This window comes from Barbus barbus (genome assembly GCF_936440315.1).
Source record: "Barbus barbus genome assembly, chromosome: 41".
Classification (NCBI taxonomy): domain Eukaryota; kingdom Metazoa; phylum Chordata; class Actinopteri; order Cypriniformes; family Cyprinidae; genus Barbus; species Barbus barbus.
The window spans coordinates 16,317,397-16,372,800 of NC_136719.1; the positions used below are offsets into that span (position 1 = coordinate 16,317,397).

Consider the following 55,404-nt stretch of genomic DNA (forward strand, 5'->3'; position numbering starts at 1 on the left):
GCCATGTTTGGATCTTCCAACCGTATAATAATCCAAACACAAACCTCAAAAACAACACAAAAATGGGTCACTGAGCACAAACCAAGCTTCTGCTATGGCCATTCCAGTCCTCTGACCTGAACCCTGTAGAAAATGAGTGAGGTGAACTGAAGAGAAGAAGCACTGTCATGGAGCTGTGAATCTAAAGGGTCTGAAGTGATTCTGGATGAAGGAATGGTCTCTGATCTCTTGTCAGGTGTTCTCTAACCTCATCAGGCATTATACAAGAAAATGTAGAGCTGTTAAACTGGCAAATGGAGGTTTCAAAAAGCATTGAATAAAAGGGTGCCGTTTAATTGTGGCCAATGTGTATTAGAGAAAAACATTTATTTCATAATGATATTTCCCCTCCATTTTAAATTCTTATTATCCAATGAAAGGTTAGATTTTTGTGATTTTTAAAAAAATAAAAGATCAAAAGGATTAACAATGCAGATTAATTTTCACAGCCTTTGGTCATATTCACCAAAGGTGCCGATATTTTTGGCCATGACTGTATGTGAAAAGCTGATGAGCTGATGATCTGAATGAGAGAGAGAGCGATGCAGAGCTGGGTAAGTAACAGTATTAAGAACCGCTGCTTTAAAACATATGATTTTAAACTTGTGAATCCATTAGAATCGATAGAAGACAGAATCGCGATTCAAATATGAATAGATTTTTACGTGCACCCCTAGTTTTTTCTTCCTCTTCTCTAAAGCAGCGCAGCATGGCCTCGCCCCCATCGTTGCATGTTCCTGGGGGCGGGGTTTATCTGGGTTTGTGATGTAACGGACCCGGGAAGTAGCTTGTTATAGTCCCTACGAGTCGTTTTTGTAGGCATTAAACTGCCAGAATTTTAAAGGACATTGAACTTTCAGCGTCGTAATTTTGCAGATATTGTTTATGCTCAAACAGCAACATTACACACTTACTAACGTTAAAAAAAGTGAAATCACAATCAACCACCCCTTTAATCAAAAGAACAATTTTAAAGTTTAAGAGTGTAAAGGAGCATTTCACCCAACCAGTACATTTAAATTAAGACAATATCTGGTCATTATTGCAATAATGGATGGTAATTAATAAACATACAGATGCACTATGGTATGTCGAGGATGATCCATTCATGACTGACATCTTGTGGTGAACATAGTTATTTGACTGGAGAGTTGTATAAAAGTTTACTTTATATAGGAAATTAATCTTAATTGTCTAAGAATATTCAGTCAGTTTTTGTATCAAATAAAATAGTGCATGAGCATGGGTTCAGCAGTTCATACTTTTATACAGGTATATGTAATAAAAAAAAAAAATAATAAAATAGTGGTTGCTTGTGTGCATTATCCTTAAATATTTACTAGGCTTATTTACCAGGATTAGTTTTTTCATTCCCTCCTAAATTAAAAAAAAAGAATACCAAGGACATTTAATAATAAGATTATTTTAATTTGCATGTTGCAGTACAGCATACAGCATTACCATAAATACGATAAATTCAAACAAAATGAATGAATAAGACAGAGAGATGAACAAATATTTCAAATAAACAATTCAGTCATTTCATGTTTGTTTTATCTGTCTGTCCTTATTTTTGCTCATGATTACTTTGTGAGAGTCATGTGCACTGGAGGCTTCTTGCTGACGACATGCTCCATAAGAGCGTGTTCAGATGTGTCCAGACTAATCTTATACTTGGCCAAAATCTTCATAATAGGCCTCAGCTTCAACCACCACTGGTTCTTCGGAATACGGTGTCTGAGGGAAAGAGATAAGGGAGGGAGTTTGTGGACCATCATGAATTAGTAGTCGCAAACTTAGGAATGACATGCATTAAATGGCACATGATAATGAAATATTCTTACTCAAAATCTGTTTCTTCTTTCAGATCAGCCAGAGGCTGTAACACCAGTCCTCTTTTCCTCATGCCCAACACACATGCAGAGTCTGGGGTGTTGGCGAAGATTCGCCCTGTACAGACAGTCAAAAGGGAAGAAGTCCTGGTTAATGACAAATAATTGATTAAGTAAAGGATTAATGTTAAATCAGCAGTTCATTGTTGGAAATAAATAAAAAAAAAAAAAAAAAAAAGTTTTTTTTTTTTGAGACTGACTGAGTGAACATTGCTACATAGCTACTCACCAAATAAATATATGTTTACATGAAATACTGATTTGAGTTGAAATTATTTTAGAATTGTACAGTCAATTAAAAGCCAATAAATGTTTTTGAATGAAGACTCTCAAGATTATTTGTTGAATAAAAACCTCAAAAGAACAACATCTATTTGAAATAGAAATACTTTGTAACATTATACGTCTTTACTGTCACTTTTGTTCAACATAATGTTTCCATGCATGATTTATTTTTTTTTGCTTATTGACCCTAAAATATATCATCTTAGAGCTTCCGCTAGAAATAGTTGTCCATTCAAATGTACAAAAAGATTAGCCATAAGAGCAAGCTGAACACCGCAACAATATTAAAAGTATTGAAATTTGCAGTGATTTGGAGCAGACTGATATACAGTGTTACTATGGCATGGACGACTAAAATATAAAGAAATAATAGACCGCATTGTTTCTCACCATGTCTATAACACTCCTTCAGCTTCTCAGTCAGCCAGAGAACAGCCTTAGCACCCATCTTGGTAGCAAAGTTTCTGTCAAAAGGAGTTGGGGTGCCACCCTAGAAAAAGAACATTTGTCAGACAAAATACAACTCTTGATAAATGTGCATTCTTGATTTTTATTAAAAGAAACAGGGTTTATTACATCTAACCTGCTGCATATGGCCAAGGACATTCTTACGGCAGTCAAAAACACCCTTTCCCTCCTCTGAATACAGGTTGAAGATGAAATCAGTGGTGTAGTTGGAACTGCAGTTTTCATTTCTGCAAAGATACGTTAGTTGAAAGGTGTTTGATTCATGTTCCACTATGATTCACTGATGCATGCTGTTGAAAGAAGCTATTCCTTTAAGCAGTTTCACCTCAAAACTAAAAACAAACTAAACTGATGTTCACATTCACAAACCTAAGAATTAGGCCTCTCTTAACGGTGGTCTTCATCTTCTCAACAAGATGTTCCACATTTCTCTGCAAACATAAATTATAGGAGAAATTTAAATAGTTTAATCCACTTTGAGTGATATCAGTTATTCTTATGACATTTGAGTTGTTTGTTACCTCTAAGTCACGGATGCCAAACTTCTCTTCATATATATAAGCAGCATCAGCTCCTGCAGAGAGACCAGCCATGGTGGCCAGGTAGCCGCAGTATCCTCCCATAGTCTCAATGATGAACACACGCCGCTTAGTTCCTGCTGCCGACTGCTTGATCCTGTCACAGGTCTACAGAAGCCTCATGTGAGGACATGTCCACATAGAGAACAACCAAATACTATGGATGCACCAGTATTACAATTCTGGTCGATACTTATCAGCCAATAATTTGTGTTAAGATGAATAACCAATAAATATCCATTTTGTTGAAACAAATTCAAAATAAAACAGGCAAGACATTGCAAGTGAAAAGGGGAAAAAAAATTCAGAAAAAAATAGATATCATCATATTTTTCCCAGTTGAAGATTTCTGAAACGAGGCATTATCTAATTAAATAAGCAATAATTTGCATGTCCAGAACAGAAATCTGAGAACTGAAGCCAGGTTCAAAAGTGTTTTTTTATTTATTATTATTATTATTATTTTTAATTTAGGTTCTCTCTTTTTAATAATTAAATCTGAATCAAATGAATCATAATCAAATACAACAGCCAATAAAAAACTCTCCATGTTTTTAGTAATAAAATGTTAAATATATGTCAGGTAAATGATATATTAACATATTCCTCAGTAAAAACCTTCAGAACATAGATAGGAATAAAACTGTAAATTATTTTGAATAAGTCAGTTCAGACATCTTAACATTATAATATAAATAATGAAAAATAGACATACATTTTAAGATTTGGTAAAGATTACATTTAACAGTGTCATTAAAGTATATTTAAATATAGTTAAATTAATGATTTTAAAGAATTTGTAAAAAAGTAAAATAAATAAATAAATGGATCAATAAAAACATATCTAAATATATTTCGGAAAATTCATGAAATTATAAAAAAAATATTGGCTGATAATCAGTATGGTGTTTATATACTGTGCACCCAGACAGTGTGTATCTCTAACCGAGGTGATGGTGTTAAGGGCGGTGTCAGCTCCAATGCTGAAGTCTGAGCCGGGCACATTGTTAGATACAGTAGCAGGAATGATCACCATGGGAATACACAGCTCTTCATACTTCTCTCTGCCTTGAACCATCTCCAATGCACCTGAAAATGCCTGAAAAGGGGAATTTTAATGTGACCTGAACAGAATATGGACAGAATGAGAACAGAACAGGACATGGACATTATATTGTATATTATAGACATTGTATTGTATATTATATCATTCCATTTCATCACTTGCCTCAAAACCCCCAGCGATGACCAGAGCATGAATATTATACTTAGCAATATTCAAGCTGATCTCCTCCATGTACTTTCCAGGTAACACTCTGCATAAACAAAAGAGAGGAACTTTTGAAATACTGCAGAACTATAAATGATGATATAGAATATCTACAGGAGTGACCAGTACCTTTTGGTTCCCAACTCAGAGCCACCTTTCCCTGTCCAGTCTCCAACAGTGTTCCAAGTGATGGGCTCAATCTAACAACAATATGTTAGACAGAATATGTCAACACTACAATGGCTTTAATGTCCTTATAATAGTTTTCATTAAATTTTACAACATAGCTACCATTTAAAAATTTAAGGTCAGTAAGATTTTTTAAAGAAAGTAGCATTTTTATTTAGCAAGAAAACATTAAATTGTTCAAAATTGACTGTAAAAGACATCCATTTCAAATAAATGCTGTTCTTTGAGTTTTCAAGAATGATATTAATAGTACAAAAGAGCACAAAATCAGTTTATGAGAATACTAGGATTTCTATATGATCATGCTACACTGAAGTAATGGCACTGGAATAATGGCTGATGAAAATCCAACTTTGCTTTACATTTTAAAATATATTATAATAGAAATCAGATATGTTAAATTGTAATAATATTTCAAAACATTACTGTTTGTACTGTATTTTTATCAAATAAATTCAGCCTTAGTGCCCAGAAAAAAAGTATTTCGACAACATTTTACCGACCACAAACTTTGCTGCTTACCTTTTCCTCAGCCAGACCTTCAAAGCCATCATGAACAGCCAGCATGTTGTGACCCTGGATGATGCCGATCCTGACAGCTGCACGTACAGCTGCGTTCATGCCAGCACAGGGGGCACCCACATTCAAAATAGCCACATTAATGTTACTCTGATGAAGAAAAAGGAGTACAAAATAAAAAAGAAGAAGAAAAATATAAAAAAGAAGAAAAAGTAATGAATTATAAGTAATACTAAATGTTATTAATTATTAAAAAACATATTTAAATATAAATTATCTTCTTTCTTTTTTTCACATTTTATTTTTGAATCTCCTCACCTTTGTCTCTGGGGGGCGCACATGAGCCAGGAGCTTATATGTGTTCCAGTTATTCTCAAAACTCCTGCACAGGCAGACATAATGATACAATACAAGTTTATTTTAATAACAAAAAAAGTGTTATTTCCATACATACCTTCCCCTGAGATTTACAGCATCGTCAAATCGACCCTCATTCATTGCAACAGTGACATCCTTGGTCTATGTTTAAAAAAAATAAAATAATTAATATTATATTTTAAATTTAATATATTTTATAATTAAATACAATAAAAAAGAAAAAGAACAAGTGTTGCAAATCATAGTCTGGGGTGTTGATTTTACATGTAAACACCGTGCCCCGGTAAAAAAAAAAGAAGTGTGTTAAATGAGATTACCGACCTAAGAATAATTTTTTTCTGATAATATTTCAGCAGTCATGTCGCGTGTTTTCTCATCAGCTGTTTAGAATGTGAACGACTGACGTCAGATTCTCAAATGAATTGTTATTGAGCAGTCAAACCTGTTTTTTACAGTCTATGGGTCAAACGCGATTCAGTTTGATTCATTTGAACAGTTCACTCACACACTGAATCGTTTGCAGCAGATTCGCACACCTAAATAGTACCAGGATGTTTTTATAAAACAGAAAACAGAGCTCTGGATGAGTTGAGTATTTACCTACAATCCAATGTAGGAAACAAAACTTGCAAATGCCTATCGTTTGTCAGCGATGAAGCAGCTCCTTTTATGCAGTATACTGTGTATGCAGCTTCAAGGGCGTAGTTTTGGTTTGAACATTGGGGGAAGTGTTGAAGTGGACCCCGGGTCATGCTCCCTCTTAAGGTTTATTTATTTGTTGGTTTGCTTAAATGTTTATTTTTGTAAAATGGTCTTTTGTACGGTGGCCGAGAGAGCTCAACGCGCTGCAACTTCAGAAAACACATGCAAATAGAAAAAGCACCAGCAAATCAAGAAAACATCATCAGTTTGACAGCAGGCGATGCAAATGCTCACAACACAAACAAATAAAGAAACACACGGCAAATGCTCACAATACAAGCAAATAAATTTTATTTGCAGTGGGTTTTGTTGTGAGCCTTTGTAGCGCGTGTGTTGTCAAATTGACGAAAGCTGTTTTCTTAATTTGCAGGCGTTTTTTCTATTTGCAGCGCGTTGAGCTCTCTCGGCCACCGTACTTTTGTGCTATCCACCACACATGCAAATTTGGTTGATTGCGTAACTGCAATAAAGTAAAAGGCTAGTTATCAATTACTTGTTTACATAGGATATAATGTATTTTATATTATTTAGACACTTAGGCTATAGTTTGACAGAATGTTCTAATTCAATACGAGACTTCAATATGGGAAGTCAATTTAACATTTTCTTATATTGATATTATTTCTTACTCCTTAACAGTTCATCAGGCTCTTAATGATTTAATCTGTGCCATCATTGGAATATCTGAAGGCCAGGTTTCTCCATCACTCATTATTACAACCCATTGGCTCTCGATTCTGACTTGTGCTTGCTCTTATGAAAAAGCACCATAGTTCTTAACTGTAGCATTTGTTATAATAAGGCTATAGCCTATTAATCATTACCAGGCCAATAATGACTTTTTTTATTACTCTACATTGCATTTGTTATGAGAAACAATAGCCTTTAGAAACAATAGCTAAAAAATGCCACAGTTGTAATATAAATCTTTAGGGAAAAATCTATTCCCTTAACAGATTATCTATTATAAATTCTACAAATTAGACTAAATGCACCACACTATATAAGCCTACAAATAAAACGTGATAAATTATAGTAAAGGTGGTCATGAGAAGTTTAAAAATATTTAATGTTATGTTAGTGCTGGTGCAATATTATCTGTTCTCCTCTTTTCATCAGTCTTTTTAGTTTATGCCTTTTTTGTAGATAATGTTCGACTTTCTCCATAGCATTTTAAAGTGGCAGTTTCTCAATAGATCCAAATATATCGCACAGAGTATAGATCGCAGAATTCAAATAGATCGCATATTTTACCATCAGCTTCACGATAGGAATGGCTCGCGCAAATCTTCTCACACTTCTGAGCGCGCTGGTGAACGCGCACAGAGTATAGTGTTATTCGCGCGCCGCTCGTGCACAATTAAAAGAACTGCGCTTCAGTCACGTTGTGCTGATAAGCGCTCCAATCGGTTCGTACGTGAGGTTAGTGCTTATAAAAGCGCCGAAGGCGCGGTTAAAATAATTAATAAATAGCCTGATTCTAGGTTTCCATTAACCGTGGTATAAATATTGGAGGGGTTGAACTTGCTAGTTTTGGTTATTGGGGGGGTTACCTCCCCCCATCCCCCCCACAAACCACGCCCCTGTGCAGCTTGTGAACGACTCTGTACTGCAGATAAAGACGATTTATATGTGTTTAAATCCAAAACAGTATAAATAAAAGAAAAAAAAAGTGTGAGGACACCTTTGATGGGGGAACTGTTATCATAGTACATTCTAAATCTTAAATTAGGTCACATCTAAAATGTATGTTCTTTATACACACCACTTGCACACACTCCATCAGGGGGAGCCGGATGGCCTGGTTCCCAGAGAGACTAACCACACAGGCAGGAGTTTCTGGAGTGGCTTCCAGCAGAGCCATTACAGCCTCCACACCCATCCTACTGCCCTGATATACAATAAACACTCTCATGAAATAAAAATGGCGCTGATGATCGAAATGTGACAAAATGAGAAGAGGGCCTACTCACTAGCACTCTGTCAAAAGCTGAGGGGGTGCCACCTCTCTGCACATGTCCGAGGATGGTGGCACGAGTATCATAGCCCAGCCTCTTTGTCACCAGCTGAATGAGAACAGATAAGCATAATTAAAGTGCACTTATAGGAGGTGTTTAAAAAACTATAACAGAGCGTCTCTTTCAAGAGCATGGGTGGTATAGTATGGTCAGGGGTGAAGTTACATCTTTTAGCTGGTCACAGGTGATTGGTTTTCCTTCTTTGTTGATTGCTCCCTCAGCCACAATTATCACATTCAGACGAGAACCTGCCTTTCTGGTCTGTTTGAGGAGAAACAAAATTATCAATCATTAGGAATATGAAGTTTTGCTTTTTAATCAAAATATTGATTTTTTTTCTTGATTAAAGCACAAACCTTACCAATTTTTGTTATATTTATGGTTCAAACAACCAGCTATTTTCCTATATGTGTACGTGTACACACACACACATGTATATATATGTATATATATACATACATACATACATGTGTGTGTGTGTGTATATATATGTATGTATGTATATTTATTTCTTTTTTATTATTATTATTATTATTATTATACTAAACTAATTTATTGTAAATAATTCTCTTTTTTCTTTACTGTAATTTTTTTATTAGTTTATTTCTTAATTTATCTATTTTTGGACTTTTCCAAACCAATAAGAAAAATACATGAAAAAAATAAATTAATTAATTTACAGTTTTGCTTTTCCAGTAAATTTACACTGTTGTTCAAAGTTTTAGGGTCAGTAAGATTTAATTTTTTTAGAAGAAGAAATTAATAGTTTTATTTAGTAAGGATGCATTAAATTGATCAAAAGTGACAGTAAAGACATTTACATTATTACAGAAAAAATATATCTCAAATAAATGCTGTTTTTTGCTTTCTATTAATCCAAGGATCCGTATTACTTATTATATTTGTAATAATAAGCCTTGGTGGTGAGCATAAGAGAATTCTTTCAAAAACATAAAAAAAAAAATAATTAAATTAAATTAAAATTCTAACCAAACCCCAACTGTTTGAATGGTAGTGTATTTCAACTATGTTGAACTATATATTTTGTCAATATTTTGTACATCAGTGAGTCTTCTACACAAATGATCCTCCCATCCGTCATCTGGGGGCATCTCAGGAATAAACACCCAGTCAGCACCGCACGCAAGAGCAGTAACCAGAGCCAGGTAACTGAAACACACACACACACACGCACACACACACTTTGCTCAATAAATGCATGATCATTTCAGTTAATTAAATGTGAGATTCTGGCATGTAAACCATATGATCTAGGTATTAGGGGGTCTGGTCTCAATTTCACTTCTGTTGCACACATATGCTCACTTCAGTGTTTAAGCATACATAATCACATTCTTACCCACAGTGTCTTCCCATGACCTCTAGGATAAAAGCACGTTGATGGCTGTGGGTGAGATCAGAGGTCACTTATGAAGCAAAATAACAGAACACTGAGGATCTTAGCTAATTTGAAAAATTGCACATATTTGTGACCTTTGTGCTGTTGTGGTGATACTGTCCACCACCTCAATGATACGATGTAGGGCAGAGTCTGTGCCAATGGTCATGTCCGTTCCGCAGAAGTCATTGTCGATAGAACCAACCATACCGACAATATTCAGATGAGATGACATCTTGGCCTCCTCCTTTGTGATCTTACCTGTGTACAAATGGAGAATATGGCTGTCAGTTCAGAACCATTTGGCATACAGAAAGGTTTATTTATATATTTTTAAAGAAATTAATATTTTTATTCAGTAAAGGTACATGAAATAGATCCAAAATGACTGTAAAGACATGTATAATGTTATGAAAGATAATGTTCTTTCTCTTTCTATTCATCAAAGAATCAAAAAACAATGTATCATGAGAAACAAGATGATAAATGTTTCTTGAGCAGCAAACCAGTACATTAGAATGATTTCTGAAGGATCATGTGACACTGAAGACAGTAATGATGCTGCAAATTCAGCTTTGCCATCACAGAAATAAATTCCATATAAAATATATTAAAAGTAAAAATTAGGGGGAAAAAACAGATGCTGAAATGATCTGTACATTCAGTACAGATTGTTTACCTTTGCTGATTAGATCTTTCAGCAAGTCACTCCACTCAGTGCGAAATATGTTGGCACCGGTCAAACTGCCATCGCCACCAATTACACAAAGGTTGGTGACACCTAGTTTGACGAGATTGAAGGCAGCCTTCAAACGCCCCTCCCTGGTCTGGAAATCCTTACAGCGGGCACTGCCAATGACTGTGCCACCCTTCAGACAGACAATCACAACACTACTTAAAAAGTTGTATTGAAATTAAAACTCTAGTATGCTAGGAATAATGAACTGAATTGAATAAATTCCAGCATCTGAAGACACACCAACTGTAGCATCATGGACACACTCTCCCATGTAGCAGGACGGATGTGATCCCCTCCATCAACCAATCCTTGATATCCCTGCATATGACATCAGCAACAATGTTAACAGGTGTGATTGGCATGACCACTTTTGTTATTATTCTTATAATAATGTACCTCATGGACGAAGAAGACTTTGGCTCCAGTGTAAAGGCCGACTCTGACAGTGGCCCTCACAGCTGCATTCATTCCTGCAATGGAGAAAACGTATCATATACAGAAGGATACACAGGGCTTCTAGGAAAGTACAGAGAGATATCTCTCCTGACATTTCATTACTTGACCGCATTGTGGAATGATGTGAACAAGAGTGTCTGAGATAACTTAATTCTGTGAGCTCAGCACTAAAGCTGTAGGTGTTCGTACGGTGTGTACAAACACAGTTCAGTGTCTCTGGTTGCAACAGTGAGCTGCTGTGGAAAAGCCTGCTACACTCCATAACCTCGTGCCATTTCAGAAGAAGGTCACTGGAGATAAATTTAGCCTTCAATTATGGAAATAGGAAGACGGGGACAAGAGCTACAGGCTAAAGCTAAAGGCTACAAGAGCATTGACCTTAATGGACCAAATCAAAATACTAGATTTCTTTTTATCAGTACATTTAGTTCTGTTTTCTGCTTAAGCTTCTTAAATTAGTTTTACAATTACAGCTCATTTAATTTTATCAGGATAGATAAATAGATAGACAGCTTGATAGAATTTAATTCTCAAAAGTGAAAGTTTTGCTCATGTTTATTCATGATAGTTTTAAACCATAGAAAACATCAGAGTCATCTGACTTTGAACATAAAAACAGTGTCTATAACAATATGAGTACTGTAGCTGAGAGGGAAAAGCTCTTGTGTATACATGGATATTCCAAAAAAAAATTCACTAGAATCTAATTATCCATGCAGGCATTTCTTTGAACTCCCTCTTGAAGACCACCATTGGAACTAGCACTAAGTCTAAGTGGCAGATCACTACTTTCTGCTTACCTTGGGCATCACCACCTGACGTCAGTACAGCAATGGCCCGTCCGACCCCTATCTTTGTCGGATCGACCCCAGCTGTGTTTATGTTAGCCATGATTCAGGTATTCCAGAAATTGGTGGCAGAGGGAATTGGACAAGAAAGTGAATGAAAGACGTTTGCACTGTCTCTCAAAGCGAGGGGCTCCAGAGGGAAGGGTTTAATAGGACGGAGTTCCAGCAATTCATGCCCACCCCCTGGATTTCATTTCACAAACAGACACTGTAGTCACACACCCCCTGACTCAGCTAAATATAAAGTATCAACTTGAATTGCACAGCAAAGGTTACATGCTTAATAAAAAGAAAAAAAAGGGATCAAGTTTACCATGACTCAAGGTTACATAAACATATTCTTAATGTCATGTTTTATTTTAATTTTGAATATTTATTTAAATGTAGCTTATTGATTGAAAACCAATACATTTCTAAGTTACAGTATAAATAAATATTATAAAATATAATTTGTTATATAACACATAATTTTATAATTTATTTTTAAAAATCTGAAATTCAGATCTTTTACTCTAAATAAAAATATTCTTAGTGAATTTCAAATAATTTAAGTCAAATATTTTAGTGTTTTCAAATTTTAGCACCAAATAATATTAAACGATTTCATAACGGATATCTACAATATTGTAATAGTACAATTCAGGAAAAAAAGAACAACTGAAATTTATAATAACAAAGCTTAATGTAAAACTTTATATAGAGATTTATTTTCACTTTATTCACTTTATACAAGAGGCAAGTGGAAAGCACACAGTAAAAATGATGAAAGTGTTCAATATTTAGAGATAGTTTTGCATTCAGTCATGTTGTCAACAGTGAATCCCACCAAATATAGTGTCCGTCCAATACTTTGCTGCTTGTGGAATATGTAGCCAGATACTGTATGACATTACATATCAAAAGTGCAACTAGAAATACTGTTTCAGACAGTCTTACATACACAGACTGACATGTGCAATGTGTTGTGGGACATCTGCCTTTATGCTCTGATAGAGGAACCTGAAGGGACAGGACTCAGACGTATAGGAGAAGACAGGCCAATGGGTAAAAAACACTGTAGAGGAGAGAGATAAGATGTATCAACAGCTAACTTGACAACAGGTTAAGTGTGCAGTGCACAATTCAAAACACAATGATCACTCACAGTAGAGTCTTGAAACAGAAGTGTGGCAGCCATCGGGTTGCCACTGCGCGGCTGCAGTGGGCAGGACAGCAGGCGAGAGGTGTACGTAGCACATTCCTCGTCCAGAAACATCTCCTCCAGAGGGGTATGACGCCGCCGCAGAGCAGACATAGCAGTAGACTGCTTGACAGCAGGAGCTATAGACAGATGTGGAAATGCATTTATTGCATTAAACACTACTACAAATACTTAAGTCATGTTCAGTTTGTGTAAAGAACATCTGCTTATGGATAATTCATTACAACATTTGACCGATATGGTCATGTAAAAATAGAAAACAAACCAAGAAAAAGGTTAAATTTAGGTTCACTTTGGATGGAATGGTTACCTTTAGATTGGCTTTGTTTAGGCAGGTCTAAGCTGGGATTGATCTGTGATCCATTGCTTTGGTCTGATTGTAGTGGTAGTGCATTATGGGATGTAAGCTGGCCTAAACAGTGCTGCAGGGGGGCACTTATCCCAGGATTCTTCAGAGTATCTGATCCAAGTTTTTGGCTTGATGAGAAAACAATGACTGACCCTCTGTGTGCTGCTTGTATGAAAGGTTGGACTGTTTTCTTGCCTTTGTTCTCAGTGTGACAGTGATTTGAATCAAAATTTTCTTTAATTGTTGACTGTGCTTCAGTCTGCATGGAGAGAAGTTATGTGAGATTAATTATAGGCCATCAAGAATTTGACCAGTGATGCATAAATTAATGTTTTAGAGTTAAATCAATCGTACAGTTTGGTGGCTGTTCAGTAACTGTTGTGAAGTGATGTCATCTTGGCCTATCTGGTAATCATCCATCTGCTCTTGGTCCTTAAATAATCTTTGAATGACATCCTCCCCCTATAACACATTCAACACCTAGTGTTAACCTGACATTCTATCATGTAGATAAGTAAGAAAAATACAAGGGTTCTGCATTATGGGGAAGTTTTACCTCCTGGCAAACCAAGAGTCCAGTGCTTGGGTCGTGAGATTCACGCAAACCTGGGGAACCCCTTAAACTGGAAATCTTTTGGGTAGTACAAAGTTTCCTCTGTAAATATAAACAGTAAGCATAAACCTGGGATACAAGTCATTTTAAAACGATCTCACACACACAAACAAAGAAAAAACAAGATATCGAAGACTTTTATAGCCTTGACATGTGAAAATTGAGTTTGAGTAAAAAATTAATTTCCGGCAATGGATACTGTACAAAACAATGAGACAAGACAAGAGAATACTCACCATTGACTGTGGTTTGGTTTTTGCGACCCGCTGCGGTGTCCACTTCATCACTGGTGTTCTAATTGCACCTGCGCCACAGCAGAGAATCAATGGTTTACAGGGTTGAAAACATGATGTTGAAAGGGATGAAATATTGGAGAGTCAAACTTACACTGAGATGATGTTGCTGCTGCCACGTCTTCAGGCTTATTCTTCTTCACTGGGACTCTCTGGGCCTGAAGTAAAGAAAGTTACATGATGCAAAACACCGTTATAGCACCCAATTGGAAGTTGAATCCATCCGAGCAAACTCACAGAATAAATGGAGGTTCCTCTGCCAGTGGGACAGGTGGAAACTCTGGGTGTTGCTCCACCAGCCCTCACACCTTCATTCTGTAGAATACTGCGCAGGGCCGCAGGGTCAGGGGAGAAGGACACAGCACTTCCTAAAGGAAGAAGAAAATTATTATTATTTTTTTAATCAAATTACATCAATTTTATGGAGAAAAAACACTGAATAACACCACCTAGTCTGTATGTAGTGCTGTAACATCTCTTGTGCCCAACATACCTGCATTTACAGTATTTGATCAAAAGGCTATTCTATTCTATTTTAAATGTAACTTATTCTTGTGATTGTAAAGCTGAATTTTCAGAAATCATTCTAATGTTGATTTGTGGCACAAGAAACATTAATGATCAGTGTTGAAAACAGGTGCGCTGCTTAATATTTTTGTGGAAACCATGGTACATTTCTTCAGGATTCTTAAATAGAAAATTCAAAAGAACAGCATTCATTTAAATTTTTTTAAATGTCATTACGGTCACTTTTGATGCATTTAATGTATCCATGCTGAATAAAAGTATTCATTTTTGAGCAGAAGTGTATATACATCATTTAATGCTAAATGAATGGGCTAGATTACCTGCAGGAGCTTTGACAGCAGCTGATTCGTCTGTTTTAGGCTTCCTAACTGGCACTCTTTGAGCCTGAAGTGAACAAGGTATTTCAAACCTTATTTTTTAAGCATTCCAAATTCAAATTAAGACAACAAATGTGAACTGAGCATTACTGAGTAAACAGAAGTTGCTCTGCCCGTAAGGCCGGTCGGTGCATGAGGTGTTGCTCCATTGATCTGTAGAATACCACGGAGCGCTGATGGATCAGGAGAAAAGGCACTTCCTGCAGGCACAAACCATACAAAGATTAATGAACAAAATTTGTTAAAAGTCTTAACAAATACTCTTTTATTTTTTTTATTCAGACAGTTTAGGGACTTTCTAATCATCAAAGAATCCAGAAAAAAAATAAAATAAAAATAAAAGTTAAGCAGCACAACCATTTACTAGTGATAATAAATGTTTCGTAAGCACCAAACCAGCATATTAGAATTTTTGAAGGACCACGAAGACTGGAGAAATGACTGCTAGAAAAAAAAAAAAAGAAAAAAAAAAAATTTAAATACCAGAAGGGGTTTTGGCCTCTGCTGGAACTTCTTTTCGAGTCTTTTTGGCAGGTACTCTTTGAGCCTAAAGTGGACAAGTTGACTATTAAAAATGACTTCTATTTCACAACTTATTCTGCCTAAATGGACCATTCAGAAGTAAAATGTCATAATCAATATGTAAATGGCCATTGAACAAAGGAATGCACTCACAGAATAAATAGAGGTTACTCTGCCAGTAGGACAGGTTGATGCTCTGGGTGTTACTCCAACATGCTCCCCCAGTCTCGTTCCATCACTCTGTAGAATACTATGTAGCGCTGAAGGGTCAGGGGAAAACAGCCCAGCCTTGTCTAGAGATGAAAGGAGAACTATAAAGCTTAAACTCTGTAATCGATGAGAAAAGTTGGGAGTCTTTGAAAATGAACTAACCTGTGATGACATCAACGCCATAACTCTTCTGCACAACTCTTTGAGGCTAAAATATCAAAATATATGAGCACCAGAGCACATACTAGACTAAAAAGACAACTGTCATGATCATCATAAAGGGTCAGTAAAAACTTTGCTTTTATTACGGAGACTTTCTACAATTCCTAACCAGATTATTAGAGGTTCCTGGTCCAGGGGGGCAGGTAGATAAACGTGGCATCATGCATTGTGCTCCAACAGCACTTGATCCCTCACATGTGAGGACACGGTGCACAGCTGATGAAAGATTTGATGATCCTGCACTCATAGTTACATACATCAATTATAAACAACCAGTGGCTAAATTAAACAAAGAACTATTAATACAGTTGAGATTGAACTCGAACATTGACTTGATTGACACAATAAGAAAAGATCTGACATTATGTCACTCACCTTCAGTGCTTACATGCCTTTGTGTTGTTGATGGGAAACAGTGCTTGTCCTTTGGTGCTTGATTATCAGAATTAACATCTACTTTAATGAGTGAAGTTTTACATAAACGACTCAAACCTGAGTCTTCAGGAAGCTTAGATTGTATTAGAGTGATGCTACCTAAACGTGAACTTAAATCAGTTTGACTACAGCATCCGAATTCATGTGAAAGTGGGTGAACATAAGTGGAGTCTTTATTTGATGCCATGTATTCTACGTGACTACCAGGCTGCAGTCGCTGTGATTTGTTGGCCTGAGCCCTGTGGACACCTGGTGTCGTAGCTTTATGGCTTGGAGTTTCAGTTTTGGCACTTGGATTCAAGTTCATCACTTTTGCCCCTGGTGTTAGTCGAGTAGAAGGCGTCAGGGGTGCTTTTCCCTGGAGATCACCTGTGTTTCTCTGACTGTGTGTGCGTGACTGGGACAAATTGAAAGGAACAGGTTTGGTGCAGGTCCATTTTTTTTTAGCTTTACTCTGAAGACAAATGAAAAAGAAATCATTATGCCACAGTTATAAGTAATTAAAACTATTAAAATTCATTTTCAATATAAAAAAAACCTGAAATAAAATAAACATTAGAATTAGAACTTAAACTTACCTCAGGTAGTTGACAAGGAAAAGTAAGTTTTAAGTACTAAAATTACTAAAACTAAAAATAACTAAAAAGCTATACAGAAATGTTAAATAATAAAATAAATGACAAAAGCACATTACCAAAAAAACCTGAAACTTAAGATCTAAAATTAAAATTAGAAAATTCTAATAATATTCATCAAAAAAATAAATAAGACTATATAAAAAAAAAAAAAAAAACAACACTTAAGTAGTATCCTTACTGTTAGAGGCCTCTGTTCCCAGCTGTTGTGACTGGGATTTTGGGAGAGCACACTTAGGGCTGCTTGCAGAGATTTGGCAAGGACGGGAAGCCTGCTGACGCCTTTGAGTTTACTGACTCCTTTTCCAGTTTCAGCAGAAACATTGGGGTCCAAATTTTCAGATCCTCGTTTAGAGTAAGTGCTTTTTGTCTTCAATTCCTGATGCTTCAAGACCCTAATGGCATTATAGATCAGAAATCAGCACCACATTTTGAAAAACACTAAAATGTGTATAACGGTTATGAAAACAATATTACAAATCATGTTTTGTTCTATTTTGCATTATTTATTTTTGAGTGAAATGTGGAATGTATATTTCTTGATACAGTCATGGCCAAAAATATCGGCACCCTTGGTAAATATAAACAAAGGCGGCTGTGAAAATGAATCTGCATTGTGAATCCTTTTGATCTTTTAAAAAAATTCACAAAAATCTAACCTTTCATTGGATAATAAAAATTTAAAATGGGGGGAAATATCATTATGAAAAATGTTTTTCCTCAAATACACGTTGGACAATAATTGGCACCCCTAGAAATTCTTATGAGTAAAATATCTCTGAAGTATATTCCCATTCATATTCACAATTTTGAGCACTCCAGGATGATTATGAACATGAAATTATCCAGACATGGCTTCCTGTTTTACAGAAATATAAATAGGAAGGAAAACAAAGCCCAAATTCCCTTAATCATTCATCACAATGAGAAAAACCAAAGAATATATTTCTGATGTGCAGCAAAAGATTATTGAGCTTCACAAAATAGTGAAGTGGCTTTAAGAAAAGAGCTAGAGCAGTGAAAATTCCCATTTCCACCATCAGGGCAATAATTAAGAATTTCCAATCTACATAAAATGTTACGAAACTGCCTGGAAGAGGATGTGTCTCTATATCGTCCTAATGCACGGTGAGAAGGAGAGTTGGCTAAAGACTCTCCAAGGACCACAGCTAGAGAATTGCAGAAAATAGTTCAGTCTCAGGGTCAAACAGCACCTAGATCACCGCATGTTGTTTGGGAGGGTTTCCAAAAACAAACTCCAGCATATTCAGTTATCAGACACGACTGGCTTCTATGGTCAGATGAAACAAAAAAAAAAAAAAGAGCTTTTTAGCAGCAAACACTCAAGATGGGTTTGGTGAACACAGGGATAAAAAGTATCCCATGTGTACAATGAAATATACTGCTGTATTTATGATGTTGTGGGCCTATATTTATGCTGGAGGTCCTGGACATCTTGTTTAGACACATGGCATCATGGATTCTATCAAACACCAACAGATAAAAAAATCAATAAGTGACTTGACTTTGTTATAAATCTTATAATGGGCCATGTTTGGATCTTCCAACTGTACAATAATCCAAAAACAAACCTAAAAAACAACACAAAAATGGGTCACTGAGCACAAAACCAAACTTCTGCTATGGCCATTCCAGTCCTCTGACCTGAACCCTGTAGAAAATGATTGAGGTGAACTGAAGAGAAGAAGCATCAACATGGAGCTGTGAATCTAAAGGATCTGGAGTGATTCTGGATGAAGGAATGGTCTCTGATCTCTTCTCAGGTGTTCTCTAACCTCATCAGGCATTATGAGAGAACATTTAGAGCTGTTAAACTGGCAAATGGAGGTTTCAAAAAGTATTGAATAAAAGGGTGCCATAAATTGTGGCCAATGTGTATTAGAGAAAAACATTTCATGATGATTTCCCCCCTTTTAAATTCTTATTATCCAATGAAAGGTTAGATTTTTGTGAATTTTTTTAATTAAAGATCAAAAGGATTCACAATGGAGATTAATTTTCACAGCCTTCTTTGTTCATATTTACCAAGGGTGCCGATATGTTTGGCCATGACTGTATGTGTAGTGAGGGGTACCTAAAATTGCTCAAAACAAAATTAACATTCTGAATAGTTCTTGTCACATGCATAACTTAAATCAATTAAGGAGGAGAGACTAAGAGTAAGACAATGTTACTTGTGGAGGAGAAGGCTGATATAAATATTCATGATCAGTTCACTCACCCTGCATGATCCTGCTGACTTCTGTTCTGGGGTCTCAGAGGGTTAGAGGATGCCATCTCGAGAGGGGTTCAGTGCCTATAAACAAGACGGCACTTGAGAGTGGTCTCAAAAAGTTCCTTAACGATGAAATGTAGGCTCAGTCATTAAAAAGTATAACCGTGTAGAGCGTCAGTAAACTGCAAATACGCAAACTCCGAGCTTTAGAGTTATAGAATTATAGAGTTACGAATTACGTGAATAAGACGGCAGATATATATTTGTACTAACCCACACATACGTACCAAGGCCTGGGCTCAAGCAGTATCCAAAAACTGCAGCTTTTTATGTTTGTAAGCTATAAGACTTTCCACTCCAAGTCACTCTCCCCTGGCCCAAGCTCTAGAAATCAACACTAACCTGCTAACTTCCGGAGTAGTTTGTAAAAAGCGCGCATTTTGACTGGCTGACGGAGACGTGGCATCAGCCAATCGCTGACCGCCATTGACACTACTATGGCAACAGAGATGCGGCTTTAAATCACGTGACTAATTCCGTTTGTGCCTTTCATTCCATTTTCAACGTCTGGCGCACAACAGAATTATGAACTCTTGAAAGAGACAAAAGAAGCTTGTTCGCGGGTAAATGTGGAGTTGACCACGTGAGAGACCACATGACACTTGCAGAGGAAAATAGGCTTATAATGACAAAAATGCAAACAACTTTTAAAAATATCTTTTAATAGAGGTCATTTGGAAAAATCTGCTCAAGCCGCTTCAAAAACCAAAGGTGGTGACAATAGCAAAAGACAACGTCCAATTATAAATATTAAATGGGTTCAAATTTGACTTGGTTTTTAAGTGGTCCTGAATGTGAACTCCTAACACTACTGTTGCTTTTTAAACGATTCTATCAAAATGATATTAGATACAAAATAAACCCTGAGAGGAACTGTGATCAACATTAATCGTTCAAAATAAACTTTAACAGACAAGAAAATGGTTAAAAGATAAATAAATCCTAAAATGCACACAATTAACTTCCGGTGATAAAGAGGAGAATAACTTAAGTAAATGTAAGTTTTAATAAGAACATATTTAAAAGCCAGTTCTTACATATTTTGAGGTTTTTGAACACTTTCTTTGTTGCACATCTTGCTTCACATCGTTCCCGTTTTTCACTGTCAATTTCCAGAAATCCTGAATAGCTGTAGACAAGTGTTGCCATTAAACTAAAGTATCTAGTATCAAAAGATGTGCAGAGATGCACAGTTTCGGTAAGAGAGGTTGCTATGTTTGGGACTTCACTGAAGGCACAGATGTTTAGTAAAATATGAGTGCAAGTAGCAACATTAAGAGACGATGTGAAGATGATGACAAATCAAATAAATGTACAAAAAACTCAAAATATTACAGAAATATCTTTTTAAATTTCAGTCATCTGAAAACAATGTCTAAAAATAATAGTTTTACCAGAATATTCCAACAACTGTCTTCTGTTATTTCAAGTTCAAAAACAAATCTCTACAAACCTCAAAACAAGTTTCTAATTACACGTGGATGACATGATGACAGTTCAGCAGGGTGACAATCTGACATTTTTAGAAAAAAAAAAGTAAAATAATATTTACACTGGCCCACTGATTTATCAATAGTTTTGGTGCTGATTATAGACATAATGGTCAAAGGAGAAAGCAAAAAAATATATTGTTGCTATTGCATACAATTACAAGGAAATGTTACATTTAACACTTCTAGAATTGAGTATTATAAAGTATATTGATGTTAAAATTAATATTATTGATAAGTGGGGGGAGGGGGTAAAATAGACAATAACATTAAAATAGCAATAGAATACATTAACTTCATCACATTGCTAATATCATAAGCTTCAATGAAAAATAACAGCATAATTATCCTATACAAATAAAACTGACTAAACTCTTATGCTGTTACTTACCCAAAACATGTATTTTTGTACAAGGTGTTTCAAGAAAGAACGAAATTGCATTGGAATCTTTCTAAAGAAAAACGTTAATAATAATACAAAATAACAAAACACCAAATATGTACACTGAACCTACAGAACCACCCATATGATCTCAAACTGCTCTAAGTCAATTTCTGTGTTCTTTACAATTACTAAAATGTGCCCACCACTGAACTCAACCTCTACAACATGGAGCTGAACTATAGATGGGAAAGACAACCCTGGCCAAATGGTGGCAGGATATTATGCTGCCCATGCTAAGTGGAAAACAAATAAAACAAGATGAACTTAAAGTATATACACATCTAAAATACATTTGTTGATGAAAATGTGTTAGTACACTACTGTAAAAACATTTTAACAAGCAAAGAGACATTTCTACAGGACTTCATCTACAGCAATTACAGTCAACTGTGTATCAAATTGCCTTCTATGGTATAAAATAATTTGATAGGAACAGATCCTAAATGAAGCATGTCAGGAGGAGATTGGACCAGGACAAATAGCCATGAGAAAGTGTGACATTTATAAATTGCTGAAGTAATGACCAAAGAATCCATGGGACAATTCAGTCCAAACAAGAACCTCAATCCTATTTTTTGGGAAGTCAGTTTTTCCAAATAAACCAGTTAGAGATCTTCTGAACAATGTAATCTTTTTGTTTGCAATGGCTTTAGGCAATTTGATCTAACATCAAGTGTTCCTTCAGCATTCAGGTTTTTTTTTTTTTTTTTTTTTTTTAGAAATATACGTTAAAACTAAAACTCAGTAACTATGAAAGAAACAGGATTTAAGGGGAGAGCACTGAAAATGATGGAAAAACAATTAGCAATACACTCATCACTCCATTAATGAATCCGTCTGTTTAGCTCTATTTGTTCTTCAAATAGAATTTCTATTCTAAAACAATTACAATTGAACTCATCACAGCAAGTTACCGTTCTTCTCACTTTTCGTCCCGATGATGCAAATAAAAACCAGGCTAGCAGAACATTAACCATAAAACAGTCACATAAATTAACACCAAAATCACTCAGGTCGTCTCTCATCCTTATTCGTTTTCTCGTCCTCTATGGTTCCCTGCAGTCTCCTCTCGTCTCCATATTATCAAACTAGAGGAGAAGCTTGCCGTTTCGATGTATTTTCAGAATCTTTCCCAGTCTTTGTTTAGCCGTAGCAAGTCCTTTCTTTGGACGTTTTCCTGTGAGAAAGAAGAGTGAAAAAAATATAAGTGTGATTCCAAACACTTAACCTTTAATAGGTAACGTACAGTATTTTCAGTTACCTTGACATGCTACTGCTGACGCTGAAGTAGCCAGCCCTCCGGGTGAGGGGGCAGAGGGAGAGTAGCTGCTGCTGTTTTGGGGAGAGAGTGAGGGGCGTCTTGAAGTCAGGAACACGCCAGGGGCCATGGCACCACTTCCTCTTGGACCCCCTGGGCTGAATGGACCTGGTCCTGCTGTGTACTCGTGGTCCAGCAGGCTAGCAGAGTACACCTCCACTCTCCTCTCCTCAACTATGCAGTCCACAGGAGGCTCAGAGGGCAGAGGAGGAGACACGGGCGCAGAGTCCGGCTGGCGCTGGAGTTGGGCAGCTGCAGAATGTACTTTCTCTTGAGGGACCTTCTTCTTGGTGTATTTTCTCTTGGTTATGCTTTTCTGCTGTTCCTGATATTAAAGTAACAAGATGTTTAGCTCAGTGTTAATCTTGTCAAGAATACTGACAAAAAGAGTTTTTTTATTGTCAATGAAAAAGACAAGACCAAAATAAAAAAAAATTGCATAATGACAAAAATCTAATAATTTTAAGTATATTAAATTATAGGATTGATGAAAAAATACTACAGAAATAGTAGTTAATATGTCAGTAGGATTCCACAGAAATATTCCACAGCACAGATATTTTAAATTGTAGTAATATTACAGAATATTACTTTTTTACTGTATTTTTAATTAAATAAATGCTGCATTTTTGAGCACAAGAGACTTCCTTCAGAAACAATCTTACAGACTACAATATTTGAACCATAGTGTATGTTTAATAGCAATGTTTTTGTAGAAATTGTTTTTAGAAAGAAATATGATTATAATTGGATGTCTTAAAAATCCAGTTCTAGTTAAAACACGCCAACAGTACTTTTTCTCCAACAACAAACTAAAACGTATAAAACATGGACACCACATAATTAAAGCATTTTTTTTTTTTTTTCTTTTTTCAAGAGTTCATTTTTATACATGTTTTTATTCCTCAATAAATATATATAATGCCATATATCTAAAAAGTTAATATTTGGTTTCATTTTACATTTCCTTGTCAACTAAAATGTTATTTTTCAAAGACTAAAATGAGATGCCATTTTAGTCAAATTTACAAAAATTAATATGACATGCACAAATATTGACTACATTCAAAGGATATTTTGAAAAAACAAACACTGGTGCACACACAAAGTAATGGTATGAAATAGTCCACATCTATAGAAGGTCTGGACAGAAGCTCACCTGTTGTGCCAGTTTGGCAGCTGCAGCTGCAAGCCCTGTTTCTACAGATGCCACCCTTGCGCCCTCTCTCACCGGTCGCTCCTGCTTGGGCAGTGTAGGGGTCACACGGGCTGAGGACGTGTAAAGAAATGATGTTTAGAACTGTTTCAAAATAAAATGCTACAAAAACATAAATCAAAAACACAGTTACCTTTAGGACTCCAGGGTGTATCATCCCAGTTTCGCTTTCTTTTCATTTTAGACTTGCTTATGTGATCCTCCTCGTCAGATTCTAGTGATGGATACACTGTAGAAGAAGGTGGAAATTCTCCTTTAAACAGAATCACTTTGGGTCGCAGTATTTCCTCTGCTATGTAATGTTTTCAACCCTGGAGTAAACATAGATGAATTTGTGAACTCACCATAATCAGAGTCTTTAAAACAGGTACCCAGGGTCTCCTGTTCATCCAAGCTTTCTTCATCACTGAGGTGCCGTGCTGGACGTTTAATGGGCCGTTTTCCTGGCCTCTGAAATGTGGTCTTCTTCTCACTCTTCTTGACTCCACTTATCCACCCAGCTCTCCTTCCTTTCTCCTTCATAAGCTCCAGCATCTCACCTCCCCCAGAGATGGATAGAGGAGAGGATGAGGAGGAGGAGGATGAGGAAGATGGCGGGTTGGCCATCGAGAGCATGCCCTGGATAGCATCACGAGTGCTAGGGGAGGCTGGTGCTTCCTCACTCGATGATAAGGGAAAAATCAATAGAATTGAGTATAACAGCAAGTACATAACTGCATATTTTACTGAGATAAAGACTAATAATGATCAGCATGTAGTATTAAAAAAAAAAATGTGTTAAGTACCTCAGTGCAGAATCGAGACCCGCCACCTGTTTGCTTGCCTTGAGCAAGTCTAAAATCCCACCTGCTCCGCCTTTCACATCCTGCACGGTAAGCATCTCTTCATCTGTGGTGTAATCCTCCTATTTAACAACAAGATATAAAACTGGTGACAACCAGACACCTAGAGACGAATCTGAGGCTGCCTAAGATAGACTTGCATACCTCAATATCAAAGTCCACTTCTCCTGGCTCACGGATTCTGTGGGGGTCACTGCATGGTTTGGCCCGAGGTAGTTTCCTTGGTAGACCTTAAAGAGACCATTGAGCCAACTATTAGTACATACTAAGATGTTATTAAATTTAAATATTGTCCTTGTGTGATTTTCACCAAAGAAATAAAGTCTTATAGGTTTGGGATGATATAAATATGAGTAAATGATGCATAAACAATGAAATCATGCAAGCATGATCAATAAATGTGAGAAATCTTTTACCAGCTAATTTCTTCTTGCTAGGTAGAGACGGTCTGCGGCGAGGTGGAGGGGTTTCATCAATCTGAAGCTCATCTTCTGAATCAAAGTCAGACAAAGTAGCCATGTGGGGCTGGAAATGCTGAAGTGAACTCCCGGCTCCATTTGCACTGCCAGCACGACCCTTCTTCCTAAAAGAAGAAGAGGAAGAGGAAGAGGTATTGAAAATAAAGGTGCCATTGCGTAATCCCTGACAAAAGGGAAATGAGTGAAGATAAGTGTTTTACCCTTGTATCTTTCCATTAGTCAGCACAAGCTTAAGCTTGCTCTTGTTGATCTTCTCTTCAAAATCATCTAGACAGTCATCAGGCAGCTCAAGCTGAAAAGCCAAATAATGTTCTTTACAATGATGATCTTAGGAAAAAATACAACGTAAAGTACTAGTTTCTCAGCTTTAGTTCCATAATAAAAAAAAAATCTTAATCAGTATTTTTATTAAACGGTGAAAATTTGTTATTTAATTTAAAAGGTGCACCAAGCGATTTTTGAAAAACTCTTTTGACAACAGCATCGGACCAAGTCCCAAAACACACTTGTAGGCAATCAGCAGTAAGGGGCCTCTGTCTTGTAATGACAGAGAGAAGAGAGCGCTCAATTTGAATGCACAGGACGGATATTACCAGATCGACTATAGATAGAGAGAGATGGCAGATAAAAAAAAAAAAAAAAAAAAAGAGGAAAATATCAGAGAAGCAAGACATTTAAAAAAAAAAAAAAAAAGGTTACGATCAGGCAAGAGGTAAGACCCGCGTAAATATCAGAGCAGCTTTCCAGCGGTGGAGAGAACTCGAGGAGTGGGAAGGGCTCGAATCGGACACCGAGGTTGCATTGTTTTTTTCTTCTTGATAGGGGAGTAATGTTAATTTTTTATGTTAATTCACACAATTTATCCGTGTTGGCTTTTGTTTGAATACGCTTGTGTGTAATCTTCGCTTGTCTCTGCGATCGTCGTTGCCATGTTTGCATACGTACATGTGTGGCGGAGATATCAAAATAAGGGCGAAGTCCTTTTGGGGTATGGGCGTGTTTGTTTTGGTGCTTTCAAATATCAACATCGTTTGGGAAAAATCGTTTAGTACACCTTTAACATTTTTAAAACAAATTTACTTGAAGTGAAAAGTAATAATATAACAGGCAGAGAATCTATAATAATAATCATTCATAACTGTAATAATAATCTGTACAATACTGTTCAAAATCTTGGGATCGGTAAGACTCTTTTGCTTACAAGGCTGTATTTACATGATCAAAATAACCAAAACAATACTATTATTATTACGATTTTAAATAACTGTTTTTTATTTTAATTTCATTTTATTTTTTAGTTTATTACTGTGATGACAAAGATGAATTTTCTGCAGCCATAACTCCAGTCTTCATTGTCACATGATTATTTCCCAATTTTAATCATTTAATCGTCCCAATTTTCCCAATTATTATCAATGCTGAAAAAAGCTGTGCATCTTTTGTAACATCGATTACAAAGCCTGGTTTATACTCGCCGCGTCAGCACGAGCACGAAGGTGCGCGCAGCGGACTGAGCGCAACGGAGGGTTTGGTTTTCAAACTAAAGTAAAAGACCACTTTTTTTCACCAGAGAAGGTGAACATGTTGGTATTCTTGTAGAAAAAAATCATGCAAGTCCTGTCAGCGACAGCCAGTTTAGTTTTACTTTTAGTTTTGAAAAGCTTGTTATCTTTGCTGTTTACCTCACGTTACGCTATGGAGGCTTCCTTCATTTTTTTTATATTATTATTTATTTGATTCCTCAGTGTTTGCTAAACATCATGTAATTTATTAGTCGGCATATAATACAGCATTTGATAAATCCTATGCCATGCCTCGTCTTATTCGTTTTGTTAATAAACATTATGTAAGACAGTTTGTCATTGCAGCCTACTGTTTTCTTTTAGTTGTGCTTTTTAATTAAGAATAACAAATTAATCCATCTTTTGTTTTAGTCTTAAAAAGTGAAAGGTGTATAGATATAAGCAAAACAGACAATTATCTTTTCTCGTCAAACGTGACACCAAGATGGCAAATTTGAAAGTGAAAGTGAATTCCAGTTCACAAAATTTAAATCACAAATAATACAGATGAAAAAGAACGGGTTGAACGTGGAACCATTTGTTACCATATAATTATAAACTATGATAAAAGTTCATCAGCATGCATTGAATAATCAAATGTTGTATAAAAAATTTTTATTGCGACCAAATTATGTGCTTGTGCGACCAACTGAGAAAGTTAGCAAAAGTGCGACCAGTGGGAAGAATGAGTCTAGAGCCCTGTAATACTTTCCTTCAAACAAAACAATTCTTACCGACCCAAACCTTTTGAATGGTAATTTTATAAACATAATATAGATTGATTAAAGTATTCTAAATTCTACCTTGCTCTTTTTTACTTTGCACCCTGGCTGGAACTTCTTGAGCGTGTGCTTAGTATGAATCTCCAACAGGTCCAGCTCTCCGGCTTCTGTTTTTATCTCTTTGCCTTTTTGGATCTTTTTCTTAGCTCCTGGAAGGCTGACACCCACTCTTTCAAATCCATCCTTCGACTTGGGGCCTCTCTTTTTACCAGGGTGCTGGCCAAAAGTGAGGGCTGTGTTTAATGGAGCTTTGGGGTGTGGAGAGGGAAGACCCTGAGAGCCACCAAACGGTGTCCCACTCCTGCCGATGTTCTGCTGGAAGATATCCTGCAAAAAAGACACAAAAATCAGACAAAGACAAAAACCACTAGATTTTTTTTCTTGAAAATTTAATTCAAAGCTACTCTCACCTCAACCAGGCGTATCTCCTTTGCCAAATCCTTCACTAACTGCTGGGTCTTTATAGTCTCTGGTATCTCATGTTCATGTTCAGCCAGGGACTGAAAACAAATATCACAAAAACAACCAATATAAACTTTTTATCATCACACATAACTGCTATTAAGTGATTTATGACGGTAGAAAACAAAGGGAAGACAAACAAATATGAAACATTTAGCACATAATTTGAGACAGATGAGATGACATTTCACAGACATATCTAAAATTCTTCTTTTTAGCCTTTTGACAAAATTCTGTATAAATCTAGAAAGGGTGTTATTTATTTAAAAGGGTGTTTTTCCATTAATAGTAAAAACATTTTATTCAAACCAATTACACTGTACCAAATGCACTAAAAATTACAAGTAAAATACAATAAAATCTGGTTTTCCAGTTGCTTTTTCACCAAATAAACACGGAAACAAGGCAATATATATTATTTTTATATTTATATGATCCAAATATTAGCAATACTTACCAATAAATACTCACTTGAGGTATTTAGTGAAAATTTTAGTGATGATCCAAATTAATTATTGAACTAGAGTGTAGTGCCTAGTAGGCCAGGACACACACACAAAATAATTTCAAGACAGCGCATTCCTTAGCAGGACTTAAGACTTCCACTCCCAGCATCTGCATTTGACTGGCTGGCCGATTTCCTGCTCTAAATCTCCTTATCTCAGGAGACATCTAAAACCCAGGATAAATTTGAGGGAACAACCTTCCATGTTGTTCCTGACCGGTTTACCATAAATAAAAGTCGCATAATCAACAGTACAAAGCATGTGGCATCTGGAAAGGCTCCAGCAGACCCTCCCTGATATCTCCTGATCGTTTAACGCAGTAATTCAATGATGGTATCAACAAAGATGATGGTTTTACAACAGACGTCCGAGCTAAGAAAATCACCAGATCTCCATCCGGAGTGACATTCCCATGACCTCCCGTTTCTCCCCAGCAGAGAAATGCGCCTTTTCTTCTTATTGGCAGAACAAACAAGATCGGACCTTTAAAAGTGTTCCCAAAAGGACAAATAATAATCGCTGCTGCTATTAAAGCAATATACTCAAAAGCAATATATACAATATATATTCAGGTTGTATTTTATGAAATTAAATGAAGCTTGCTGTGTTATTGGAATCTATGTTATTGTTGTAATCTCTTGATGTCTAATTTTTTCCGATCACTATTGTTTAGTTTCACATGCTTGGTGTGACTATTTAGAATTTAGGATCGTTTAATCTATGCCTTAACCGCGTAATAGATAAAATTAACGTATGTACTTTGTGTATGCCCAATTACCTATTGTTTGATTTTGAATGAAAGCTAGTTGCGTCAGCAATAATTTGGTGTGGATGAAAGTTGACTTTTCTCATCATAATGTATGATTAAAACACTTATAGGAATCTGCTAGGATATGTTCTTCATTTTATGAAATAACTCAGCAAAGGATTTACGCACGGAAAACTTAACCGTGCGGGGCGGGGCTAAGCCCTACAGAAACACTTGTAATTGGATCAAACAGAAAAAGGAGCAGACTGAAATCAGCCCAATAAAAAAAAGACACGCAACTTCGGGTTGCTTCATGCTTGCTCGCGCGCTGTTTGAAACTTCGGCTCCTCATCTGATGCGCTGTTAAGCGCTCTCAGCCATACACCATCTGGCGAGGATCCACACATGCCTTCAAAGTTCTGACCAAAGAAACTTTAACACCTGAGGCCGAAAGAACTATAAACAGACTTCCTAAGAGCGTCATCACGTCACAGAGAAACCAACCAATTGCAAGAGGCCATCCCCAGTGACATCACGCAACGATGACTTCAGCAGCCAATTCGCACCCGGGGTTCCCTCAACCAGGAAAGGAACGAAACAACTCAGAGCAAGTAATCAAATAATTCTCCATAATTCTGCTGGAAACTGGTTGCATTCATCTTTAAGAGTAAAGATAGTAAAGTTCCTTGCTTGTGACTCCCTCAGGTTGAAGTTAGAGCATTCTTGAAAACGAGCATTAGAACCTTAAACTCTCTTCAAATCAAAACAATTCATTGCCTGCAGCGTGTGTGTGTGTGTGTGTGTGTTTGTGTGTGTACGTATTCTGTTTTGTGTTATTTTAGCTTAGTAGTGTTGTAGAGTAGCAAATAAACTTTGATTTATTAAGAAATCTTGTGTCTGGTGCTATGTGATTTTCAAGTCTTAAACTGTAAGGATTACAGAATCTCAGACACTTTGAACTTCTGAGATGGACAACACACACAGTGCATTAACATACAGACATCTGTCTCCACATCCCACTGAGAGAAAATGCGGGAAAATGCCTCCCTCGCATATGCATAAACTCCTTTTCATCCCTTCCTTCCCATCACCCATCCTTCACTCACTCAGCTCACTCAGAAGGGTCAATAGCAGAAATTTAATGTTCTGCATTAATGCAAGTGTTATTTACAGTCATGTTTGGTATCATTTGAATTGTCTCAGAGCGACTGGTACAATGGTCTGGTACAAAGAAGTAAACTAAAAGGTAATACAGATCCTGAGAGTTCAGAGATATTTTGCATACTATAGAGGGTGGGTCAGTTCTCAGTGGTTTTCATGCAAATTACCTTCTGTCCCAAAAAGGTGCTAACTCGGCTTGATCAAAGCAAATCCAAATTGTTAGTTCCTGTCTCGAGTTTGGGGGATGTTTATTCTGGTCTGAAGTACTTAAAGAAATTTGGCAAAAGGATCAGGGCGATTCTGTAGTCAGAGGCCCGTAGTGTAATACCTTACACTATGTATTTCTATAAAGTCAGGTATGCATTCTTTACTCATAGATTTATCTTTGAGAATTCGATGTTTTGTATTGATATGATTTGATCTCTTTGAATTGCTGTGGAATTGAAATAATACATACAGTATTTACCTGACTGATAATAAATTGTTACATTTGACATTATTCTGTTCTACTCTGTAATTATTGACTCTAGTAGATTACGTTGCATCCTTGTTAAAGACATGAGCAACCGAATGAACGAGTAAATATAAAGTCAAGAGTTAACTAGAATAATTAAATATCAGAATAATAAATTAGAAATGGACAAGCAATCAATTTGTATTTCAAGTTAAATACGAGGTCATAAAGAAATGGAGTCAGATTAAATGATAAAATGGAGTCAGATTAGAGTTTAATTAAAATTGAAGAACTGTGCACACTGGAAAGACCGAGCACGCAGGAAACCTTCATCCACCACCGGAAACCTTCCTTGGGCCGGATGGGTGGAGCCTTACAAACTATTAAACTAAGATCGCGTTACCTATGCTAAAATTTATCTACAGTATACTAAAATTACCTATCAATTCGGTATTACTGTGGCCATGGGAATAATCTGAATACTGGTTTTAATGCTTGCTGGAGAAGTCGTTAATGAGGTATCGTTAATATGGTATAAGTTGGACGTTTTGATTAATATCCATTAATCATACGAATATGAAATCGATACGACTTGATTTCCAGAAACTAAAATTAAATTAATAGTTCTAAAATTACTACAAGAGTTTTTAATCAACTAAGTGAAACATTTAGAACTGATTCAAGGAAATTCAAATGAACGTTTAGTGAATGTATCATTTGTGTATAACTTATTAATCACGCAGTTCTCCAGGTAACATAATTAAACTTACTTCTTTCCGTGTCCAATTGCGGAAAGCATTATTGAGAGCTTTAGCTCCGTGGACCAAGTATGTGGCAGGATGCCGTCGATTCTCTCTTAGACCTAAAGCGGATTGAAAAAGAAAGAAAAAATTGAAGTACATAAAAGAATGTTGTATTAAAACAAAAATAAGAAGTTAAACAGCCATTTACTTTGAGGAGAAACCTCACCTCTGAAGGTGTCCAGCAGATGCTTGCCAACATACCAGCACACGGTCTCAAAGTTTGGAAACCTGAACAAGTCTGCTGTGCTCAGTCGCTTTTCTATTTCAAACGCTCTGACAGAAAAAAAAGAAAGGGATGACCAATGAAAAAGCCCAGTACAATAATACTTAGAGTAAGGAGACAAACAGAAGCGTCATCTCACCGAAGCTGCATGTCAATGTTGAGGCTGTGTAGAAAATTTCCTCCAAATGCCAAACAGTCCACAGGGGTCAAAACAGCATGAATCCATCCTGAAGCAAACAATTATCACACAAAGAATCAAATCTAATTGTAATTTCTCAGTCACATGGGATATCCAAACAATGATATTTTTTAAATGAATCCCAGAATGGTATTCCTGGCAGAAACAGAGAGAGTACCTGTTGGGATGAAGAGGGTGTTTCCTTGCTTTAGTGAACATTTGTAGCACATGTCTACCTGGTCCCCAAAAAACAGCTCATTCTGATTGGAGGATGAACTCCAGCGTTCAAAAAGCGACAAGTTAGCAGCAGTGGGACGAATGAGGTAAAAGATCTTCTCACCCTGACATGTATAAAACAAAATACATAAGGAGGACAAAGCATGATGCTTTCTGAAGTAATGAAATACATAAACATTCCCTGCTCTGTCCGCTATTTTATACTGCATATCACTTATAGAAAATAACTAACCCGGAGTGCATGGTACCACACAGAGGTTCCACCAAAGTCGATGTGAAAGTCTGTGTAACTGTCCTTCACTCCCATCAGGCAGTATTTCTGCACATTAGGCCTCTCAAAAATAGACTCCTCAGGCCAGAGATTCTCCACCCATGATAGCTTCCTCACGATCTTTGGTGTCTCCACTAGATTTGACAACCTACAAAAGGGGACAAAGATTATAGGACAGTTTGCAAGGTTAAATCCCGTCAGAAAAGTTGCATCTTTGAACCCCTTTGAAGTTGTGATGTAACGGAAATAGTGACAGTTATCAAGCAGAAAAAAAATGTAGGGCAAGGACTTAGATCAATCGATTGGTTGTTGATTGGACACTGACGAAAGCAGATCTGAACTCTAGCTGGTGGTTGATTGTAAGAAAGAGGCAGGGTTTATGGATGATTCGATCACAATAAGATCAATAAAGGATGAATTTCCATTTCATGATGCCTTCGAACACCGCTGCTACAGCCGTACACATTCAGATGGACATTTGGGGATTTAAATTTGCACATCCCTAAAAGGTACCTGGTGTCTGAGAACTCTAAGCTGATCACATTAAGCACTCGGTCTCTGTTTGGGCTGTTGTAGTACTCAGCGAACTCTCCCAGTTTCATCTTCAGGTCTGCTTGGCGGTTGACGTCAATCACATCAATTTCCTTGTCAGTACCTATGAAGCAATAGTAAAACATTACATTCCCATCTAAAAATGAATTTTCACAAACATACCACTGAAAAAGTAGCATAGAATGGCAATGCAGATGTGATTAGAACTATTTACCCATGTAATGCTCTACATCCGAAACAGAGAAAGACGATGGGGGCAAATTCATGCCCAGACCATCTTTCCGGAGGACCAGGACTGGGACGCTGAAGGAGCGCTCCTCTAGAAACTCAACCGTGAGCTGGGCCCCGGTCGGCTTCAGCAGGACTTCATCAGCACTAAACACAAACATAAAAAATAAAATGTCAAATACGTTTTCCAGCATACTCATCACCTTTCAAACAACTTTTAAAAATCCAATAACACCACAGATTGCTCACCCCAGCATAATGGTATGAATCACGGCTTAAAGTCTGATCAGAGCTAAATTAATCTGGGTTAAGAAAGTAAGGTCACCTAGTGGCCTAATTTTGACCTGGCAATAAATAATCGTCCTGTGACCATACCTGGGAAACGTGCGGCTGCGTAGCTCCCTGACAAACTGAGCACTGCCCGTCTTCACAGGTCGTCCTGAGTCTCTGGCCACTACTGCATCAGAGTGCTTAAAAGCCCCCCGACGTTTACGCACTGAGAGAGAAGCAAATATCAAAGTTACTAATCAAATTTGCACAAGCTTACACATTTGGTAGTACATTCTAAGCTAATTTAATGGTTTAAAATTGTATTTTCATTGTGTTTGTGTTCCATTTTCCTTACTAGCTGCGCTTGATCAATTATTAGTCTGTTTCAAGTTATTATGGTTAACTAAAACTGTAACTAAAATTAATACCAAACATAAACATTTATGTTCCGTTCTTACGTATATATATATATTTTTTAACTACTAAAAATGACAAAAACACAACTAAATTACTAAAACAAACAAAAAAAAAAACAAAAAAACTGAAAATACATGTATTATTAATAAAATTCAAAATACTAATAAAAACTAGAGTAGTAGATCAATGATAGAAAAAAATCTGGATAAACATGAAGTCAGAATTATCCCAGCACTCTTGGTGATTCTCTACGAAAATAAAACAAATCTTAATGAAAAAAAATTATGCATTTCATCTACATGTCAACAAAATGCCAGTTAATACAGATTAAACAGTATTTGCGGCACTTACTGACAGAGGGTCCATGTGTCACCTGACAGTTAGGACAGTGATACAGATCAATATCTGCCGCTTTGTCTTCTTCCACACCAACACAACTACACAAGAAAAAAATTTAATTAAATCCCATTTGCAAACAAATAACATCATATATACCATAAAGGTGATTTCAATTAGCTTTCAATTATAATTTACAAAATGCAACTTCACCTGCCATGAAACCAGTCCTGACAAACATCACACTCAATCATGAACCGGGTGACATCGTAAGGGAGACGGCACAGACAGTAAACAGGAACAGATGCCATTCTAAAGTCTCTGGCCAAATATGTCAATGTAACAAAAAAAGGCTTGGTATTGCTTCTGTTTGGGGACCACAGTTCACTTAGGTGCCTTCGTGGAGAGTCAGCTTCACTTCAGACTGGTTCACCAATCAGCTTGCAATGCTGTCAAGACTGCTGTATTCACAGTATAGTGTTGTATAAGAAGTATACTGGCAGTAACAACAGCTCTCAGGTAAATCGTAGATGAGAAATGCTTCGCTACTACGACCACTGCAGTCAAACCAGGGACTAGGTGGATACCATAGTTCGGCACCTGTCGACAGAGAGGAGGACAATTAGCTGAGAAAAATGAAGAATGACCATTCTTATGCACAAACTACAATGAAAATAAATAACACTACATGCACTCTAAACTCTGGATCAGTAAGCAGTTTTCCGCTTCATTTGATTAGCTAAGGTCCTACATCCATGCACCTGCGACCTTTATTATAGTGAAGACACTCAACCTAAACAAGTTGCCTATTCATTTTAACACAAGACTGTACACAATAAAGGCAAAAGCACGAAAACAGTTATAATTATATATTTTAAGATCAAAATGTGCCAATTATTAAACAATTCCTAAACCATCTGTGCCTATCCTGTCTTTTCCTGATAATTCATTTACTTTGGGTTAGATCTAGAGAGGTGTTTGAGATGAGCGTCATAACACTTTTATATACATTTATGCGTTATAGATACAAAAACTGCACATTTATAACCCCTTAATGGTCATTTATAATCATACAAATAACAAAGTAATATCATAAACAATAACTACACATCTATGTATTAATAGTGAGTGCATAGTTTAGAGCTGCATACATAAAGATGACTTACACTGGGACGATGCTAATAAGTACAAAAGCTATTAGCTACATGCAATGCACAATTAATTTCCCTGTGTCCACAGGATTTTTTGATTTAAAAAGAAACATTTTTTATTTAGCAACGCGGTCTGTGATAGCAGAAAACTGTTTGATAAGCGCTAGTAGCTAGCTTAGCTGCTAATAATATAGCATGCTTGTCAACGTCTAACTACGTGGATCTGCCTAATCGTTGTGTTTACAATACAAGAACGATACATTACTGAGCAAACTCACTAATCTAAAGTCAAATGTACTTAAAATAAAAAAAATAAAAAATGGAGGTTGGATATACGATCCATATCAAAACAAAAGAACTTGTTGCAGCGCGCGCTGTTTTGAAAAACGGTATCGGGTCTTACCGGGTGTAAAATGCCGCGAGTGTCCCGTGGGCCGAGCGCACCATGCCGGACACAATGTTAGGAAAATCCGAGGACTCAGCGGACTGCTTTACAAACAACAAGATGTTTTCTAAAAATCGTGCACTTCTTCCGTTCTTACGTATTTAACAGAGGAGAGTGAATAAACAAATCTGGCAAGATCTCGAAAGAATACAGTCCACAGCTGAAAAGCAAAGGTTTTATGAAATTCATAACGCAGCGATTTTCCGTGCTATAAATCCATCCCGATCCGCCCGTGCAGCGACCACTGTCTGCGGGAGAGGGAACAATAAAGTTGCTTCATATGTCGGTCTTTCTTGGGACGGCAGAGACTTCAGTTGAGCATGTATACTCCACATTATTTCATAGCCATTATACTCACTTTAAGAGCTACTTACTTACTACTTTATTTATTTATTTAGCAGTGGTTCTTGTATTTTAACCAAATGTAACACCATGGTTAGCTCAGTGTAACTATAGTTTCTAAAAAGAATAATAAAAAAATACAAGAAAAAAAGGGTTTGTTATATATTAAAAAAATGATAATAATATCCTAAAAAAACATTTATTTGTTTGTTTATCAATGCAAAGCTCCTCAATGCCGTTGTTAGATTCATGTAACTTAACTAAAGCAAGCTATTTGTTGGTTTAATAAAAAAAAACAAATAGCCTACACAAATGAAGATGCTATGTCAGGGTTTGTTGATCTGAAGACTGAATCTGAATGTATGAATCTACTGCGTTACTGCCAAAGTTTTTACTGCAGTTTCCATAGTTTTGTTAATATTACTGTGTTTATATAGTGTACTATATTGCGTGGGTAAAACCAACGTAGCTATGTTTTCTGAAGGGCTGTTATTTCCAGTCTTCAGTAAAGCACAAAGCAATTGTCAACACTAACACTAAATGAAAGTGATGTGACATATGGCCAAGTATGGTGACCCATACTCAGAGACTGGGCTCTGCATTTAACCCATCCAAAGTGCACACACACAGCAGTGAACACACACCAGAAGCAGTGGGCAGCCATTTATGCTGCGGCGCCCAGGGAGCAGTTGGGGGTTCGGTGCCTTGCTCAAGGGCACCTCAGTCGTGGTATTGAACGTGGAGAGAGCGCTGGATATTCACTCCCCCAACCTACAATCCCTGCCCGAGACTCAAACTCGCAACCTTTGGATTACGAGCCAGACTCTCTAACCATTAGGCCACGACTTCCCACTACAGTCTATTGTCCAGCAGATGGAGACATCAGCTAAATGATGAAGGATGGTGCTAAAACGTCAGTCCTCGTCGGTTCGAGTTTTTGTACAGTACGGTATAATGGTTACTTTGAGGGAATACAGACTAAGATTTAATCTGACAGTAATGATAACCTACTGAACACCCCCATGTCCATAAACCACTTACATTTCCCTGGTATATTATCACACCACATTTTGACCCATTTCATTTTACTTGTTGGTTATGAATAAGCAACACTACTATTTATTTATTTTACTTTTTTGCATTTGCTACTGTTTGAATAAGCAAAACTACGACTAGGAGTACTAGCCTACTTATAATAATAATAATAACAACTTTATTAAAAAGTTTGGAGGAAGTCATCAAATATTCAAGATATGGGGGAATAAATAAAAGAAAAAAAGTCACTGAAAAGCCATACTGATCAGCCACTAATCTGGGTGTGATGTGTTCCTTTCAATGTTTCTGGCTGCTACAGCCTTGCCTCACTCTAAATGTGACATTATTGTGTTCAAGTGTGTGTGTGCGTGTGTGTGTGTGTGTGTGTGTGTGCTTGCTTGTTCATGCTTGACAATCCATGTACTAATTTCAAGTTTTTGAGGACTTTCCCAAAGTAAAACAACTCTCATTATGCCCGTCTGCTCTGACTGAATACCAGCCCCCTAAATAATCAGCTGTAAGCCATCCAGCTCCTGATTTCTCCAGTCCTGCTTTTCAGCCTCATTGCTGGTGGTCATGGCCTGGATGAGGGGTGGGCTGGCCTGGCTTCAGCGGTCGCCGCTCCCATCACAGATTGATGAATTGATTGCAGCATTGCTGCCAGTGAGTCTGTGCCCTGGGCGAGGGCGCCCCGGTTACGGAAGGGAATCCCAGCTATGGCACCCGCCATGGTGCCGCTATTATGAGCGGCCTGCAGGGGGCCATTGGGGCTGGCAACCCAGGGAGCAGCCCTGACCCACATACTGCTGTCACGCCCCTGGAGACACACACTGTGAGGACAGGCGGGGAGGTGTGTGGGATTTGCCACAGAATAAGGGGGTGAGGTACTGGGCATCTTGCTAAACAAACAGACTTCCCTTCTCATTATTTCTAGGCTTTTCTGAGCCTAAGAGCCGTAAGTGTTCACACAGAGCGGATGAAGTGCTTTCAGTATGCTCTATGAAATTTTCACAAACCACACAAAGATAAGATTTATCACATTCTGTGGTGTCTGATAAAGTTATCAGAATGCAGAAACAAATTTTATAATTGCGCACCAAACCACTGAATGACTGAAGCCGTGTGTGTAAACTGAATTCTAGAAGAAGAAAAAGATTCCTGAATGGAAGCAATTACAGTAGATGAACTTTGTCAGGCATGTGGGTTCATTTTTGTTATGAAGACTTGGTTGGTTTTGAAAAACTTGAGTGGTTTGTTTGTTGTTATTTGTTGTTTTCCCAGGCTATAAGTTTTACTTTGTGGAGCAAGCACCTGTCATACACTTAAACACTTCTGACTTTAATTAAATGGATTCAGTGTTGTTATTGTTAGCTAAAACTAAACTGTTAAAGTCATCATACATTTTTTCATATTAGACTAAAACATATTAAAACTTAAAGAATTTAGAAAAAGGTTTAAATAACATTTACAAAAATGAGAAATTTGTCTTTGGAACTAGCTGAAATAATTTTAAGTAAATAACTAAAACTTAAATAGACATTAAAAAAGATAAACTAATAAAAATGACAAAAGCACGACAAATGTATTACACTTGAACTAAAACTAAAATGAAAACTGAAACACTTTAAAGGTAATGATTTGATGAAATATTATTTAGTATTGTTTAAAAAGACACAAGTAGAGGGGACTATTTGGCACACCGTAAAAAAAAAGTTGAGCCAACTTAAAATTTTATGGCAACCAGCTTCAGCAGATTTTTGAGTTTTCTCAACTTGTTGTTTTAAGTTTATACAACTTTAGAGAACTCAAAAATCTGCTGAAGCTGGTTGCCTTAAAACTTTAAGTTGGCCATATTTGACCATATTTTTAAATTTTGGAGTGTAATAACTGAAAAAGCATAGATGTCAAGTGTTATTCTAGTATTGTTTATGTATTAAAATAGTATTTATTAATATTTTGAATTAGCATTTATTTTTTGATTTTTGGTTTTAATTTCAATTTGTTTTAATAATTTTGTAATGTGCTTTTGTTATTTTATTAGTTTTTACCTAGCTTAATTATTTAAGGTTATATTAACTTTTTAATACTCCGGTTAGCTGCAAGACGAGATTCCTAAATTATTTGAATGAACAAAAATACATTTTAATAGTTTATGTTTTAGTTAGCTAGAAACAAGCTAAAGTCAAGCTAATGGATAAATGGAAGTATGGATAATGGAAATGACTGTTTGTGCAGATGAAAAGTTGAAAAAAACATCTAAAAATGTTTCAGAAAACTGTAATATTTGCAGAATGAAAATTTTTTTTTCCATAGTATTTCAATGCAAGGGACATAGATGAAAAATGTATGGACACAGGACTACAAGAAATAATAGATATTCACATTAAATTATCTAAGTGCATACTTTATTAAGCGTGTAATATATAAACATACTTCATTCATGAGCATACACTCAAGCTTAAATATTTGAGTCTATTAGTATCTGCGTCTACTGTAAAGTCACTCTTTCCAGTCACAGGGCTATAGAGATCTATTCTTGTTCAGCTCCTCAGATCTGCCCATGCAACACTAGCAAAAAAAAATCACTAACACGAATGCAATGACACAATCAATGAGCATGTCTACACGGAACAACACAGACGAACAGCATTCAAGAGCAGCAGATGTGAAACAAACACATTTAGCTACACAACAAAACAGCAGCTTGGGTAGTGAACAATATCAGCACAAAAGTAACAGTTCTTGTACACAGAACAATGTGCTATTTAATCGTTGCAAACTATGCATGCCAAGACAAGAGATCCTCTATCTATTTACATAGAACAGCACTAACCAAAGTTTGCTCAGCAACCTGTGCAGAGACACTGGTGAATACAAGCAATAAGAGCATAATCATTGACAGTCATGAAGTCTGGCTGATATGCTAATAATAAATCACAATGCATATTTAATTTTCAGTAGCAAAACAACACCACTGTAGCAAAAAACACAACATGTTTCTTCATTGTTTTCTGAATAACTTTTCACTTGATTTTATTTAAATATTTCAGGAAACTGAATCAACAGGTTTCTCATCTATCAGTGCAGTTAATATAGTTTAAATGACCTGCATTTAAGAGTTACTCCCACAGTATTAATATAAGTAAAAGCTTTTCATTCACTCCCCGTTAATGTCTTTTATACATTTACAGTGTAGAGACACAAGAAACTGAGATGTTTGAATTACACGAGAATAGCAAAACATGTCTATCTTCACTAGTAAATATGAATATGAATCATGGGTCATTCCCCAATCATCTCACGGATCTGTTAAGTGGGACATAGCGAGGGGTTACACTGTCTGAAATGACCCGGCTCCTGTTGGTCTCAGCTTGTAAACAGAATGAAAGAAACTTGGAAACCACTAGTGCTCCCTGATGAGCTGTCACTCAGGTGACTCCTCGCCCACACCGGTTCCTCTTGGATCTGGTCTGCCTCATTTCTTGTTCTTGAGCTGGTTGGCCAGCCAGTCCAAACCCTCATATAAACCGTCTCCGCTGGTGGCACAAGTGGCCTGGATGTACCAGTTACGATGGCGCAGGGAGTGGAGACCCAGCTTATCTGTGATTTCTGCAGCATTCATGGCATTTGGCAGATCCTGGAGAGTGAGACAGAAACAGACACAACTACATATTTTACTATTTATATACATACTGCATGCCCTCATCATTGAGGATTTCCCATAGTTCCTGAACTAATTTTCCTGGAACCAGAGTCTATAATACCTGCATGCACCGAAATCCTCCATTTCTCTTGAGATCTTTTATAGATTCGGTGTTGGGAGCATCATGACCTTCTGCTTCTCACTAAGATACGGCAGCTGCACATCATCAGATCAGAGAGACCTTCAGCGGGTGGTCAAAACTGCTCAACACATCAGTGGCAGACCTCAAAAACCACTGCCGGCAATGAGTTCTCCAAATCATCAGAGAGCCCATCCAGCCCAAAAATAGCCTGCTTTCACCTCTGCCATCTGGAAGACGAGGCAAAAACGTACAAACTAGACTGAGGAACATTTTCTGTCTTATAGACCGAATCTGTCTTATTGGAGTTCAAAACTATGCCTCATCTACAGCATCTCTCTCCTGTGGGGTTCCCCAGGGTTCTATTTTGGCCCCGTTGCTTTATGCTTTGTATTTGTCTCTGGGGTAATTGATAAGTACTTTTCAAGGTATATGTTATCACTGCTATGCAGATGATATTCAATCTCTTTTAAGCCCCATGAGATTAGAAAATGATCTATTCTTTAAATTGTATAAATACTATAAAAGTCTGGATGTCAAACAATTATCTTCTTTCAATCTTTTCTAACTAATGAACTACAACCGAGCTATGTTTCCATCTTCAACAAATTGATACATATATTACAGAAACTGATGTTTATGATATACTAGGGCTGATTTGAAATTGGTAGACAGCAGATGCAATGCTAACATCAATGAACTGTTTCTGATTTGAAGAACACAGCAGATGCTCTTGCCTGCTTGTTGGCAAAGATGAGGAGTACTGCGTCTCTGAGTTCATCCTCAGCCAGCATCCTCATCAGCTCTTCTCTGGCTTCATTCACTCGCTCACGGTCATTGCTGTCCACCACGAAGATCAGACCTTCAAAATACATGAGAAATTATGTCAAATGTGGTTATAGAAAGGTAGTAATTAATAAGAGGGAAAATAAAGACCCTCGTGGACCTCAATATGAGATCTTAATTCTAATTTCAATGCTAAATTTAATAAGATTACAGATTGAATGATGAAACTTGACAAGTACTGTTTTCTTTAACGTGTTGATGTATTCCCTATTGAAATAAGTTTGGGGTCAGTACATTTGTAATATTTTTAATCAGCAAGGGCACCTTAAATTGATTAAAACTGACAGTAAAGACATTTATAATACTGCAAATAATTTATATTTTAAATAATTGTTATTTTTTAAACAAAATTCTGAAAAAAGTTTCCACAAAAATAATAAGCAGTACAGCTGTTTTTAACATTGATAATGATACGAAATGTTTCATGAGCAGTAAATCTGCATATTAGAATGATTTCTGAAGGATCACATGATATGAGGAGTAATGGCTGCTGAAAATTCAGTTCTACCATCACAGGAATTAATGACATTTTTGAATGTATTACAACAGAAAACAGCTATTTTGTGCCCTGGGCGTATTTGAAGTATTTTACTGTAATTTTGATAAAATAAATGAAGCCTTGGTGACAATATGAGATTTCTCTCAAAAAAACTAAAAAAACAAAAAAAAAAACTAAAACTAAATGGGACCAACTCAAAACTTAAAAAGATATATATTGGAAAGGTATAAATATATAATAGGCCTATACGTTCTTCCTTTTAAATACCAGTAGGTTGACATAAACTGTTGGCTATTTATCATGGCTCTGTTTGACACAAAATCCTGTTTGTGTTTTTAGTGAGTAAATGTAAAAAAAAAAACACACACACACAGTAAAATCCTGTGTGTGTGTGTGTATGAGTACTCTTCTCACCTTGTGTGTTCTGGAAGTAGTGACGCCACAGAGGTCGGATTTTGTCCTGGCCACCAACATCCCAAACTGTAAAACTTATATTTTTGTACTCAACAGTCTCCACGTTAAAACCTAGTAACAACAAAACACAATAGCACAAAAATTACAGAGGCCAGACTCTTAAAATGTGACATCAAGAACTTGTAATGTAAGAGGGAAATAATACAATAATAATCAAGAGATTAAACATTTAAAGTCTAAAAATGTGCTTCACCAATAGTAGGAATGGTAGTCACTATCTCTCCCAGCTTCAGTTTGTACAAGATTGTGGTCTTCCCAGCTGCATCAAGCCCGACCATCAAAATACGCATCTCCTTTTTCCCAATAAGACTCTTCAAAAGGTTGCCAAAAATGTTCCCCATGATAGCTGGTTAGCCTTTACCAACATAAAAAGAGAACATCTATGGTCATTTAAAAAAAAAAAAAAAAAAATTCACATAAAGCACCACATTTCAGAGTAGGCTACATGAAACATCAGGTGAGTAAATACTGACAGCATTTCTTTTTTCTAACACAGCAGTACACACACACACACACACACACACACACAAATCACTCAGTAATATAAAATACAGATCTACTGGACTTCCCAGTCCAGTATGATGATTGCTTTCCAAAATACAAAATTTAAAACACCTATATTAGAATAACTAATGAAGTATTGCTTTATTTTAGGTGCTGACTGACAGAATGAGATGTGTCCGTGGACAGGTTCATGAGATGCGACTCTTTTAATGTGTCTGTAAGGTTCCTCATCCTCCATAAAATGGTGATGACATCTGCATTATGAGTATAGTATGTATGCAAATGAAAGAAAATCTGAGACTGTTGATTTGTATCAATTTAAATCCAACAGAACTAGGATACTGAAGCCCAGATCTGATCACATTCAGCTTTCAGAATCAGCTTTAACACACAGGCAAATGGAAACAATCATTTAGGATCAGAAAAACATGATATGAGACATGATTTTTAATGGGTGGGCTGCTTATGAATACGCAAGAGACGCTCGCATCTCGTTGTATAATGCCTTCTCATGATAAACCGGCGAATGTCACATCAGGTAGTGATACTGTTTAAACGTCTAATACTTTTTATTTTTGTCACGATGTAGAGATACCATATAGCAGCAAGAGACGACCTGCATATTGACAAATTATAAATTGCTCCGCTATTTAATGACAATATTATTTAGCATATATCAACACGCCAACAATATCTAATTTATTTTAGACGAAATTACACCATATTTTTTCACGCTTTGCAACATCCCTACTCACCTCGGAGACCAACACCGGATAATTTCACGCAAGTCACTCCGCTCTCGCGATACCAGTGGAATAAGCAGGAGAGTGTTAAAGATCTCGCGATACAACCGAAGCGCATCCTGATATGTGCATTCAAAATGTCAATGAATGAAACGCATGCAAGCGGTGGTCCGTATGAATCAGATAGTAAAATCTCTAGAAATGAACAAGATTATTACGAATTTACCCACAATAGATACCTTACTTTGAATTATCTAAAAATTCATAAAATGTCTTTATAATAAATTTAAGCACACAAAAATATGTTTATGTAGGCTACACACACACACACACACACACACACGAGGAAAATAGTTTTAACGTTCATGTGTTACATATTTATATTTCTGTTTTTATTAAGTTTAATATACATTTCAGCTTTGAGTTATTGTCTGAAGACGAGAGCCATAAGTTTGTTAAATGAAATTGTACATTTGTGTAAAGAACATTCTCATGATCTCTATCATATAAAATCGGAAATGTTGTTACTAGCCTACATGTTTAGTCTCATATCTCAATAATCGGTGAAAATTTTGTAGAAGTTTCCTCCAGAAATGTGTATTATGTGATAATTTACGATTGAAGGATCTGTTGCTGGAAGTGTTTGGAAGCACATTTCCATATTGTGATTAATTATTCAGCTATGACTGAACCTAATGAATAAGTAACCTGCTAGATGCTGCCAAATTACAGAACTTGGCAGTAACTATCTGATTTGTTCAGGCTGCCAAATTACTCAGTAGTTGCATGCCAAATTATCAGCAGTAAGCAAAAGATCACTCTGTATAGAGTAAAGATCGTATGATTAAACAGATTACTACAAGAAATCATGACATGCAAAAATCGAAATGCTCTAATAATTACAATAGGGCTTATTCATAACATGGTGCTCATTCTCATGCATCAATATATTTATTAAAATGCCTGTTCATATTATATTTTAAACAGTCATTAAGCACACGGTGCCTGCCCAGACCTCGTCCAGATGCAAAGGAAACTCTGTCCCCGTGTCGCTTCACATGGTCCACCGTGTGTCAGTGGCTTTATGATCGATGTGTTTATCAATTCAGTGGTTAGGAAAAGAGAGAGGGAGTGGAGCAGATGCTTGCAGCTGCACACCAGATTATAGGGTGGAGTGCTGTGTGTGTGTGTGTGGGGGGGGGTGTACTGTGTTTTTGTGCACTAGGAGTTTTGGGGGTTATGGGGTGGGCAGAAGAGGCTACAGTGGGTAGGAGTGGGAGCAAAGAGCTGGGCCGGGGAAGGGGGAGGGGGGGATGGGAGTTATAATTTAAAGGAGCCTCTCCTCTGAAGTGTTTGCCAAAGTGCACCCCAGCAAACACAATCATAAGTCGGGTTGGTTAGGCTTGCAGAACTAATGAGGGCTTGCACATTTAGGCAAAGGCTTTGATGTTCTGGGTAGCTGGCTCCTTGTTTTTTCTTTCCCTTTCTCTTTTTCTCTCTATCCCACATCAAAAATGGAAGGGGAAGCTGGACAAGGAGCCCAGAAGCAGATGTTTCCAGCTGTTTTTCCTCCCCTTTTCCTTCTCTTTTGATGTACCTAAGTGCAATATTCACATATTCCCAATCCGCTAACATCGATATCTCATGTTGTATATTAATTACACTTATCTGTCTGTTTGTCATCTATAGTATCTACCCATCTAAACACGCACCCATACATCTATTTGTCCTTCCATCTATCCATCAGATCATCTATTTATCTATCTATCCATCCAAATTCCGGAAATGTTGAGACCTGTAGCAGGCATCAAATTTGAAATGAGCTCATTTAGTGGATAAAAGTAAAATTTCTCCGTTTAAACATTTGTTATGTTCTCTATGTTCTATTGTGAATAACATATCAGCTCATGTGATTTGAAAGTCTTTTAGTTTTCATTTTATTCAAATTTTAAAAACATCCCATCATTTCCGGAATTCGGGTTGTATTTATCCATCCATCAATACATTCATCTATTCATCTGTCCATCCATCCATGTCTGTCTATCTATGCATTCATCTGCTCATCCATACAACTACATTTCTATCCATACAACTATCTATCCATCCATCTGTCTATCCATCCATCCCTCCATCTATCTATCTGCATCTCTGTCTGTCTGTATAGTAGCTAACTGAAATATTGGCCCAGTATTAGTTCTGTGCCCTCCTGTCTTAATTGTGGCAGTGTCTGGTTGTCATTATTCTTGATGTTGTCAGTATGTTGCTTTGTATGTCTGATTGGCTGCACTGCATTTTGTTGGGGGAGGTTGGGAAGTACGGGGGGGGGGGGGGGGGGGGGGGGGTGGCACGGGGGGGTTGGGTCTATGGCCATCCGATTTCTCTGTCTCACACATGGGAGAAACAGCAAGTTTGATAAAGCCAGCAGACCGTTGGTGGTCATTTCACTCAATCCACAGCCGCCACAGCGCATACTCATTACAGTCTCGTGAGGAATCATACAGAAAAACTCATTTATTCCTAAGATGTTTGTGATTGTTGTGCACTCAGAGAACAGAGCGTAGACATCAGAAGAACGCCTGTATTTAGTTAGGAAATCACACAGTGGTCCAGTCTCTGACAGTTGCAGATTCACAGACAAGGACAAACAGTACTCAGCAGCACATGGTGCAACTTTGGGCAGCTGATCCCGTTAAGACCGGTTCATATCTCAATCTGCTTATAAAACTCTTTATGAAAACCTATCCCTGTTGCCCATTATGAGAGGTCAGATTCAGTAAAAAAAAATCTCCAGAAGAGAAGAAGTATATCTAATACACTGATCTATGACCCCTCCTCTGTTCTAGAGGGCCTTTCCTGGTTCTAAAACCTACACACATGATAAACCAAGAAAGGTTTCTTAACCAAAAATTGAGGCGTTCTTGTAACATATTACAACGACAAAAGTCTCAAGAATGCAAAAGGCAGCAATACATGAAAGTTAATTTATCCATATAATTAATTTGATTCCATAAGCACAGATTGCTCAATAGTTACGTTTAAAAATTGCATTCATCAAATTCACTGTAATATGAATTGCAATGGGAGCTGTTTAAATACAGTTTAACTCCAGACTTGAGAGTATGAATGTCTTCCATTCTTGCATCAAAGGCATCTGGCATCCAATATTGTTTAGCAGTATGAGATGAGATGTGACTGTTTTTAATCAGCTGCAAAAAATCCACGGGAGGCACAAGTGTTCTCCAGTCGTTCCTTCACTCTATCCATCTCCGTTCTCTGATTGGTCTGTCTCTATAAAGGTTAGGATGGGGTTACACAGCATATCAACTTCACAATTGTCCTGGTTTTCATAAAAAACAACTAAACTCAGACCCCTACGCAAGGCAAATTCTCAGTCGATGGCCAAGATTCGCTCCAGACTTGGGAGAATTTCTCTACAACATCTTCTGAAACCTCATAAAAGGCACTGAGATGTTCCCTTCAATTATCACAGCCATTGATTTTTCATGATCAATGAGGGCAAAGATCATAATACCGTTTCAGAAACCTCAGCCCTACTAGGATGGTATTTCACCATCAAGAACGATTACAACATAAACTTCTCAAACATTTTGCCAAGGTAAGGAATATACATTAAGTGCACTTTCTAAATGAAAAAAAAAGGTAGACCGTAGCAGTGCCGATATTTCTCAGGATTAATTTGTTCCTGCTGTTATGCCTTGTTATTTGGAGGAGTGCAGATGGCGTTCTGGCCATTTGCTTGGATCTGGAGGCTGAAGATTCCAAGCGAGGAAAAAAAGACAAATGACATGAGTCACCTCCTCCTCAATCTCTGACTTGGCATTTTGAACATAACAACAGCAACACAACGCAAATGGATCCCAGATGATGAAGGTTCAAGAAGGAGACAGACACACTGTAGGAGAGCAAAACACACAGGCGGTCACAGGTTGTTGTCTCTCGGTTCAAAAAAGAAATGGGGATTTGGATCAAAATGGGTTGGTTACTTGCACACATTAACCCATTCCGTAACCCTGCACTCCTCACAGAGCACGTAGCAGCACCAGTGGAAGCGGCAGTGACACCGTTCGCTGTGTGCCTGTTTGAGGATGTTGTGTCCTCGGCCACAGCACAGCGACCCGCAACCGTCCATGCTGGGGCTGCTCTTGTTGCAGATGCGCCCCTGTGTTCCCGGTGAATCCACTGCGGGCTCGTGATCGCAGAAGTCAGGCGACTTCTCGAAGTACACCAACTCACGGGAAATGTTCCGCCGCCGGCCTCTGAGCTGATCCAAGCCGGGGCTCTCAACAGTTCGAGAGTTGAATACTCCGTTGTTCTTATTCTGAGAGTTTATGAAGATGGCAGTCAGAAATTTCTCCCGTAGCAGTGATCCCACAAGCCGGAATTCAGGAGAAACATACCAGCAGGTCTTGAACTGGCAGCTGCCTGATGTGCCATGACACTTGCACTTTCTTCTCATGTTGTCAGTAACTATCTGTTAAGGTCAAACACATAATGAAAAGAACGTGGTATATCTGTATATCTATGGTGTATCTGTCTATGGTATATCTATCTATAAGGTAGCTAACTGAAAAATGGGTCAATAACATATAAAAATATCCACATCAATGGAAAAGAAACATCTTTTACAAATCTAGTTAAAAACACATGCTCCATACTCCATAATAAAAATGTAATTTAATTTAATGACTAAGTTAAAAAAAATTCTATATACACGAGATTGTACACAGCTTAATCATTAAAAACGTTTTTTCATAAATATTCATAAATATCATTACATTTGGGGAGTCACACCCCATGTGATACAAGTTGTATCACCGAAACATTTTTGACTTCCTGTCCCTACAAATAAATAAATAAATAAATTGAAAACAAAAATAAACCCGAATTCAGAACTTAAAAAAAAATTATATATAAAGTGTATTCGATTTACTTAATATATAAATTGAATTTGCTTTTTTTTTTTTTATAAATAAATAGATAAAAATTAGTGTTATGTCACTGATACACAATCACACCCAGTCTGAAGATATTTAATCTTTTAACAGTGAGAGTTTGTGGAGGGGAATTTTGGACCAATGAGATTTCGCTGTGGGAGGGGCTAACCTGTGCATGTCTGCACAAAAGAAAGCCAAGCAGGTGAATAATTTAAAACACCAATGTTCAGGGAAAAATAATGTTTTATCATGTCAGACCTGTTTAGGACACAGTTGCCATTATTTGAAAGACCACTTTCCATACAGATTATTAGAAAAGATTATTCGATTTGAAGACATAAAACCACACCTGTCTGCCCACTCTATTATTATGAATCCGCATCCGAGCGTGTATATCACGAGGAGATCCTCTGGAATCCAACCAATCCCTAGAGAACCGTACACCAAGACGGACATCGTGACTGCAGCCTCCCCACTCCCAGGTGTCCTGCAGCGGCGTGACCTCATCCGGTAGCGGTTTAAGGAGACTGATGGGGTGGGACGAGTGCAGATTAGCCGGCAGGCTGCCGTGGAGTGATCCAAACTCAGGTGTGTTCTCTCCTGCACTTGCTATAGACACCCCACTCCTCTGGAAAGTCTGAAGCTGAAGCTGGGTTAACTTGAGCCGGATTTTGTCATCATCCATGCGACGTTTAGCCTCGCAGCCACATCCACTCAACTTACCGAGGCTGCAGGCCGAAGCCACTGAGTGCACGACACCTGCAGCCAGCAGCGACAGCGAGAAGGCACTCTCTCGGAAACCTGGGACGAAAGAAAGCACTTTTACACCGCAAATAAAGCTGCCAGCAGAGTAAACAGAGCCTTCAGAAAATGAAGTGCGCACGAGCCAGCTGCTGAGATAATTATCTATAATGATCTTTATCTAAAATCTCATAAAATATGTTTTCCATGGCGCAAATGCGTTAAACAATGACTCAACGCTGATATTTTCCCTCTTTGGCCAATGTAGCATTTCAATGCCCGGATTATGACTGTATTGGCTTTCTACAACTTCAACTTCAGCACTTCCCATGCCCCTTTTGCCATCAACTCACCCCTGTTGAGAATGGCACTCTGATGAGGCAACTTGCCATGGTTCTCCAGGGAGGAGCAGTTCCAGCGCTGGTCTCTGAGCTGGTGCTGGCATTCGTGAATAGCAACCTGAATGCCCTGCAGAGCAGAGGCTGTGACATCAGGGCTGCGCACACACAAACGCATCTGTTTTTTGGTCAGGCCTGCCAGTCGTAAACACACTGCGTTGGGGGTAAGCACTGGCTCTCCTGCCACCTTCAGGCCAAGGATGTCATTACCCAGTACCCTGAGAAAGGAGAAAATTAATTTTATAGCAGTGATATCATTATGAAGTAACACTGCATGCAGTAAATATTGCAGAAGGCTGGTGTCACTTAGTATCACATGTGGTCTTTTTTAAATGACTCACATATGTGAAGAAATTATAACAATGAATTCAGTCATTAATGAGAAGCAGGAAAATATGTATCAAGCATGGATGTTTTATGGCGCCATATTCTTTTCGAATAATATGATTAATACATGTTTACTGGAATGGCAAAGAAAAAAAGTGACAAATTCTAGTGCTTTTTATTTCAGTTGTGCGATTAAGTGCCCTGACACTAAAATAAGGCTGTGACCTTGCAAGAGTCACACATAAAACTTTCATGAATATTCAAACGCCCTGCTTTCTATCAGTGTCTTGGCATGCCTGAGGATAATCTGATGAGAAAATTACTATATGGAAAGGATTTGTGTGCAATATTATATCCAAATCATAACACGCTAATGTTAATAAATACATTATGCCCATAGACAATTTTAAGAAGTGAGAGAACATCCATAACCACACAGTTACAATAAGATTAAAACTGTTTCTGGTATCAATTACCAGAATAAACACTAGTACCTAATCAATTAGGAGGTAATTGTTACTAGCACCTGTTTAGCTAGAGAAACCAGCACCAGCAACAGTTACATGCTATACATGCTAGTTAGTATCTGAACACCATATTCCCATATATTCAATGTCAAACATGTGCAGTTTGTTACCAGTAACAATGGAGGAGTCACTTGCAGCGAAGGAATGAGTAGTATGTGATTAACTAGCCTTCTTCTGACTGAAAAGATACTTATTGGACTACATGCTAATAGTAAAAACAAGTACTGATAACATTAAAAAGACAATCATTCGTTTTAGATACAAGTATGTTACTAGCTTACTAGTTTTAGATAGCCTACTAGCAGCCGTGGCGCGAAACTGGAAATCTTTAAAAAAAACATTAAGTTATAATTAAATGCTAATAATAAATAAATAATTTGAGACTATTACACATAGGCTAATCATTCATTTGAATCACTGGCTTTCCAAAACAAACAGTCCATTTAGGCTACTCCAGCAGATCCCTCGAAGGCGCTTCTACCTTTCTACTTACGTGAACGCAGGTGACAGAAGCGCTGCAGTCACAATCAGGACTCGTCCCAAATACTGTCTGTGGGGTAACTCCATTGCGCTGAAAGCTTTTCTCGACGGGACATTAAAACACCTGTGGGAGCGCTTTAGAGAGCAACTAGAAATGAGTTCAATTGTTTGTGTGAGGAGCGGGGAGTTGAGCAAGCAGCATTTGATGAAGGTTGGGACGGGAGCGTGTATGTCACTGAGGAGGAGGAGGAGGAGGAGGGGGCGAACCTTTGCGTCAGGGTGGGCAAACATCGCCTGATGCGCTTGTTTTTAAACACGATGAAAAAGTAGCAAGGCCTGTCAAACTTTCTATATTCCTAAAACTGCATGTCATAATCGTGACACCCACAAATAGTGGTCATGCTTAATAGGCATAAATCTGACTACGAATAAATCAGTTTCAGTAGAAGCCTAAACCAATACTGTCTCATAAAAGGGACGCAATATTGACAACAAGGGCATTGACTTTTTTGGATCTTTTTCGTAACAAGTGCACTGAGCAACACGTGACTAATGTTACCAGTTTTCAATGTAGCCTATAGCCTATCCACACACATTATTTTTGTCTAAGTGACCAACTGACATGCAAAACCGACATTTAATTTAGGTTATTTGTTTATATTTGTTTCTACTTTTTGACAAAACATTACATGCATTAGCCTATATGTTTTTAAGTTTTATTTTATTTTATTTCTAGTAGCTAGGTAGTATTTGCGCATAACATTTAAGCAAAATTGTTTTACGATCGTTTTTTTAACTATTTTTTTTTTCCTTTTGAGGTGCTGTAATGGCATTCTGAGGTGCTGTTTTGGCAAATTGTGCCATTTATCGGTAGAATATTAAAAGAACCGATAATAGCTAAGAAAAGTATAAATAATGATGACAGACAAACAAACAAATACGCCTACAAGTTTCGGTTATTTCAACCAACAGAAATCAATTTTAATTGCAGCTTTAAAATGTATGTAAAACTAAAGTGACAATCTGTAACAATTAACCACTTTAAATAGGCTACAATGAATAAAATCTCATTTTTAAGTATTAATTATTAATGAAACTCATAAAATCAAGTAAAATGCTATAAATTAATGGATGGAAAGCTACTGCAATTCATTTTCACTGCCCAAAACAAACCAGTCTCTGCTGCATGGTATCCTAGAACCTGTGACTTGTTAAATGTTACCATTTGCAGTGTGTGCATTCTTTGAATTTATTTATTGATCTAGGTTTCTTGTTGTCTATTTCTGTTTGTTTAGAAAGTATAGGCCTATTATCTGACCTGTCTGCACTGCAGAACTTGTTACAAGACATTTTGCTCCCCGTAAACGTATAGGCTATATGTGAACTAGGAGCTAAACTAAACTAAAAGTCATTCATATAGGCTCGGCTATATACGCAGGGTAGCAGCAGGCAAGCGTGCGGTTCTTCTTGAACAATGCGAGGTGCGTGTGCGCGTTCATGTGTTCACCCATCCTCCCACTCCAAATCAGTTCAACAGTTCACCGTGCAGCCCTAGTGACGTTTCACTTTAATTAAGCCCACATTCATCATTTTCCCCGACACTCTTAATGAGAAGGCTTTGCTGACTGTTGCTGCAGATAGCCTAGAGCACTACTGGAAAATAGACTTATTTCGTTTGTTTGTCTATACACGTCTGAGTTTGTGCGTATAATTAGTCCCATAACTGACCATGATGGAGAGGTTGTTGTCAAAGCATTGAAAGTGATACGCAATTACATAGTGGGCCAACAAATTATGCATAATGCACATAATAAGTTTGTTCAATAGACAAGCTGTCAGTGTTTTTTCCTTTTTTCATGTAGCTGCAGCGTAGACAGGATGGCAGTCGACTTGAATATAGTAGGCTACTGATAAATGTATGAATAAAGCAGAATATTTGAGGCATTAGCAGTTTACAAGATTAAAGGATTACCGTGCTGGTGGTCAGATACACAGCAGGTGAAAACCTCTTTAACTGACCCGAACGAGCATCTTGCTTCTTATCTATATTAATATTAGCCTACTATTAACAGTAGTAAAACTAGGATTAATGTCATGAAATTGAGTTAAATCCACCTTTAACCATTCTTAACACCGAATCCTGACAACAGTTCTTGGTTTTTGGGCTAATCACCTCCTATTCTCGAAGATCAATTCTTGTATTGGAGCTAATCACCTCTATTCCTCTCCTTAAGCTCTGGCAATGAAAAGTGCATTAGCATTTTGCCATTGCGTGTATATCTAAGTGGCTTAAAAAGTGATTTGAAGTTGATTTGTATATAAAAGGCGTCCCTTTAACCGGATTGCCGCTAATCTGCGCCGCATCGCATGAGTGTTTCAGGAAAACCTGTTTAAGATCCTTCAAGAGTATAAAAGCAGGCTAAGCCCAGAAAAGCAGCTCTCATTAAATACAACTAACAAAAGCGCACGTCCTTAAGTTAGCCATTTACCTCAATCCCTGCTTTCTATCCGATTCTTTCATGGTGACATCAAACACCTTATGTGCTCAAAATACGCCAATTGCTCATAATTCTTTGCGCAGACGATGCCATAAATGTATGGAGTCAAAACTGACAGCAAAATACTATTTGATTCGTGCCTTTACTGACCATATGGGATCAAGCGAGGTCTGCAGTCCAGATGGTGAACAGTTTTATCTAGACTCTTTCTACTTTGGTGTCACAATTTAAAGTCAGACGTGTTGAGTTATTTATCTGTAACGATTTCTTATTTTATTCGTTCTCTAAAATGTCAAAAATGGTAAGAACAGCCTATTAGAGATGTTGGAACGACTTGTAACATCAGTGAAACTTCATAGAAATGAGTTACAGGGGTTAAATTACCATTAAGACTGTACAAAAATTCAGATTTGTGCGATTAATTTTGAGGTTAAAAGATATAATCTTTTGTTGATATGTTCCTATAAAACGTTTGCTATTTGCCTTTAAATGTTTAAAATGAAGTGACGATATGATGGAATAATTATTGTGAACAAATTCACATCCAAAATGTAAAATCCCCACGTTTTCTATTGCTGTTACAACCGTATCGTTGCAGCTCAACAAACTTAAACTGTTTGGGGATGAATTATGGATTTTATCTTGTGGCAGACAATTATGTAAATATATCGAAATATGAGAGACACACAATACCCAAAAGACGTTGAGTTACAGACTTTAAAAACAAAATGTGCTAAGCTCCATTTAAAACTAGAAACTGAAGCAGCATTAAGCGCTCGCTGTGTCTTTAATATTCTCCTTTTCATTTAACCCAGATTTTTCACCATAATTACAGCATGACGTTTCCACTTGATGTGCTTTATTTAGGCTAAACAGTACAAAAGGGTGAGTGCAGAGCGCAAGCATGGACATCTATAAAAAAAAAATTACGCGCAAGAGGGAGGAGACGCAGTTAAGGGAGTAATGCATGCAAGCACTCCGGGCAAAAAGTTTTATATTCCTCTCTTACTGTAACCGTGTCGTGACACCATCCACGCAGAGAGAACTTAAGACACAAGTGGCGCGCGCGCACACACCCACTGCAATGAGAAGGAATAAATCTGCTCTGCATCTACGGAAGACTCTTGAAGGAACTGCATTTTTTATACATTCGCTTGAATGTATCTGAGGAATCTCTGGACGAGGATTACAAAATGATATGTAATTTAAAGCGCCT

At 37.2% G+C, this 55,404-nt stretch overlaps 5 protein-coding genes across 9 annotated transcripts; all 5 read right to left on the reverse strand.

Annotated features, from left to right (window-relative positions):
- Nucleotides 1-1,442: 1,442 nt before the first annotated feature.
- Nucleotides 1,443-11,899, reverse strand: pfkma (phosphofructokinase, muscle a). Its single transcript, XM_079402282.1, has 22 exons — nucleotides 11,733-11,899; nucleotides 10,873-10,946; nucleotides 10,717-10,794; nucleotides 10,417-10,606; nucleotides 9,833-9,998; nucleotides 9,699-9,743; nucleotides 9,400-9,508; nucleotides 8,504-8,599; nucleotides 8,294-8,386; nucleotides 8,086-8,211; nucleotides 5,695-5,759; nucleotides 5,559-5,622; nucleotides 5,244-5,390; nucleotides 4,662-4,732; nucleotides 4,491-4,578; nucleotides 4,209-4,361; nucleotides 3,206-3,370; nucleotides 3,054-3,115; nucleotides 2,800-2,911; nucleotides 2,607-2,706; nucleotides 1,884-1,989; nucleotides 1,443-1,776 (listed from the first exon to the last, which is right to left on the reverse strand). Exons 1-22 carry the CDS (start codon nucleotides 11,821-11,823, stop codon nucleotides 1,623-1,625), a joined length of 2,355 nt encoding a protein of 784 aa, XP_079258408.1. The 5' UTR covers nucleotides 11,824-11,899; the 3' UTR covers nucleotides 1,443-1,622.
- A 547-nt stretch (nucleotides 11,900-12,446) lies between these two features.
- On the reverse strand, nucleotides 12,447-20,621 carry LOC306860546 (uncharacterized protein). 5 transcript variants are annotated; one of them, XM_079402285.1, is made up of 18 exons: nucleotides 20,499-20,621; nucleotides 19,408-19,482; nucleotides 17,347-17,560; nucleotides 16,471-16,984; nucleotides 16,205-16,332; nucleotides 16,036-16,081; nucleotides 15,817-15,956; nucleotides 15,625-15,688; nucleotides 15,232-15,341; nucleotides 15,085-15,148; nucleotides 14,474-14,604; nucleotides 14,331-14,394; nucleotides 14,180-14,247; nucleotides 13,887-13,985; nucleotides 13,685-13,792; nucleotides 13,292-13,589; nucleotides 12,925-13,100; nucleotides 12,447-12,834 (listed from the first exon to the last, which is right to left on the reverse strand). In XM_079402285.1, the coding sequence occupies exons 2-18, from the start codon at nucleotides 19,461-19,463 to the stop codon at nucleotides 12,760-12,762; spliced, it is 2,355 nt and encodes a 784-aa protein (XP_079258411.1). In that variant the 5' UTR covers nucleotides 19,464-19,482; nucleotides 20,499-20,621; the 3' UTR covers nucleotides 12,447-12,759. The 5 variants fall into 5 exon arrangements, with proteins under 5 accessions (XP_079258411.1, XP_079258413.1, XP_079258409.1 ...); XM_079402287.1 differs by lacking the exon at nucleotides 20,499-20,621 and adding an exon at nucleotides 19,689-19,820 and having other exon boundaries at nucleotides 15,817-15,923; XM_079402283.1 differs by lacking the exon at nucleotides 20,499-20,621 and adding an exon at nucleotides 19,689-19,820.
- LOC306860544 (histone lysine demethylase PHF8-like) lies at nucleotides 20,449-36,289 on the reverse strand. The gene is made up of 22 exons (XM_079402281.1): nucleotides 35,996-36,289; nucleotides 34,655-35,041; nucleotides 34,457-34,542; nucleotides 33,794-33,914; nucleotides 33,405-33,565; nucleotides 33,152-33,293; nucleotides 32,600-32,786; nucleotides 32,309-32,471; nucleotides 32,092-32,179; nucleotides 31,896-32,002; nucleotides 31,697-31,788; nucleotides 28,006-28,095; nucleotides 27,617-27,922; nucleotides 25,452-25,543; nucleotides 25,189-25,355; nucleotides 24,917-25,002; nucleotides 24,716-24,834; nucleotides 24,275-24,591; nucleotides 24,064-24,159; nucleotides 23,874-23,983; nucleotides 22,658-23,039; nucleotides 20,449-22,573 (listed from the first exon to the last, which is right to left on the reverse strand). Exons 2-22 carry the CDS (start codon nucleotides 34,750-34,752, stop codon nucleotides 22,485-22,487), a joined length of 3,099 nt encoding a protein of 1,032 aa, XP_079258407.1. The 5' UTR covers nucleotides 34,753-35,041; nucleotides 35,996-36,289; the 3' UTR covers nucleotides 20,449-22,484.
- Nucleotides 36,290-39,804: 3,515 nt separating this feature from the next.
- On the reverse strand, nucleotides 39,805-44,320 carry LOC306860571 (ADP-ribosylation factor 3-like). The gene is made up of 5 exons (XM_079402323.1): nucleotides 44,275-44,320; nucleotides 43,209-43,370; nucleotides 42,956-43,066; nucleotides 41,934-42,058; nucleotides 39,805-41,051 (listed from the first exon to the last, which is right to left on the reverse strand). The coding sequence occupies exons 2-5, from the start codon at nucleotides 43,354-43,356 to the stop codon at nucleotides 40,890-40,892; spliced, it is 546 nt and encodes a 181-aa protein (XP_079258449.1). The 5' UTR covers nucleotides 43,357-43,370; nucleotides 44,275-44,320; the 3' UTR covers nucleotides 39,805-40,889.
- A 2,440-nt stretch (nucleotides 44,321-46,760) lies between these two features.
- On the reverse strand, nucleotides 46,761-51,942 carry LOC306860559 (protein Wnt-10b-like). The gene is made up of 4 exons (XM_079402304.1): nucleotides 51,704-51,942; nucleotides 50,312-50,574; nucleotides 49,567-50,018; nucleotides 46,761-48,754 (listed from the first exon to the last, which is right to left on the reverse strand). Exons 1-4 carry the CDS (start codon nucleotides 51,775-51,777, stop codon nucleotides 48,263-48,265), a joined length of 1,281 nt encoding a protein of 426 aa, XP_079258430.1. The 5' UTR covers nucleotides 51,778-51,942; the 3' UTR covers nucleotides 46,761-48,262.
- Nucleotides 51,943-55,404: the final 3,462 nt, after the last annotated feature.

Coding starts and splice junctions, on each gene's coding strand:
- LOC306860544 (XM_079402281.1), bottom strand. CDS start 34,752: ATGGCATCTGTTCCTGTTTACTGTCTGTGCCGTCTCCCTTACGATGTC. Junction 33,915..34,456: donor GACACATGGACCCTCTGTCA/GTAAGTGCCGCA, acceptor CTTCTCTCTCAG/TGCGTAAACGTCGGGGGGCT. Junction 25,003..25,188: donor TAGCAAGAAGAAATTAGCTG/GTAAAAGATTTC, acceptor GGTCTCTTTAAG/GTCTACCAAGGAAACTACCT.
- LOC306860559 (XM_079402304.1), bottom strand. CDS start 51,777: ATGGAGTTACCCCACAGACAGTATTTGGGACGAGTCCTGATTGTGACT. Junction 50,575..51,703: donor CTTCTGTCACCTGCGTTCAC/GTAAGTAGAAAG, acceptor CTCCTTTCTCAG/GGTACTGGGTAATGACATCC. Junction 50,019..50,311: donor GAGTGCCATTCTCAACAGGG/GTGAGTTGATGG, acceptor CTTTCGTCCCAG/GTTTCCGAGAGAGTGCCTTC.
- LOC306860546 (XM_079402285.1), bottom strand. CDS start 19,463: ATGGCATCCTCTAACCCTCTGAGACCCCAGAACAGAAGTCAGCAGGAT. Junction 16,985..17,346: donor GGGAACAGAGGCCTCTAACA/GTAAGGATACTA, acceptor ATTTGTCTTCAG/AGTAAAGCTAAAAAAAAATG. Junction 14,605..15,084: donor TGCTGTCAAAGCTCCTGCAG/GTAATCTAGCCC, acceptor TTCTTCCTTTAG/GAAGTGCTGTGTCCTTCTCC.
- pfkma (XM_079402282.1), bottom strand. CDS start 11,823: ATGGCTAACATAAACACAGCTGGGGTCGATCCGACAAAGATAGGGGTC. Junction 8,387..8,503: donor CCTGTGACCAGCTAAAAGAT/GTAACTTCACCC, acceptor GTTCTCATTCAG/CTGGTGACAAAGAGGCTGGG. Junction 5,623..5,694: donor GCTGTAAATCTCAGGGGAAG/GTATGTATGGAA, acceptor CTGCCTGTGCAG/GAGTTTTGAGAATAACTGGA.
- LOC306860571 (XM_079402323.1), bottom strand. CDS start 43,356: ATGGGGAACATTTTTGGCAACCTTTTGAAGAGTCTTATTGGGAAAAAG. Junction 43,067..43,208: donor GACTACCATTCCTACTATTG/GTGAAGCACATT, acceptor TGTTGTTACTAG/GTTTTAACGTGGAGACTGTT. Junction 42,059..42,955: donor CTACTTCCAGAACACACAAG/GTGAGAAGAGTA, acceptor TGTATTTTGAAG/GTCTGATCTTCGTGGTGGAC.